This window comes from Triticum dicoccoides, chromosome 2A (assembly GCF_002162155.2).
Source record: "Triticum dicoccoides isolate Atlit2015 ecotype Zavitan chromosome 2A, WEW_v2.0, whole genome shotgun sequence".
Lineage (NCBI taxonomy): Eukaryota > Viridiplantae > Streptophyta > Magnoliopsida > Poales > Poaceae > Triticum > Triticum dicoccoides.
The window spans coordinates 690433537-690505260 of record NC_041382.1 but is presented as its reverse complement, the minus strand read 5'-3'; the positions used below and the strand labels follow the sequence as shown (position 1 = coordinate 690505260).

At 45.0% G+C, this 71724-nt stretch overlaps 4 protein-coding genes across 4 annotated transcripts; 1 reads left to right on the top strand and 3 right to left on the bottom strand.

Moving 5' to 3' along the window:
* Nucleotides 1-1189: 1189 nt before the first annotated feature.
* On the bottom strand, nt 1190-2710 carry LOC119351910. Its single transcript, XM_037618686.1, has 3 exons — nt 2527-2710; nt 1966-2463; nt 1190-1888 (listed from the first exon to the last, which is right to left on the bottom strand). The coding sequence occupies exons 1-3, from the start codon at nt 2603-2605 to the stop codon at nt 1344-1346; spliced, it is 1122 nt and encodes a 373-aa protein (XP_037474583.1). The 5' UTR covers nt 2606-2710; the 3' UTR covers nt 1190-1343.
* Nucleotides 2711-5938: 3228 nt separating this feature from the next.
* On the bottom strand, nt 5939-14321 carry LOC119356290 (villin-4-like). The gene is made up of 23 exons (XM_037623235.1): nt 14117-14321; nt 13714-13818; nt 12907-13006; nt 12511-12579; nt 12166-12408; nt 11915-12092; nt 11706-11838; nt 11399-11561; nt 10701-10851; nt 10509-10609; nt 10066-10221; nt 9753-9821; nt 9618-9686; nt 9397-9534; nt 9189-9317; nt 8617-8764; nt 8493-8506; nt 8264-8404; nt 8049-8174; nt 7793-7858; nt 6788-7091; nt 6539-6690; nt 5939-6450 (listed from the first exon to the last, which is right to left on the bottom strand). The coding sequence occupies exons 2-23, from the start codon at nt 13767-13769 to the stop codon at nt 6337-6339; spliced, it is 2820 nt and encodes a 939-aa protein (XP_037479132.1). The 5' UTR covers nt 13770-13818; nt 14117-14321; the 3' UTR covers nt 5939-6336.
* Nucleotides 14322-57796: 43475 nt separating this feature from the next.
* LOC119351909 (probable xyloglucan endotransglucosylase/hydrolase protein 25) lies at nt 57797-58995 on the bottom strand. Its single transcript, XM_037618685.1, has 3 exons — nt 58737-58995; nt 58437-58636; nt 57797-58315 (listed from the first exon to the last, which is right to left on the bottom strand). Exons 1-3 carry the CDS (start codon nt 58971-58973, stop codon nt 57892-57894), a joined length of 861 nt encoding a protein of 286 aa, XP_037474582.1. The 5' UTR covers nt 58974-58995; the 3' UTR covers nt 57797-57891.
* A 10688-nt stretch (nt 58996-69683) lies between these two features.
* On the top strand, nt 69684-70560 carry LOC119351908 (vacuolar iron transporter homolog 5-like). Its single transcript, XM_037618684.1, has one exon. It carries the CDS (start codon nt 69739-69741, stop codon nt 70369-70371), a length of 633 nt encoding a protein of 210 aa, XP_037474581.1. The 5' UTR covers nt 69684-69738; the 3' UTR covers nt 70372-70560.
* Nucleotides 70561-71724: the final 1164 nt, after the last annotated feature.

Genomic DNA, 71724 nt, shown 5'->3' with positions numbered 1-71724 from the left:
CAAGGTTTCCACGGGAGCAGCGGAGCTCCTCGTCGCGTAGCTGCACTCCTCCATGCCCGCCGCTGTTGACGCGGAGGCCGCCGTCGATGCGGGGGGAAGGCTCCGCCACAGCCGCTCTAGCGAGTGGAGTGGAGGTGGGGGCCTGAGGCGAGAGGATAAGGTGCGCTGGTCCTTCGGCAGATGCTTGAAAAGATTCAACATCTAAGCGTTCGGGCTGAATTGTGAACTGCCGCACGCGTTCGGGCGAGGAGTGTTTCGCCCACACAACACCGTTTGCTTACGTGGCTTTTGACCCCGATTGCAATTGCTATAAAATTCGTGCAGATGGATCGAACGGCATCGAATGCGTGTGGGCGGGTTTCTAAATGCCACACGTGTGGACGTTAACATTCCCGATATTATTTGTATGAGAAGTTTGTTTTCGATAATCGATTGGTTTCAAACCCGTGCTGGGAACGTACACATATATGTCACGTACGCATGTGTGATCAAGCAAGTACCTGTGTAGGGACTATCGCTGGCTTTCGTATGTTGATGCAAACATATTACATTTAAATCATACGAGTGCGCATGTTTGATGTGTAAGAGCATCTCCAACAGAAGCGCTATATGAGCATCGCGTGGTATAAAAACTGTTTTAACGCGCGCGGATCCGGTTTGGAGTCTTCAGCAGCCGCACAAAAAGCGTGCGCGCTATAATTAATGCAGCGCGCGCATAAAAAAGGCATCGCGCGCAGCATATTTAATGCGCCCGGTCGCGCACTGCAAACTCTGGGCTGCTGCAGATGGGACCGCTTGATTGGGACCGTTGGACTCGCGCGCGCAGCATATTTTGCAGCGTTTGTTGGAGCAAACATCTTCTAGCGCTCTAAAAAAATCTATTTACGTGCTGTAAATCCGTTTTTTGGGCGCCGCGCATTGGGCGGCTGTTAGAATGTGTTCGTGCTAACTACACGGAGCGCGCGGCATGCATGCATGTGCATGTTGCCTATTGTTTTTTTTTTGGTGTTGGTCGATTATTTGAGCCGTCCGATTTAAATCCAAAGGCTCCTATGCATCTTCCAGCGTCCTCGCCTCGGCTACGGAGCTCCACGCGCGCCTCTGCCCTGCCCACTTCTTCTTCTCTGTGCAAAATTTTCAAGCAACTTACGCAGCCCACGCTGGGGAGTTTTGCGTCGTTGAAGTCTCCGTTCACGGAGACTGTTATATATTGTGTCACCCAGACACGCGACTAACGAGACACGTAAGGCCTCCAGCGCGGCGGTCAGACACAGGGCGCACCGAATGCCGGCCGGTACAAACGCAACGAACTCCGAAACTACTGCAAAAAAGATAGATATCCGCTACAAACGCAGCCGGCGGGCAGCGTGCACGCGCACCGGGACGAGGGAGACGTCGTCGACGACGGGCCCGCACAGCGTGGCGTCGGACTTCATGAGGTGGCTGGAGCTCTGGAACACCACGCGCGTCTCGTTGGCGACGGCCGTGAACTCGAGCGCCGCAGGCGTGGAGCCGCCCGTGCCGAGGGACTCGTAGGGCACCCTCAGGGTCCCCCGCCCCGCGTACGCCTCCACCACCAGGGACCCGCTGCAGCCGTTGGCGGCGTCCCCCACGGCGAAGGAGAGCCTGTACGTCCGCCCCGGCACGGTGCGCACCTCCTGCACCAGCGCGCTCTCCCGGCCGGCCACCAGCTCCACGGCGCGCGCGCCCCGCGGCACCGCGTGGTGCGGCGCGTCCACGTACTTGACCACCTTGGTGTCCGACATGACAGTCCAGCCCGACAGCGGCGAGTGCACGTCCTCCGTGATCGGCGGCACCAGCACGCCCCACCGGGTGCCGGGGAAGATGTACGGCCCCTGCTCGAAGTCCCCGTTCCTCAGCATGTTACCTGTCGATCGAGATAGCTAGTTAGATTTCCAAACTGATCATGGTGACATGCTGGGAATTATATATGGTACGACGAACCCTTGGTGTGGTGGGGGGCGTAGAGGGTCTTGATGGCGACGGCGATCAGGAGGGGGCCGCACGCCGGGTCCTCCTCGACGCCGGTGTTGTGGATGGTCAGCCACCCGGTGCCGTGCCTGGCCTTGAAGGCCCAGGAGTAGGTGTCCCAGCCGGTGCTGGTGTACACGGTCTGGATCGGGAGCAGGCCGAACTCGGGGTCGACCGACACGTTGAGCTTCTCGGCCTGGGCGCACGACCGCGCGGCCATGAAGGAGACGGAATAGAACATGTGGCGGCTGACGTTGAGCTGCTGCCGGATGGTGGCGTCGTTGCCCAGCCGCACGGCCGACGCGCCGGGCGGCAACGGCAGGATCATGTCCTCCTCCCTGTGCCCGGGCGCGATGTACTCCACGAACCCGGAGATCTCCCAGCGCGGTATGGCGTGGCGCGCGGTCACCACCGTGCCGTTCATCTCGGACCTGTCCGGCCCCTGCGCGAAGTCCCCGTTGGGCAACAGCCCTGTACGCGACAAGATGGTCAGAAACTGAAATTCGTGGGATGAAGTTCCCAAGTTCTTCTTACCGTCGGTGACGGCGGAGATGGCTCGGACGGCCACGGCGACGAGCACAAAGAACGCCATCGAGCGCGTGCTCCTCGCCATGATCTCTGCTACTGGGGTGGAGGAGGAAAGCGGAGCTGCCGCAGCGGCTTTATAAGGAGACCCGCGCGCCGCTGACCGAGGAGGCGTAGCCGTTGTGCAAGGCCACCGGCCGGGGGCGGCGCCGCGGGAGGGCACGAGCCGGAAGGGACAACGGGCATCTCTCGGTTCTGCAGTTGGCCGGCCCTGCGGGTGGTTCACGTGGCGCTCCGTTTCGTCCGATGCGTGCGAAGGTTCCGCCTCCAGTTTCTGTGCGCGCTCCGTCTCGTGCCTCGGGCGGCGTAGCGACGGCCTGCGCCGTGGCTAGTGGCCACCGACGCGCAATCTGGGCCAGCCAGTGCGTCGGCGCCGTGGCTCCCGCCGGTAGTGCCGCCACGATGAAGGTATTTGTTCCTCCAATGTGTCGATTCCCTCGGCTGCCGTTCCCAACTTCCCACCCACCATTTTTCTTGTTTTTTTTTTGCCTTGTCCAAGATCATTTTCAAATCGGATCGTTTTTTTTACCAACTCGCTTCACCGGAAGTCTCCTCATCTCCTATGTACTGTACGTACTATATATTAAACTTAAGCATATTTGGAGGTCAAAACCGGCCCACGGCTTGTGTTCTTCGGTATTAGTTTGGTTTCTGTTTGTTTGTTTTGCTTGTGGCCTTGTAGTGTAAGGTACATCTGAATATCACTGAACTCCGTTTGAAACTCATGCTTTGGTATTTGTAATCCTACAGTGTTCATAAACCTTGCAGCGGAGAGGTCGAAGATGGTGGTAGGTAGGGAAGACCTGAATCTAGGGCTTTTCGAAAGAGTCTCCCCTTTGGGATACCAACTGAGGGGTTATATGGAGAGGCCCATCATAGATGGACCGACCTACTTTCCTAGCAGCCGACCTCCACTCCGCGCCCCAATTCCAACTCTTGGGCTTGGCTTGATCTTCTGTACAAATCTCGGTTTCCTATATCCATCCTCCTATACTGTCACTACTCATTGCATCCGAAAACACGATAGTCCAACTCAGCCACATCTATCAGATCGATATCTCTATATCCATGACCCTTCAAACATGATCATCAGCTGATAGACATGCTACACTTTGGATATGTGCCCCCCCCCTCCCCATATCATCCACAACCAGGGACATTAGAATAATGTCATGGTACAATATATAGTTTCACGAACTAATCACGTATTCCATGTCTAAGATGGTATTCAAGGGCTAGTGTTTAATATCTCATGAATACAAGGAACTTGACCATAACATGGTTGCCTCTACGCTAAGGCACATTGAACTTGATCATCACATGATTGCCTCTAAGCTAGGGCACATTCCTAAGCGGTTGTTCTTGATCGTTGGCGTAGTTTGTTTATTCTTTCATGAACAAACATGTCTTTCACATTGCTTGGTTCTAGAAGTAGTTGATGTAGCTTAATACATTGTACTTGCCTTGTAATAGCACTTGTCATCTCAACTCGTATGAACCGCGTAAAGTTTGTTTTGTTAGTTTGATCAAGATTTACACTTTTACCCTCTTACATTGCTTGACACCGCCATGCCAGTTTGAATATCTTTCATGCAGGCTAAGCTAGTCATACAAATAAGAGGCCTAAGGCAATAAGTACTCTCTCCAATCCTTTTTTTTGTTCGCGCATAGGAGACACGCATACCAAGACAAGCTCCACTGCATGCTTTGTGGACAAAAATTGCCCTCGCACACATGCACGGGATGAGCTAGCGCTATCTCGAATTCTTCGACGGGCTGGCGGTCTTCCCACAAGAGGTTATCTTCCATGAAGATGAGCTTGGAAGGAGAAGAGATCGATGTAGTAGAAGGCAAAGATATAGGAGGAGGAGGAGGAGGAGGTGTGCGTGCTGGTTGGCGTAGCGTACGAGGAAGAAAGGAGGCGAGCGAGCTGGCGTAATCAATGCGATGGAAGGGAAGGGGCATTCTTGGAAAGAATAGGCAAAAGATCTAACCATGCAGACCATTGCGGATTTTTTTGGGGTAAATTATGCGCAGACTAAAAGGTATCAGAGGGAGTACTTGCATAGGCCTCTCATTTGTAAGACCGTAGCTCTTGTGCAGTGCAACAATAAGCGGACCCTAGAAATTTTACATTACAAAACACGCTGAACTCAAATTTTACATTGCGTAGATCGAGTCGAATCCATCTCGCTTGCTTTTTAAAATTATGGGTTGAGCTAAACCCAATCCAGCTCACTCAAATCGACTTGTTGGCAAAAACGTTGGAAAACCAAGTTGCCTCAAGTGGAGTTTGGCAACGGATTGTATCTATGTTTATTGCCTGCGGGCCTCGCCCATAACTCCACACTCCTCGTGCCACTACATAAATTTCAAGTGTCACAACTCTGTCCATTTATATAGTCACCACAAAATGTAGAGATGACACTGTGCACCTAAAGCAAGAGGTGTGGCTTATGGACATGGCGTATCGAGCCCGCCCATGGAAGACTCCTCACCCATGGTATTTGAGCAATTGGACAGAAAATAGAGGGCCATTATGAGGCTACAATATCGGCAGCACACATCTTCAAAATAGACCTTTTATTTCATCAAAAGCAACCTGTGGAACGCATCTCACTATCCCATCAATAAACGTATTATTTTGTATGTCCAAACAAAAAAGTCATAAAATTTGAACCGAATGTCCAATTTCAAATCCATTTTGATCATCTTTGAAACAACACCAATGTCGAATATGTTTTCAAAGTTTGAAATATTCACTTTTTTGCAACTTGATTGACAAATATGAAATTTTCTAAAACCACACATTTCTTCATGGAGTTTCAATTTGTGTTTCACTAAGTTTCAGGATTGCTTGATGATTTCTCGGCTTCATATGGGTTTCACTGTGGTAAAATTGTGGTTTGAGTTTTAACGAGTTTCTGTCAAGCCTCATTTTAGACTTTGAAACTTATATTTGAAATCTCACTAGTTGTGGGAAACATCATTGAAATGACGACGAGGAGGAGAAAGCACAATGAATAGTTGAATCCTCACTTAATCCTTTTTTTGAAACCTCAGCTAAATTCCAGTTAAGCATCAATAAGAGGGGCCATACAATGAATAACTAAATCCTAAAGTAAGACTCAAGTAATCTTTGTGAACCTTATAAAAAATATATTTTTGAAAGTCACAGCTAAATTGAAATGTTGTGCATGAGCAACTTGAAACACAGAAACAGCAGTGAAACTGTAGCGGAAATCGGAGCACAGATTGGCTTTGATGATTACATAACTACTACTACAAAATGTGCGTCTTGTCCATCGTTTTCCGATCCAACGGCCCAAAAACAACAGATGTAGCAGGAGTTAACCATAGATGGATTTAATGGCAGCTACCCACGCAATAAAGCTTTATTGATGCAATAAACAAAACGAATTTGGCGACTGAGCAGGTTCGACAGTCTGCTGTACATGTATGCTTTGGCGCCGTTGTATTGCACCTGAACCTGACGCACAAGGCTACAACTCATTTCAACCATGTTTATCTCTGCTGCCCGGCAGGCACACAAACGACCAACCTTATAAAAAATAAAAAGAATACAAAAACGCTGAGCCCCACAACAGAAAGAACCTGCCTGAGCTCTGGTTCAGTAGAGAAGAACACCCCTCAAAGTCCTATATTTACTGGAAGAAGAAGCAGAGCCTAGGAAAACAATTGACTCGAGCTAGGCGAAGAGAAGAAGAACCCCGCAAAATTGGTCGGCATTTGATGGGGCTAAAAGAGCTGCACTGCAGATTTCAGCTTGTTCTGCTTCCACTTGGGGAGCTTGTAGAACGCTGTCCTTTTCATGCCCAACTTCTCGCGGAACTCGGCCGTCGATAAGTAGATCTGCATTCGGTTTACAGAAGCAGCAGCACGTGTCAGGTAGCAGTACACGAGGGGGTGGGGAGTGGAAGAGGAACAGTTCATCAGTCACCTCTCGCTGGGTGATGTCGATGTCGGGCGCAGGATCCTCGGATGTGGTTACCAGGCGTTCGTACGGGAAGACTGTACGCCCCTCGTCATCCTCTGGCTCGTCGTCGCCTGCGCCATCTTCCTCCTGTATTGCCTTCCCTGCCTCTTGGCTCGCTTAATTTTGCAAAGGTCCAGAAAGGAGATATGTAAGGCAACAGAAGTGCTATCACAATTGGCATCACAAAGTCTAAGCAGTTGTATTGCACAATACCTTTTACTGACTTCGGTATTGTTCTTTTCAAGGGACCCTCCAAAGAACTGGTGAGCTCACTGATAGCTGCCTCTTTCGACGTATCAGGTCCGGTTGATTTAGGGAAAAGCTTTTTAACAGCAGGGGGAGGGGTGGAAAGATTCCTGGTACTAGGTTTCTCAAAGGCAGAAGTTAATGCTGCAAAGGCCGGAGATCTGCCTCGAACGCGGTGGCACTCCGGGCTGGTGGACATGCTTCTTGAGCGCTGAGCTTTATCTTGTGCTGCACCTCTTCCTGAAACTGCTGGTGTTCGGCGTTTTGGTTTCTGACAACACAGAGTAGAGATGTTTTGCAGAGGGTCATTAAAGCAATTTATCAGTAAAACAAAATAATACCAAGATGCATACTACTTAAGATTGTAGTTGAAAGATATTAGTGCCACTATACATGACCAAAAGTAAAACTGTATTGATCAGTTCCAAATTATGTAATCGAACAAGAAAAAAACAGCTATTCCACTACAGGACTACTGTTACCCAGTTCGTACTCCTTATTTCAAAATAAAGTAAAATAATAAACTCGTCACCAGGCACTAGCCACCTGTGGTACTTTTATTTAGAACAAACAGCTGAGGACCACAGGGAGGCCAGGCATCGACCCTGGGTGGGCTGAGCGAGGACAGACATCCAACTAAGTGATACTCAATTATCTCCTTATTTCAAACTAATGTGCAGCATTGTGTTTAGGCTCATTCATGTAGATGACAAAATGGCTCTACAAATGCTGAATGGGCTCATTCATAGGACTGTCGACTGTACGAGAGGTAATGATCATTAGTCAGTAGTCACATGCATATATGCACACTTCAGCACCAATATCCGCAAACGCAAGAGTATATCACAAAACATGGGAAGACTCAGCCAGCCACTAACAAAGCAAAGAAATGACAGAATGGAAGTATCGTTTACAAGCCATGGAACCTAAGATTTCCACCGAGGACTGCAAGATGATTAGATTAAGACTTACATCAAGCAATTTAGTTGCTCCACCCTTTAAAATGGCAAGCTTCCTTTGGTATGAACTGCCATGCATCTGCAACAAAAATAAGAGTTAGTGAGATGCATTTTATTCTAGAACTAAATAAGGATTAAGGGATAATTAGGTGCTTGTGCAATCATAAATAAACAGAAACTGCAATTAATTTCACAACAAGCGCATGCAATTTATATACCAACTAACAACCAATGCCTCACCAAAAAAGCAAAAAAGAAGAAAAACGTACCAAAGATTTTGCAGAGTCCCAGGTGAAGAACCTAGTAAAAAATTGAGGCTCACTTCCTTCCGAGACAGTGAAAATCGTTGTTTCCCGGGAGAGATTTTCCCTAAGGAAATCGCGCACGAGAAATTTCTGGCACAGTTGCAATGAAAAAAAAAGATAGTAAGAGAGCAAATAGGAAATGTAAGTTCTAATTAGACTACGCAAGATTTTGTTATTACCTCTCCAATATCCATAGCTTGTGTTTTCACTTTAGCATCAACCTCCTGACCGAACCAAACAAATATGTACGAGTGACAATCTAGAACAAAAACATCCTCTGCTATCAGATCATCCTGAGTAAAGTGATATACTTCTTTGACCTGTTCAAGTAGAATTTGAAAGAAATTGGCATTAGACATGCGACGGGCATTCTCAGGTAGAAAACCTTCACGTTGTTGTTTTGCTTACCCTCAAGTTGCCATCTTGAACCCCCCAACAGCAATATTGTTGGCACCGGAAGAACAGAAGTGTCAGTACATGTTGGAATGCAAACTCCACTGAGTAGGACATCATACAATGACTTTGTGAATACCTTTGGGTAAGATGCATGAAAAAAGACGAGGGTCACTTTCCTGCTCTGTTTCTATTTTCTTGTTTGAATACTTCACTTTACCACCCAGTAATTCCCAGAATTTATCAGTTTCTCTGCCCTCCTTCTGTGATCTGGATGGCAGATCTGACTGTATAACCAAAAGGGGAAGCACAAATTAAAAGATAAACAAATGGATAGCCAAACCGAAGTCAAAGCTATTTCAGAGCATAATCAAATAACACAATTCAAATCAAACCAACCAAGATAGCAAGGAGGGCGGTGACAATGGTGATAACCAAACAATACGATTCAAAACATCAGATAACCACAGATAATTATTAGAATTATATATATCATGATTAAAATGAGTAGACGCCATTTACTCTTGTGGGCACTTCTTTTTTTCCTTTTTCATGGCAATTGGAGAACATATACTAATAATGTAAACAAGAGCTCATTTTATGCCATCTATTGTTCCTTCAAGACTAATGAGCTCAGATACTGAATTTGCAACTGATACAGAGGAAAGTTGCATAAATACAAAAAAAATGCCTAGGAAAGATTGTTCACACCTTAATTGCATCTAGCTGTCTCTCAATTAACTCCTGATCCAGTGAGGTAGTCAGGTTCCCAATCCATGTGAACACACTGTTTCCATCATGTAGAACGTAACAATATGACGAATTTAAGGATGAAGACACCTAGTGAAAGGATGGTAGAGATAAAGCAAATGATATGAAGATATGATCTTAATCACAAAAAAAAAGATTATGAACTCACTGCATCTACTTGAATTGCTTGCATGTTTTCTGGTCCTGAGCCTTGAATCCGGAATAGCGCGAGTCCAGCTTCAGAGTAACTATCATCATCCAGACCATTTTCAGCAATGAATTTCTTGTATCCAGAGCTAAGACCACCCTACATCGGAAATTAGTGAGATAATAGATGTTACATTCAACTCGAATTATCTATCTAACAACTTCAGTCTGTCAGAAGCAAACCTTAAACACTTGGAGACTCTGAAATATGACAAAGAACTGAATTGGTTCTTTCCCTTCATAAAGGCGAGCCTGCACAGAAGAATAAATTAGAGAGTGGAAACAAGATTCACATATGAAAAACTAATGGGTTACTACCATGGTAGCCTGGAATTTTGCAGCCTGAACCATCTTGCTAGCCAGTGAAATTGCTGCAACCCTCTCCTCCTGAAAGCAATTAAGATCATTTGAATGCACAAATCCGCATTTAAAATAGGCAAATACACAACTATTTGTCCAAAAATCTGTTGTCTTATCAACAGAGAACAGGAAACGACTAGCAGCTTAAGACTGCTAATCTTCAGTTATTTTGGCTAACAAATTCAGAACAGATACCAATTACTGATTACCACCCATGTGTCATATCAATTCCAAACTCATATCTCGACTTGGTTTTGTGTATGGGTAGTACCTCAACACTCTTATTCCCAAACCATGTTCCAATAAGACATTCCTCTTTGTCCTCTCCAGTATATTTGTATTGAAAAATGTAGCAATCTCCAGTGTAAAATTTTGATTGTTCGGATGATGCCAGAAGAGTCTTGGCATTTCCATTTACACGCCAGACCTGATGTCAAGATGTAGAATACAAAACCACCATCAAACATGGACCAAGATAAAATGGGTGAATGCTGTTATGCAAAGAAAATTTTGTTGGAGGGTGAGCACGAAAGGTAAACGAGTGCAGATCAATGGCATGGCTGGGTTTAGGGATTTACAAGATGACTAATTTGTATGTGGACTATTCAAAGAGACCTAGCAGACTAGCACCTTAAAACATGTATGCACAAGACAGATAACCACTGATCACTACTCATACAATACAAATTTATAGGAAGTCATCAAAAAGAATACCTGTAAATGACCAGTGCAATCAATATAAGACTCAGGTTCTTCTGTTACAGGTGCACTTTTCATCAAGCCCTTGACATCTAATCCTTGACTTTTGAGGAGAGCTGTATAAAGAAAATACTAGATAAATATGTGTGATTTAATGAATCTTTTGGCAATCCGTAATACCAAAACTGATAATTTATAGACAGTAACCTGCAACTTTGCCTCTTCCGTCCTCAGACGATAATTTCAAATCAGGAGTTGGTGGCCACTCATTAAATTTTGACTTGAACGTTACTGTTTCGTATCCCTCAATCATTTTCATAACATGCGATTTTGTTCGGCTATCACCAGTGAGCAATTTCTGTACAAAAGTAAAGCATACTGAGCACGCAGCTACATCAAATATAAAACATGAGCATACTTTGATTGTAGGATTAGAAAGATATTTCCAGAGAATGCTATATGATATTTCTCCAAGGTGGTACTTTTTCTTAAGTCAGTTGAATATATAATGTATTGTTGTCGTTCTGAGACGGAAATAAGTAAACCGTCAAAAAGAACATGTATTAATGCATCCAAGTTGCTCCAGAACATTATCATACTTCTCTACAAAACTATAGTTGACTGTTGAGAATCAACAGGACATATTATAGTATCAGCTAGCAAGTGAGAACATTCATATTAAAAAAAATGACAAGCGCTCTCAAGGCGACATGCACCCAAACAGTTCCCAGAACTCAACTGAGGTTGGTGAGGAGGTTAAGCAGCCTCCCCCTACAACCGGGTCACTGTCATATTCCCACTTAGTGAAAATTTTACACTCTGGTCATCAGAGCCTTCAGGCTTTATAATACTTTTGCATAGATGTAATTAATATGTAGTAGAATCAATCTAGGCATACAAATTACCTCGGCAGCTTCACTTGCACCTTTCCTCTGTTGCAAAGAAGTAGTTCTGCCCATCCAAACATACATTTGAGCACCACAATCTAACAAGTAGCATTTGTTTGTCTCAAGCAAATCATGCGTCAACGATTCAAAACCAATAGGCTCCAGCTGTCCTTGATTAAAACTGAGAAGTCACAAAAATAGCTACTCAATTGGATATTCAAGAGTTAATATATCTCACAGTCATGGATGAAATCATGTGGATATCAAATTACTCTATTGGCTACTGATGATGTTGTGCTATGGGTATTTAGTGGTAATCAATTACCATAGCAATTTGACTGCAGCTTCTGTTTCTTCCCCAGTCTCCTCTGAAGCTGTCTTCCTCGGAAGAGGAGCAAAGCCACCAAACAAAGCCCAAAATTCACCAGCTTCGGCATCAGCCATCAACTTTCCATCCTCTACAGAGGACTCTCACTTGTCAGATCTTGTAAACGTGATTTGAAATACTCGAGGCACATTATGAGAGTTGCTTACCAACAGCTGCGACTTCACACTTCCTCTCATGGAAAGTATCTTTGATATACTGCACAACTTCGAGAGCTTTTCCTCTCTCTTGAATACATGAGTTGGAGCCATTGAACTGGAATATTTTGGACTTGGTATCCAAAATAAATATGTCGTCGTGGTTGAGGGAAGATCGAGCAAAAGGAACCTGGTTCGTGAAGTAGCCAGCACAATCAAGAAATGAACTAAACTTAAATTGAACAGGACATTAGAAAGCTTACCTCCTTAACATGAACAACATGCTTTCCTCTGCACACATATAACCTGGTAACGTGCTCCTGCTCATTGACTTCTACATGATTGAACCCAGAAGCTACCCCTCCTGGCTGTGGCATGATACATGGTCTAAAATATGAGAGCAACTTTTCAGTTTCATTGCCTTGCGATTCCCGGTACTGGACAGCACGCCCTCCAAGTGCAGCGTCAAGCTCCACAGTTAAAATTGCAGCAGTTCCTGCTTCATCCTTCAAGGACAAATATTCAGCATGTTAGTTGTCGCAAAGCCTGGGAAACAGGTCGGAATAGCTAAATCAAGTGGTGCATTGCCAAATGATTTGAGAATATACCTGACTAGTATCTTTACCAAGCCAATAATGGATATCATGGCGGAAGGAACCGTTTTTCAAGGCTGTTGTCTGTAGGGAGACAAAAGAACATGAGGGCGGGATCTTTTGGTGCCGTAAGCAATAACATAAGGAGCTGAACTCGAGCCATACACAATCCGAACATCAAGATAAAATAAGTGTATTGGCATAAACAACCTAGCTTGTTATGGATATGAATAATGCGATGCACCAAAATGATTAAACATTGTACTGATATAGTGACGAGAAAGCTAATATTATATTTTGACCTAATTTTTTTTATTTTCAAAATAAAAAATTCTTCTACTTCTACAATTATGCACCAACAATGTTCCAAACAAAAAATGCCTGCATAACAAGGCATAAATATGCCCATACCTTTAAGATGATATATGAATCACCCATGTAAAATTTTCCATGTGAAGATGTCGGTACAGGAACTGGCTTGAAATTTTCAATACGCCATATCTCCAAACCGCTGTATTGTAATTAAGGAGCACTATGGGCGTATATGACACTCCTATGAACAGTACTTATGGGGATCAATGAAGAAAAGGAACTTCGAAAGGAAAAAAATTGCATTCTTTATCAGCATTTACTATTGTTTGCCTGATCTTTGCTTTAGACTCATCATCCTTACTGTTTTGTTTACTCACCGTTCCAATATAGTGTATCTAGCCATTTTTCTACTTCTTGTCCATAATGCAGAAAAGCTTGAGCGTCTTTGTATAAAGAAGAACGCAACACTGTGACCATTATACAAATTACAAAAGGCCCTTACTTCTACCACTAAACAATGAGCATTGACGACATGATAGGTCTTCTAGTTCATGCTTGCTAATAACTGAACTGTGTTAGCGCAGCATTTTAACCATGAAAGAACTACTAGTATGACTTGGAACGGGGAGGGGGTATGACTTGTGGCAATTGAATGAAGAAATTTAAATAAGCATTACTTGTTGTCTACATCCTTAATACTATTCAGAATAGAAATTCAACAAAGTTTACTGTTAGAAACAGTTCTATCCCATCGATATAATAGACCTAGATGATTTCTGCTTCTTCTGCCGAGGAAAATCGTCCTGACCAGGCCCGGCCTATAATCTCAAGAAAAAAAAAAGCTAGAAATAGCGATGATTAAAGTGCTTTAGCAAAACTGATGATTAAAAGCCATGAAAAGGATACTCCTTCTGTCCAGCCCCGCGGAAAGCCGGATCCAAATTCTTCATAGAAATAGACATGATGGATGTTGCCGAAGAACCCTCGAATCAGAGGGGCGCTGGCGTTACGCTGCAAAGAGGTAACAGAAAAATGATCACCCATTATATATTATTAACAGAACCAATAATTCGCCGCCAAAATCCGCGACACTGCAAGCGCCCCCGAATTCAGCAATCCACCCAATCCCAACACCCCGATATAAAAAAGGTTGTGCCCATAATCCCCCAAATCGCCACGACGATCGGCGAAAAGAAACCGTGCGTGCAATCGGGCCATGTTTCGGTCCCGAAATCCGCAAGAAAGCCCGCATTGATTCGGAGAGGAGGGAAGAAACAGAGAATACGGATGGATTCAGAGAGTCGCTCACCTGAGGCCGCCCGTGCTGGCCTTGTCGACGGGGTTGGGGAATTTTGGGGGGTGGAGAGAGAGGGAAGCAGCATCCGTGGGGAGAAGGAGAGGGGCCGAAGTAAATGGCCATCCGCCGAGATCGGGTCCGGAGAGGGAAGAGGTAAACTGTGGAAGCTCAGCTTTTTTTCCAGTCCGTTCGTTCGTTGGCCTCCAGCGGAACCCCTTTTGCTCGTCTCGTCCTCATCTCGGCGATTTGCGGTCCACGACCATCAGATTTGAGCTGGCGGCTATAGCCTATCTGTGTCACTCCACTTGTCCTTTTTCAAAAAGGCTCCCTCCCTTTTAAAATATACTTTTGTATAAATACACAAAGTTTGCGGATCCTTTCATTTATAGAAGAACGGAATAGCGAGTACAGTCCATATTTAGGTTACATCACACGACACGTATGCTAGAGACGTGAGGGTAATGCCCCTGAGCCCCGAGGAGACTGAAGACAGCTCTAGTACCAAGAGTCTATCTCTCGCTTTTCATCGATACTAGGTCAAAGTATTAAAAAATGTTAGAAGAGATTGAAGTGATTCATTCCGGTGTTAGAACACAGCCGCCGCCTCCCAACCCTAGGGGTCGCCACAGGTTCCGCCGCCGCCTCGGTCCCCCTCCTCTTCCCCGTCCGGCAGCCGGGATCCGTCCATCTCTTTTTTTGCGTAGGTTTTGCTTCTCCAGCAACATCGACGAGACGACGACGGCAATGGCGTGTTGGAACAAGGTCTCTTCGGTCTCTGCCTACTTCTACGATGTCCGATCCGACGTTGAAGAAGGGCCTGTGAGAGTTTGTGTCCCAAAATCCGTTGGTTCACTTCAGATCTTGGCAGTTTGTTTTTCTTTCAAGAAGAGCTTTTGGTTATCTATTGGTGTGGCGACTTCAAGATCTTCTTCGGTGTTGTTCTATGACTTGGTCTGATTTCTCTAACCCTCTGGATTGGTGGTGATGGATTGCAAGCCTGTTTCTACGTGGCGTGATTCTCCGGCCGATGTTGCTTCATCGATTTTTAGATCTCATCTCAAAGGACGAGTGACTATTGTAGTCTTCAAAGCCTGGTATGGCCAGGGCGTTTGCAAGTGTCGTTTTTCTTTGTTGTTGGTTCAGTGCAATTTTCAATCTCTGGCGGGTAGCGTAAAATCAAATGAAGAAAAAGACTAGTATACTTTTTAATGTAATTTTATTATTTGTTAATTGTTATACGTCTAGTTATTCATCCATTATATTGGCCTTTGTTTTCCTTGATATTAATCAAATCTAAGATGCCCTTTGTTCTCTATAAATTTGATCACACCTAAAGAAGTTGGACTTTTCAAGGAAAAAACATCTTATATTTCACAACAAAGTAAAAGGCCGACTTATGTGGGTACTTGTCATGAAGTTTTTGCACCCGAGCTCAAATGAGCTCGGGTGAACGGTATTTTTTTTTGAAAACTCTTCAAAAAATCTGAATTCTTTTTACGGCAAACTTTGACAAGCATTTTCAGAGTAATAATTTTGGTTTTTTTCACGACTACCACAAATGTTATTTTGTGATGAAACTTTGCAATCTCTTAGAACATTTGTCAAAGTTTTCCATAAAAAATCAATTTGTTTGAACATTTAAAAAAAAATGAGCTACTGTTCATCCCGGGCTCATTTGAGCTCGGGTGTAGAAAGGGACTTCCGATACTTCTATGTTGTGTCTAAATCAGATACTTTTGAAACTTACGTGTACACTTCACCAAGGTATAATTGAAAATCCTTGTGTCATGTGTGAATCTGTCCATCTGATAACAATGGGAGTAAACTTCGTATCAAAGTTCATACATAAAAATATAGATAACTCCAAAATGACAACAATAATTAATGCGTGGATTACAACATAATGCTTGCTTATTGCTTCATGGTCTTTCGGTACCCAATGAAACATGTTCTCCTTGTCTTTGATCAACATGAACAACTCATCATACTCCGGCTTCATCACGATCTTGGTGGCGGTGTGGAATGACAAGGTCATTTCCGTAGTTCCACACTCCACTAACAAATTAAATACTTTGTCCATGGCAGGAGCAATCATCTTGGGGACATGGTTGGTTGATGCTTCACCACTCACTTTTTAGTTTATGTTACCCAAGCTTTGCTGCTACGTACATAGAAATTGGTGCTTGACCTCTTCAACTTTTATGTTGGATTTAGCCTTGTATTTACCCAATGTTTTTCCCTCTGTATCTTCAAAGAACGGGGATGAGGAAGTCGTACTCGACGTGATCCAAATCACCGGAGATCCTAGCGCCGAACGGACGGCACCTCCGCGTTCAACACACATACGGTCAGCGTGACGTCTCCTCCTTCTTGATCCAGCAAGGGGAAGGAGAGGTTGATGAAGATCCAGCAGCACGACGGCGTGGTGATGGATGCAGCAGTCACCGCAGCAGGGCTTCGCCGTTCTCTACGGAGGAGGAGGAGGTCTTGGAGGGGAGAGGGAGGCGCCAGGGGCATGGGGTGCGGCTGCCCTCCCTCCCCCCTCTATATATAGGGTCCCCAAGGGGGGGGGCACCGGCCCTGGAGATCCAATCTCCCAAGGGGGCGGCGGCCAAGTGGGGGTGGAGTGCCCCCCAAGGCAAGTGGGGCGCCCCCCACTCTAGGGTTCCCAACCCTAGGCGCGGGGGAAGGCCCAAGGGGGGCGCACCAGCCCACTAGGGGCTGGTTCCCCTCCCACTTCAGCCCATGGGGCCCTCCGGGATAGGTGGCCCCACCCGGTGGACCCCCGGGACCCTTCCGGTGGTCCCGGTACAATACCGGTGACCCCGAAACTTGTCCCGATGGCCGAAATAGCACTTCCTATATATAATTCTTTACCTCCGGACCATTCCGAAACTCCTCGTGACGTCCGGGATCTCATCCGGGACTCCGAACAACTTTCGCGTTACTGCATATACATATCTCTACAACCCTAGCGTCACCGAACCTTAAGTGTGTAGACCCTACGGGTTCGGGAGACATGTAGACATGACCGAGATGGCTCTCCGGTCAATAACCAACAGCGGGATCTGGATACCCATGTTGGCTCCCACATGCTCCTCGATGATCTTATCAGATGAACCACAATGTCGAGGATTCAAGCAACCCCGTATACAATTCCCTTTGTCAATCGGTATGTTACTTGCCCGAGATTCGATCGTCGGTATCCCAATACCTCGTTCAATCTCGTTACCGGCAAGTCACTTTACTCGTACCGTAATGCATGATCCCGTGACCAGACACTTGGTCACTTTGAGCTCATTATGATGATGCATTACCGAGTGGGCCCAGAGATACCTCTCCGTCATACGGAGTGACAAATCCCAGTCTTGATCCGTGTCAACCCAACAGACACTTTCGGAGATACCCGTAGTATACCTTTATAGTCACCCAGTTACTTTGCGATGTTTGGTACACCCAAAGCACTCCTACGGTATCTGGGAGTTACACGATCTCATGGTCTAAGAAAAAGATACTTGACATTGGAAAAACTCTAGCAAACGAACTATACGATCTTGTGCTATGTTTAGGATTGGGTCTTGTCCATCACATCATTCTCCTAATGATGTGATCTCGTTATCAATGACATCCAATGTCCATAGTCAAGAAACCATGACTATCTGTTGATCAACGAGCTAGTCAACTAGAGGCTTACTAGGGACATGTTAGTGTCTATGTATTCACACATGTATTACGATTTCCGGATAACACAATTATAGCATGAATAAAAGACAATTATCATGAACAAGGAAATATAATAATAATCCTTTTATTATTGCCTCTAGGGCATATTTCCAACAGTCTCCCACTTGCACTAGAGTCAATAATCTAGTTACATTGTGATGAATCGAACACCCATGGAATTCTGGTGTTGATCATATTTTGCTCTAGGGAGAGGTTTAGTCAACAGATCTGCTACATTCAGGTCCGTATGTACTTTACAAATCTCTATGTCTTCATTTTGAACACTTTCACGAATGGAGTTGAAGCGACGCTTGATATGCCTGGTCTTCTTGTGAAACCCGGGCTCCTTGGCAAGGGCAATAGCTCCAGTGTTGTCACAGAAGAGAGTCATCGGGCCCGACGCATTGGGTATGACTCCTAGGTCGGTAATGAACTCCTTCACCCAGACTGCTTCGTGTGCTGCCTCCGAGGCTGCCATGTACTCCGCTTCACATGTAGATCCCGCCACAACGCTTTGCTTGCAACTGCACCAGCTTACTGCCCCACCATTCAAAATATACACGTATCCGGTTTGTGACTTAGAGTCATCCAGATCTGTGTCGAAGCTAGCGTCGACGTAACCCTTTACGACAAGCTCTTCGTCACCTCCATAAACGAGAAACATTTCCTTAGTCCTTTTCAGGTACTTCAGGATATTCTTGACCGCTGTCCAGTGTTCCTTGTCGGGATTACTTTGGTACCTGCCTATCAAACTTACGGCAAGGTTTACATCAGGTCTGGTACACAGCATGGCATACATAATAGAACCTATGGCTGAGGCATAGGGGATGACACTCATCTCTTCTATATCTTCTGCCGTGGTCGGACATTGAGCTGAGCTCAATTTCACACCTTGCAACACAGGCAAGAACCCCTTCTTAGACTGATCCATATTGAACTTCTTCAATATCTTATCAAGGTATGTGCTTTGTGAAAGACCTATGAGACGTCTTGATCTATCTCTATAGATCTTGATGCCTAATATATAAGCAGCTTCTCCAAGGTCCTTCATTGAAAAACTCTTATTCAAGTAGGCCTTAATGCTGTCCAAAAGCTCTATATCATTTCCCATCAAAAGTATGTCATCTACATATAATATGAGAAATGCTACAGAGCTCCCACTCACTTTCTTGTAAACGCAGGCTTCTCCATAAGTCTGCATAAACCCAAACGCTTTGATCATCTCATCAAAGCGAATGTTCCAACTCCGAGATGCTTGCACCAGCCCATAAATCGAGCGTTGGAGCTTGCACACCTTGTCAGCATTCTTAGGATCGACAAAACCTTCCGGCTGCATCATATACAGTTCTTCCTTAAGATAACGGTTAAGGAATGCCGTTTTGACGTCCATTTGCCATATCTCATAATCATAGTATGCGGCAATTGCTAACATGATTCGGGCGGACTTCAGCTTTGCCACGGGAGAGAATGTCTCATCGTAGTCAACCCCTTGAACTTGTCGATAACCCTTGGCGACAAGCCTAGCTTTATAGATGGTCACATTTCCATCCGCGTTTGTCCTCTTCTTAAAAATCCATTTATTTTCTATGGCTCGCCGATCATCGCGCAAGTCAGTCAAAGTCCATACTTCATTTTCATACATGGATCCTATCTCGGATTTCATGGCTTCCAGCCATTTGTCAGAATCCGGGCCCGCCATCCCTTCTTCATAGTTCAAAGGTTCACCGTTGTCTAACAACATGATTTCCAAGACAGGGTTGCCGTACCACTCTGGTGCGGAACGTGTCCTTGTGGACCTTCGAAGTTCAGTAGGAGCTTGATTAGAAATATCTTGATCATCATTATTAACTTCCTCTCTAATTGGTGCAGGCACCACAGGAACATTTTCCTGAGCTGCGCTACTCTCTGCTTCAAGAGGCAGTACTTCATCAAGCTCTACTTTCCTCCCACTTACTTCTTTCGAGAGAAACTCTTTCTCTAGAAAGGATCCATTCTTGGCAACAAAGATCTTGCCTTCGGATCTGAGGTAGAAGGTATACCCAATAGTTTCTTTAGGGTATCCTATGAAGACGCATTTTTTCGACTTGGGTTCGAGCTTTTCAGGTTGAAGTTTCTTGACATAAGCATCGCATCCCCAAACTTTTAGAAACGACAGCTTAGGCTTCTTCCCAAACCATAATTCATATGGTGTCGTCTCAACGGATTTCGACGGAGCCCTATTTAAAGTGAATGCGGCAGTCTCTAAAGCATAGCGCCAAAATGACAGCGGTAAATCGGTAAGAGACACCATAGATCGCACCATATCCAATAGAGTGCGATTACGACGTTCGGACACACCATTACACTGAGGTGTTCCAGGCGGCGTGAGTTGTGAAACTATTTCACATTTTCTTAAGTGTGTGCCAAATTCGTGACTCAAGTATTCTCCTCCACGATCTGATCGCAAAAACTTGATTTTTCTGTCACGTTGATTCTCAACCTCACTCTGAAATTCCTTGAACTTTTCAAAGGTTTCAGACTTGTGTTTCATTAAGTAGACATACCCATATCTACTCAAGTCATCAGTGAGGGTGAGAACATAACGATAGCCACCACGAGCCTCAACACTCATTGGACCGCACACATCAGTATGTATGATTTCCAATAGGTTGGTTGCTCGCTCCATTGTTCCTGAGAACGGAGTCTTGGTCATCTTACCCATGAGGCATGGTTCGCACGTGTCAAATGATTCGTAATCAAGAGACTCTAAAAGTCCATCTGCATGGAGCTTCTTCATGCGTTTGACACCTATGTGACCAAGGCGGCAGTGCCACAAGTATGTGGGACTATCATTATCAACCTTACATATTTTGGTATTCACACTATGAATATGTGTAGCATTACGCTCGAGATTCATTAAGAATAAACCATTCACCATAGGAGCATGACCATAAAACATATCTCTCATATAAATAGCACAACCATTATTCTCGGATTTAAATGAGTAGCCATCTCGAATTAAACGAGATCCTGATACAATGTTCATGCTCAAAGCTGGTACTAAATAACAATTATTGAGGTTTAAAACTAATCCCGTGGGTAAATATAGAGGTAGCGTGCCGACGGCGATCACATCGACCTTGGAACCATTCCCGACGCGCATCGTCACCTCGTTCTTTGCCAGTCTCCATTTATTCCGCAGCTCCCGCTTTGAGTTACAAATGTGAGCAACCGCACCGGTATCAAATACCCAGGAGCTACTACGAATACTGGTAAGGTACACATCAATTACATGTATATCACATATACCTTTTGTGTTGCCGACCTTCTTGTCCGCTAAGTATTTGGGGCAGTTCCGCTTCCGGTGACCATTTCCCTTGCAATAAAAGCACTCAGTCTCGGGTTTGGGTCCATTCTTTGGCTTCTTCCCAGCAGCTTGCTTACCGGGCGCGGCAACTCCCTTGCCGTCCTTCTTGAAGTTCTTCTTACCCTTGCCTTTCTTGAACTTGGTGGTTTTATTGACCATCAACACTTGATGTTCCTTTTTGACTTCTACCTCTGCCGATTTCAGCATTGAAAATACCTCAGGAATGGTCTTTTCCATCCCTTGCATATTGAAGTTCATCACAAAGCTCTTGTAGCTCGGTGGAAGCGACTGAAGGATTCTGTCAATGACCGCGTCATCCGAGAGATTAACTCCCAGCTGAGTTAAGCGGTTATGTAATCCAGACATAGTGAGTATATGCTCACTGACAGAACTATTTTCCTTCATCTTACAGCTGAAGAACTTGTCGGAGACTTCATATCTCTCGACCCGGGCATGAGCTTGAATAACCATTTTCAGCTCTTCGAACATCTCATATGCTCCATGTCTCTCAAAACGCTTTTGGAGCCCCGGTTCTAAGCTGTAAAGCATGCCGCACTGAACAAGGGAGTAGTCATCAGCACGTGTCTGCCAAGCGTTCATAACGTCTTGGTTCTGTGGGACGGGTGCGTCACCTAGCGGTGCTTCTAGAACATAATCTTTCTTGGCAGCTATGAGGATGATCCTCAGGTTCCGGACCCAGTCCGTATAATTGTTGCCATCGTCTTTCAGCTTGGTTTTCTCTAGGAACGCGTTGAAGTTGAGGACAACGTGGGCCATTTGATCTACAAGACATATTGTAAAGATTTTAGACTAACTTCATGATAATTAAGTTCATCTAATCAAATTATATAATAAACTCCCACTCAGATAGACATCCCTCCAGTCATCTAAGTATAACATGATCCGAGTTAACTAGGCCGTGTCCGATCATCACGTGAGACGGACTAGTCAACATCGGTGAACATCTTCATGTTGATCGTATCTTCTATACGACTCATGCTCGACCTTTCGGTCTTCTGTGTCCCGAGGCCATGTCTATACATGCTAGGCTCGTCAAGTCAACCTAAGTGTTTGCATGTGTAAATCTGTCTTACACCCGTTGTATGTGAACGTTGGAATCTATCATACCCGATCATCACGTGATGCTTCGAAACAACGAACTGTCGCAATGGTGCACAGTTAAGGGAAACACTTTCTTGAAATTATTATGAGGGATCATCTTATTTACTACCGTCGTTCTAAGTAAACAAGATGCAAAAACATGATAAACATCACATGCAATCAAATAATAATAGTGACATGATATGGCCAATATCACATAGCTCCTTTGATCTCCATCTTGGGGCTCCATGATCATCTTGTCACCGGCATGACACCATGATCTCCATCATCGTGTCTCCATGAAGTTGCTCGCCAACTATTACTTCTACTACTATGGCTAACACGTTTAGCAATAAAGTAAAGTAATTTACATGGCGTTTTCAATGACACGCAGGTCATACAAAAAATAAAGACAACTCCTATGGCTCCTGCCGGTTGTCATACTCATCGACATGCAAGTCGTGATTCCTATTACAAGAACATGATCTCATACATCACATATATATCATTCATCATTCCTCACAACTTTGGCCATATCACATCACAAAGCACTTGCTGCAAAAACAAGTTAGACGTCCTCTAATTGTTGTTGCAAGTTTTACGTGGCTGCAATAGGGTTCTAGCAAGAACGTTTTCTTACCTACGTAAAAGCCACAACGTGATTTGTCAACTTCTATTTACCCTTCATAAGGACCCTTTTCATCGAATCCGCTCCAAGTAAAGTGGGAGAGACAGACACCCGCTAGCCACCTTATGCAACTAGTGCATGTCAGTCGGTGGAACCAGTCTCACGTAAGCGTACGTGTAAGGTCGGTCCGGGCCGCTTCATCCCACAATACCACTGAAGCAAAATAAGACTAGTAGCGGCAAGAAAGTTGACAACATCTACGCCCACAACAAATTGTGTCCTACTCGTGCAAAGAGAACTACGCATAGACCTACCTCATGATGCCACTGTTGGGGAACGTTGCAGAAAACAAAAAATTTCCTACGGTTTCATCAAGATCCATCTATGACTTCATCTAGCAACGAGTGATCGGATTGCATCTACATACCTTTGTAGATCACGCGCGGAAGCGTTCAAAGAACGGGGATGAGGAAGTCGTACTCGACGTGATCCAAATCACCGGAGATCCTAGCGCCGAACGGACGGCACCTCTGCGTTCAACACACGTATGGTCAGCGTGACGTCTCCTCCTTCTTGATCCAGCAAGGGGAAGGAGAGGTTGATGAAGATCCAGCAGCACGACGCATGGTGGTGGATGCAGCAGTCACCGCAGCAGGGCTTCGTCGTTCTCTACGGAGGAGGAGGAGGTCTTGGAGGGGAGAGGGAGGCGCCAGGGGCATGGGGTGCGGCTGCCCTCCCTCCCCCCCTCTATATATAGGGTCCCCAAGGGGGGGGCGCCGGCCCTGGAGATACAATCTCCCAAGGGGGCGGCGGCCAAGTGGGGGTGGAGTGCCCCCCAAGGCAAGTGGGGCGCCCCCCACCCTAGGGTTCCCAACCCTAGGCACAGGGGGAAGACCCAAGGGGGGCGCACCAGCCCACTAGGGGCTGGTTCCCCTCCCACTTCAGCCCATGGGGCTCTCCGGGATAGGTGGCCCCACCCGGTGGACCCCCGGGACCCTTCCGGTGGTCCCGGTACAATACCGGTGACCCCGAAACTTGTCCTGATGGCCGAAATAGCACTTCATATATATAATTCTTTACCTCCGGACCATTCCGGAACTCCTCGTGACGTCCGGGTTCTCATCCGGGACTCCGAACAACTTTCGGGTTACTGCATATACATATCTCTACAACCCTAGCGTCACCGAACCTTAAGTGTGTAGACCCTACGGGTTCGGGAGACATGTAGACATGACCGAGATGGCTCTCCGGTCAATAACCAACAGCAGGATCTGGATACCCATGTTGGCTCCCACATGCTCCTCGATGATCTCATCGGATGAACCACAATGTCGAGGATTCAAGCAACCCCGTATACAATTCCCTTTGTCAATCGGTACGTTACTTGCCCGAGATTCGATCGTTGGTATCCCAATACCTCGTTCAATCTCGTTACCGGCAAGTCACTTTACTCGTACCGTAATGCATGATCCTGTGACTAGACACTTGGTCACTTTGAGCTCATTATGATGATGCATTACCGAGTGGGCCCAGAGATACCTCTCCGTCATACGGAGTGACAAATCCCAGTCTTGATCCGTGTCAACCCAACAGACACTTTCGGAGATACCCGTAGTATACCTTTATAGTCACCCAGTTACGTTGCGACGTTTGGTACACCCAAAGCACTCCTACGGTATCCGGGAGTTACACGATCTCATGGTCTAAGGAAAAGATACTTGACATTGGAAAAACTCTAGCAAATGAACTATACGATCTTGTGCTATGTTTAGGATTGGGTCTTGTCCATCACATCATTCTCCTAATGATGTGATCTCGTTATCAATGACATCCAATGTCCATAGTCAGGAAACCATGACTATCTGTTGATCAACGAGCTAGTCAACTAGAGGCTTACTAGGGACATGTTGGTGTCTATGTATTCACACATGTATTACAATTTCTGGATAACACAATTATAGCATGAATAAAAGACAATTATCATGAACAAGGAAATATAATAATAATCCTTTTATTATTGCCTCTAGGGCATATTTCCAACAGCATCTGGCTCCTTCAAGCTAGATACTCAAATTCTGCCAACATGTCACATTAAGAACTTTAAAAATACCTGACTTTGAATATATTTTTAAAACACCATCGCCTTGAGATGGTCTTCCACCAAATACACTCACCTCCATTGTTTCCAATTGATCATTCCAACCAAGTCCATTTGCAACATTTCAACATCATAATCATGGGCTAATTCCAGTTGCAACATTTCAACATCATTGTTAGGGGCTGGTTAGGGATTATTAACCTTGACATAAATCAATGGAAAATGAGAACTTGATGTGAAGTTGATGGGTCCACATGGCTAGCAACACTAATCACCAAATGAAAGCGATGATGTTGCTCAACATGCATGTATATAGGGAAATATAGAACAAAAGGACCACTTGGCTTTTTCATGGAACCTCGATCATGCCGCTAATCATCTAGCAAAGATGATAATGTGAGGCAACCAATTGTGTCATGGGTTCCAAACCGTCTGGGTCACTTAATACATAGAGATTAAACTATACTCCTCCGTTTCCCCTAGTTTTGAAATGCAATTAAACTCATTATTTTTTTAGTAATTAATAAATGGAGTAAAAAATCCAATAAAATCACGGGGTCATTTCTACCATTTTGGCAACAACAGCGTCATTAATACGCCTTGATGGCAGTCTGGCCTTAGATTTAACCATGTTTTATGTTTTATTTGAACGTACTAGCATGGTTCTACGCCTTTTTTGGCCCTTCTCAGTGTGTACATGCTCTAAGGATGTCACACATACAAAAAAAAATGACGTGACAAAGCATAGAGCACTTTGGTGATTCGAAGAAGAAACCATGCTAAGCACATCGACTTATGCAGAACAACTATGCATGAAAGACTTTAGTTGTTAAATAATTAAATAGAAAGCTTAGCAATAAGAAGATAAGCACTTATGCATTTAAAAGTTGAGTTGATAAATCTTTTCATGCACTGCATCTCCTCTAACCAGTACACTAGTATGGCCTACGGTCAGATGCTCAGAGGAATGGGAAGATGTAAAGTTGTGAAGGATAGCACGTAGGTGAAAAACTAATGTGATAAAGTAATTAAGAAGAGAGAACATTTTAATGACTCAAAGCAGAAACAATGGTACCTACATAAGGACATGAAGTTTTTTAGCTCGAGCTCATACGAGGTCGTTGAACAGTAAAAATGAAAAAAATCAAACAATTCTGAATAAAATTGTGACAAACATTGACAAAAGTTTTTTACGCTTGCAAGTTTCATTGTGTCGCTTTCCGCAAAAAAAAAGTTTCATTGTGTCGCCATGAACTCTACAAATGTCCCAAGCTCAAAGAATTTTATGATTTTTTTATTTTACTGTTCACCGAGCTCATTCAAGCGTGGGACTAGAAGAGTACTTCCGCCTACACAAACACTTATGCATGAAATAGTTTAATTGCTAAACAATTTAAATGAAGGAAGCTTAGTTACAAAAGGCTAAGCACGTATATATACATTAAAAAATTACAAGTTGGTACTAAGGCCTTTCGTGTATTTAACACTTAGCATCTCATCTAAGCATGTACCGCGTAGAAAAATGACGGGGTGTTACTTCGTGTCACATGTGTGGCACTTACCATTTGATAAAAAGAAAGTGCCCTCATGATTTATACAGCGAGCCTGGTCTTTGGACCCGTACGGCAGCCTGGCCCACACTCAGAGGAACGGGTGAGTGGACCCGTACGGCAGCCTGGCCCACGCTCAGAGGAACGGGTGAGTGGACCCGTACGGCAGCCTGGCCCACGCTCAGAGGAACGGGTGAGTGGACGGTATGCCAGTCTGGCCCACTCGCAGATGAACCGATCTGAGCACTAGCTACAGCCGAAGCCAATTCGAGCAAGCTTTTAAACTCGAGGCCAGCGCAGAGCCGCGGACTTGCTATCCACGCGACATCGCCCCTAGAAATTCTCGCGAGTGGCCTCCGCCGTCTCGGATTCTTGACCGCCACGCTCTCACGCAACCCTCTCTGGATCCGGCGCCCGCCGGCGACTTCTGCGGTGTCTCTTGCTCCCCAGACTACCCACCCCTTCCCCGATGGATCCATTCCCCGTCTTCGGCCGCGAGAGATCCGCGTCGTCGCCGGACTACCCGCCCCGCCCGGGGTCGCCGGAGTACGTGCCGTCGTGCCATCAGTCGCGAGCGGCGTCGGTTGACCTCGCGCCTCCGACCTCCCCGTGGCGCGCGGAGTCCCCGGAGTACGTCCCGTCGACCCCCTGGTGGCGCGGGCGCGTGACGGTCACGGCCAGCCACCGCACCCGGTCGTCGGCAGGTGGGCGGCAGAGCTCGTCCTCGTCGTCGCCGGATTACTTCCCGTCCACCTCGCCGCCCCGCGTGGCGTCTCCGGAGTATTCGCCGTCGGCGGACCACTGGAGGCGCGCGGAGTCACCAGAGTACGCGCCGTCGACCTCCCCGTGGCGCGCGGAGTCCCCGGAGTACGTCCCGTCGACTCCCTGGTGGCGCGGGCGCGCGGCGGCCAGCCAGCACACCCGGTTGTCGGCGCCTGGGCGGCAGAGCTCGTCGTCGCCGGATTACTACACTCCTACCTCGCCGTGCGGCGTGGCGTCGCCGGAGTACACGCCGTTGGCTGACCACTGGAGGCGCGCGCCGGCGGTGTTCCCCGCCGACGACACCCCGTCGACACCTCTCGAGCAGCGACCGCCATCGTCGGACTACGCCGCGTCGACATCTCCTCTGCGGCGCTCGCCGTCACCGGATTACTCCCCGTCGGCCTCCTCGCGGCGCGCGGCCTCGCCGGAGTACGTGCCGACTGCTCCGTGGCGGCGCGCGGCGTCCCCGCAGCACACGCCCCCGACGCGTCCCCAGCGCGCGGCGACACGCGCCCCCTGCGCGTCTCCTCCGTCGCCGCCGGTGCCAGCTGACGCTGGGTCGCGCACGTCCTCGCGGTCCCGGTGCCATCGTCCGTACCAGAGGAGCGGCGTCGGGGCGTGCACGTGCCCCGCGCGCCGGAGCTGAGCAATCCCGTGGCGGCATGGGCGCCTGATTTTGCACGGATGTTAGTCGGATTCATAGGCACCTTGCAGATTGTAGGAGATATTGGATTCCTCATGCAAACTTTGCTGCTGGTAGTTGCCTGACTTACAATACGACTCACTCCTTTCCTGTTTGCCGTGCTTCACATCAATAACGAGCATGTCAATGCCACATGCATGACCCTTGCTCTTTCATGCATTGGTGAGATCAAAATATGACCGAATTTAATGTGGACACAAGCTATATTTATCTACTTGGGCCTTCCAAATGGCAAATTTCTGATTGGTAAGATCAAAATTTTTGACAGAATTCAATCTGTCGGTGGTAGGTTGTATTTAGGGATCTTATCTCTTTTTTTTTGCGGCAATTTAGGGACCTTATCAAAATTCAGACTACTACAAGTTCAGAGTACTTACCGAATAGAAAGCTTAGTTTTGAGTTGTTTGGCTCCACCTGGTAAGCATGTTTTTTTTTTTGCGGACACACCTGGTAAGCATGTTGACGTCGGTCAACACTAGAGATTCAGATGTATTGTTGAATACTTGTAGTTCATTTCTTGGTTAATTTCATGTATGTGAATCTCATGAACACCTCAAAAACACCCATAATCAACAACCATCGTATTTATATCCGATATCAATATTATTAGTTCGATATTTCCTCGATACGTGGCAATAAAGTAGCGATGAATATATGCAATAAAATTAATGTGGATGTGTTTTCAATACTCCTTTGATCCTTCCTTGATACGACCTAGCTCAGTCAAATTCGATGTTGCGGTTTGGCTGTCAGTTACTGGCTTTTGATATAAGAGAATGAACCACACAAACTAAATACATACTAAACAGTTTGATGCTTAATTGATAGTATATTCTCAAAACAGTAAAACATATCCTTATTTTAATGCTTCAAAAATGCATTTATATCCGCATCATCTCGATACTAACACATATATCTGTATCGGTGCAACCTAGATGAACGAGTTGGACCAGCCCTCCGAAATAACCGCATTTGGAAGACAAAACTCCCACATAAGATAAAAACGATCATACGGTTTCTAGATCATGGTGTTGTACTCATGAATGATGACTTGCAAAGCGCAAGCAGTAAGAGGTGGTGTTTCTGTGACTAGGAGGAAACAAATCAACATTCTTTTGTCTTCCCCCACGCCAATCACTAAACTCACTGGCCGGCTGTTCATGGAGCTTTTAATCTATGCTGATCAGCAACTAGAACACCAAATATGTTTGGAGTTGGTTGGCTGAAGTTTGTCCAAATTTGGAATTACCGTATAGATTACATTTTACTACAAACAACAACTCTAATTCTTTTGGAGATTATCTTCTGCGGGTCACATCCGTGCTATCTATTGCTACCGGATGTTGGGAGACGGTAACACGTGATATATCAGTCGGTCTGGTTGATAAGCCAGTGATTCTATTATCGGGCGGTTGTGATTAGGCCTTTGATATTTACCATTTAAATATGAATGACGGTGTGCACCAAAATGGCGCGGGGGCTGAGGATCATCCCTTTTCAAAAGAAAATGATGTTTTTACTCCCATTTTCTTGGAAAAGGGGCACAACTCCCAGAAGTTGCAAAACGTCGTTTTCATTTCGTGAATGGAAGCTTTCGTTGCCACGTCTCTGCATCGGAGATGCATACAACCAACTCATCCGCATACAATAACCGAACACGTCCAAATCATAAAAGCTGTGACAGGAGCGCAATGCAAATGAATCATCTGTGGCAGGAGTAGTTCCTTATATTTGCAATTTCCCAAATTGGGATGCTGATGCTAATAGACAGAACAGGCAGAAATACAGAGCATCTAAAAAATGAATTGAATTTGCCGACGCCGTAACCAGGGAGTATTTTGTATTTACACTTCAATAGAGAAAATCACTGTAACTGCCGCCATGGCGCCGGTCGCCCGCGCAGAACAGCTCCGAGTAATCGCAGAGGCCGTACAGCTCGTCCGGAAACGTCTGCTGCGCGGCGCCGGCGTTGGCGTTGGCAGCCCGCACGTCGTTCCCGGCTGTACCGGCCGCGCCCGCGGTGGCGGGCATGAAATGGCTTCGTGCTCCGGCGGCAGCGTTCCTCCCCTCGGTGGCTGGGCGGCTGGGGCGCGGCCGGTGGAGCGGACGTGCGGCTGCTTCGGCTCCGGCCTCGGCGGACTTGCCGGTGAGGCGCTGCACGAGGGACTTGAAGCCCGCGGCGTCGGAGGTGACGAACTGCGTCTCGATGTAGGTGACCTTGACGCCATTGCTGGCCATGGATCTTGCCTGACCGAGCGAGCACGTACGGCTCTGTCCTTGATTTGCTGACGACTTGTTCTTCTCGCCGAAAAGGAGTACGTATGCTCTAGTCGCAGGTTGTGTCTGTCTCTCTATCCTGGGCTCCTGGCTTTTGGGGGCGTTTATATAGGAGTAGAAAACAAAGACTGGGGCTGAGATTTTGGGCCAAGAAGGACACAATACATCTGGGCCACACCGGAGGTAAAATTTCGTGTTTCGGCCCTTTTCTGAAATCTATTCGAGATCTGATCCTAGGTTGAAATTTTTTCGAGATCTGACCCTTTTGCTATCGCCAAAGCCCATGACGGTAGGGTCTAACAGCCTACCGCCAGGGACTTTGGCGGTAGGAAACATCGCTACCGGCAAACGGGCTGGCGGTAGCCTGCACACCCCTATCGCCAAGGTGCTTGGCGGTAAGCACGAGCACGCACTGTGTTCAATACTTAGAAGGTTTTTGACGGTAGGGCATGCAACCCTACCGCCAGGGTCCTTGGCGGTAGGCTGTTATACCCTATCGCCAAGGTGCTTGGCGGTAAGCACGAGCACGCACTGTGTTCAATACTTAGAAGGTTTTTGACGGTAGGGCATGCAACCCTACCGCCAGGGTCCTTGGCGGTAGGCTGTTATACCCTATCGCCATGGTCTCTGACGGTAGCAAAAGGGTCAGATCTCAAAAAAAAATTCAAACTAGGGCCAGATCTCGAATAAGTTTGAAAAAAGGGTCAAAACATGAAATTTAGCCCACACCAGACGTTCCTTTCTCCTTGCCAATGGCGTAGCTTGGGTCTTGGGTCAGGGTCGGATTCGAACCCCAAACATCTTGGATTACTTCCACCCGCTATAACCAGTTAGGACAGCTAACTTGCTTTGTCTAATTCCTTCTTTCATTCTTCTTGTTGTGCATCTTTTCAATCTGGTTTTCTTCTTTTTTGTTTAGCTGTTGTTTGGGCTTTTTTTCAGTTTTTTTATTTTTCTTTGTTTCTTCTTCTTTTTATCTTTTTTTTCATTTGCTAAAGTTTGTGAACATTTTCTTAAATTCATGAACATTTTCTAAATCTGTGAACTTATATTTTAAATGAGTGCTATTTTTAAATGAATGAATGTTTTTAGTTTTTGCAAAATAAATCAAATTCATGATCCTTTGTGTCAAATTCATAAACATTTCGTAAATAGATGATTTTTTTTCAATTTTACTAACTTTTTCCCAATTAATGAACTTTTGTGTCAAATTCGTGATTTTTTTAAGTCAATGAATATTTTCAATTTCATGAATTCTTTTGTCGTACTTTTTTCAAACCGTGAAGTTTTCTTTAATCTTAGGGTGGGCAGTTGAAACCGAAAACTCAGTTTTTACCATTTCGTTTATTTTAAATTTTGGTTAGCAAAACTATAAACCGAAATGAACAGACAAAAGCAGCTAACCCATAATTTGGTTAATTGGCTTACTCAGTTCGGCGTTCAATTTACACCGGGAAAACTCGTCAAATGTAATGCTTTATATTATGATACTCGCGCATTATATAGCAGAGCTCTCTACCCACATATTCGTTGCTCGGTGGGGTGAGACTAAATTGAGCGCTATGGGCGGCTCGTGATTGAAAGGCTCGCGCAGGTTTGGGCCTTCGTGGCCGGGTCAGCCCATATTGCATGCACCGAGCGAGCTCCACTCGCTACTTGGCGTGGGCTTGTCCGCTTGGATCCTTAGCACCACTCGCTACAGCGATAGTTTCCCTTTTTTTTCAATCATTTGTCTTCGCACTTTATTATTCTTTTTGAAACCTTTTAAAAAATTTGAAATATTGCTTGGAATACTAGAAAATGTTTTTGTTTTCAAATATTGTTTAAAATTTATAAAATATTCTGGAATTTAAAAAATGTTCCAGTTTTTGAATTTTGTGTTCACAAAGTGAAGCAATGTTTGTGTTTCGAAAAAGTTGATAATTTTTTAGAAAAGTATGTGGTTTGCATTTTGTGTTCATCATCAATTATTGGAAAAATTTTAAATTTTTTGAAAAAGGTGTTCAAATAAATAAAAAAATCATACACAATTCAAAATTCGAAAATTATTAACAAATTTCAAGTAATGGTTAGAAAAAATGACAAGCTCATGGATGCACCCGTCTGCCCTAGTCTAGCACACTCTTCTCAACTGGTGGTTTTTTGGACTATGGATAAATGATCTTAACTTCTTGTAGTAGCTTGGCTCGGACATAGGAGGCATCCCTGCCAAGTTTGAACGACAACCGACTCCATTCGCATGTTGCGACATGCTAAACCATTTATCAATACTTTTTCACCGAGAAAAATCCAGAAAATGCAAAACTTTGGTCATAGAAGCAGTTGGGGAAAATTTGGGGTCATTTGACGGATGTTGAAAAACAACATCTTTCAAACGGACCCTTCTCGCCCTACCCAAACACCATCCGTTGCACATGGTCTATTTTTGGACATCCTTAAATTGACCCCAACTTTTGCAAGCGGGTGGGCATGCAATGGTAGGCATCCATGCGTGGTTTGAACGAACTTTGATATCATGTGCAAGTTGCAACATGTCCAACCATTTATCAGCATTTTTTTACGAAGGAAACTCCTGGAAATGCAAAACTTGTTGAAAACTCAAACAACTTAATATATATGGTGCCTTCAATTAGTCATACAAGCCAATGAAAATAATTGAGGCCATTTAAGGGATGGCGAGAAATGAGATGCTACCAAACAGATCCATCTTGCCTACCTGAACAACCTTCATTGAACATGGTATAGTTTTGCACATCCTTAAAATGAGCCCAACTTTTGGAGGAAGATGGACATGCCCATGGTAGAATCCATGCCAAGTCTAAACGATTACCGACACCGTATGCATGTTACGGCACATCTGGTCATTTATCTTCTTTTTTTCACAGAAAAACTCTAGAAAATCAAAACTTATTAAAAACCCCAAAAGTTAGCATGGTGTCTTCAATTGGTCGTACAAGGAAATGTAAAAATTGGGGCCATTTGAAGAATGTCGAGAAACAACGTGCTCTCAGATGGAGATTTCTCGCCTACCCGAACATCCTCCGTTCAACATGGTGTATTTTTGGACAACCTTGACATGACTCCGACTCCATATTTTTCCAGCAGGTGTGCATGCCCATTGTAGGCGTTCATGTCAGGTTTGAATGATTTTCGACGCTGTATACAGGTTGCGACACGTACGGCCATTTATCAGCCTTTTTCACCGAGGAAAATCCAAAAAATGCAAAAAATTATCAAAAACCCAAACAACTTGGCATGGTGCCTTGAATTAGTCACACAAGGGCATGGAAAAAATTGAAGCCATTTCAAGGATGTCGAGAAACAACAGCCTCCATTCAACATGGTCTATTTTTGGACATACTTGAAATGACTCCAACTTTTGGAAGCAGGTGGGCATTGAAGGAAATATGCCCTAGAGGCAATAATAAAGTTACTATTTATTTCCTTATATCATGATAAATGTTTATTATTCATGCTAGAATTGTATTAACCGGAAACATAATACATGTGTGAATACATAGACAAACAGAGTGTCACTAGTATGCCTCTACTTGACTAGCTCGTTAATCAAAGATGGTTATGTTTCCTGACCATGAACAATGAGTTGTTATTTGATTAACGAGGTCACATCATTAGTTGAATGATCTGATTGACATGACCCATTCCATTAGCTTAGCACCTGATCGTTTAGTATGTTGCTATTGCTTTCTTCATGACTTATACATGTTCCTATGACTATGAGATTATGCAACTCCCGTTTGCCGGAGGAACACTTTGGGTGCTACCAAACGTCACAACGTAACTGGGTGATTATAAAGGAGCATTACAGGTGTCTCCAAAGGTAGATGTTGGGTTGGCGTATTTCGAGATTAGGATTTGTCACTCCGATTGTCGGAGAGGTATCTCTGGGCCCTCTCGGTAATGCACATCACATAAGCCTTGCAAGCACTGCAACTAATATGTTAGTTGTGAGATGATGTATTACGAAACGAGTAAATAGACTTGCCGGTAACGAGATTGAACTAGGTATTGGATACCGACGATCGAATCTCGGGCAAGTAACATACCGATGACAAAGGGAACAACGTATGTTGTTATGCGGTCTGACCGATAAAGATCTTCGTAGAATATGTAGGAGCCAATATGGGCATCCAGGTCCCGCTATTGGTTATTGACCGGAGACGTGTCTCGGTCATGTCTACATTGTTCTCGAACCCGTAGGGTCCGCACGCTTAAGGTTACGATGACAGTTATATTATGAGTTTATGCATTTTGATGTACCGAAGGTTGTTCGGAGTCCCGGATGTGATCACGGACATGACGAGGAGTCTCGAAATGGTCGAGACATAAAGATTGATATATTGGAAGTCTATGTTTGGACATCGGAAGTGTTCCGGGTGAAATCGGGATTTTACCGGGTTACCGGGAGGTTACCGGAACCCCCCGGGAGCCATATGGGCCATCATGGGCCTTAGTGGAAAGGAGAAAGGGGCAGCCCAAGGGGGCTGCGCGCCTCCCCCCTTCCCCTAGTCCTATTAGGACTAGGAGAGGTGGCCGGCCACCCCTCTCCCTCTTTCCCCCTTGGGAATCCTAGTTGGAATAGGATTGGGGGGGGAGTCCTTCTCCCGGTAGGAGTAGGACTCCTCCTGCGCCACCTCCTCCTGGCCGGCGCCTCCTCCCCCCCTTGGCTCCTTTATATACGGAGGCAGGGGCACCTCTAAACACACAAGTTGACACAAGTTGATCCACGTGATCGATTCCTTAGCCGTGTGCGGTGCCCCCTGCCACCATATTCCTCGATAATACTGTAGCGGAGTTTAGGCGAAGCCCTGCTGCTGTAGTTCATCAAGATCGTCACCACGCCGTCGTGCTGACGAAACTCTTCCCTGACACTTTGCTGGATCGGAGTCCGGGGATCGTCATCGAGCTGAACGTGTGCTCGAACTCGGAGGTGCCGTAGTTTCGGTGCTTGATCGGTTGGATCGTGAAGACGTACGACTACTTCCTCTACGTCGTGTCATCGCTTCCGCAGTCGGTCTGCGTTGGGTACGTAGACAACACTCTCCTCTCGTTGCTATGCATCACATGATCCTGTGTGCGCGTAGGAAATTTTTTGGAATTACTACGAAACCCAACAGTGGCATCCGAGCCTAGGTTATTTATGTTGATGTTATATGCACGAGTAGAACACAAGTGAGTTGTGGACGATACAAGTCATACTGCCTACCAGCATGTCATATTTTGGTTCGGCGGTATTGTTGGACGAGACGACCCAGACCAACCTTACGCGTACGCTTACGCGAGACCGGTTCCCTCGACGTGCTTTGCACAGAGATGGCTTGCGGGCGACTGTCTCTCCAACTTTAGTTGAACCAAGTATGGCTACGCCCGGTCCTTGCGAAGGTTAAAACGGAGTCTATTTGACAAACTATCGTTGTGGTTTTGATGCGTAGGTGAGATTGGTTCTTACTTAAGCCCGTAGCAGCCACGTAAAAAATGCAACAACAAAGTAGAGGACGTCTAACTTGTTTTTGCAGGGCATGTTGTGATGTGATATGGTCAAGGCATGATGCTGAATTTTATTGTATGAGATGATCATGTTTTGTAACCAAGTTATCGGCAACTGGCAGGAGCCATATGGTTGTCGCTTTATTGTATGCAATGCAATCGCGATGTAATGCTTTACTTTATTACTACGGTAGTGATAGTCGTGGAAGCATAAGATTGGCGAGACGACAACGATGCTACGATGGAGATCAAGGTTTCGCGCCGGTGACGATGGTGATCATGACGGTGCTTCGGAGATGGAGATCACAAGCACAAGATGATGATGGCCATATCATATCACTTATATTGATTACATGTGATGTTTATCCTTTTATGCATCTTATCTTGCTTTGATTGACGGTAGCATTATAAGATGATCTCTCACTAAATTATCAAGAAGTGTTCTCCCTGAGTATGCACCGTTGCCAAAGTTCGTCGTGCCCAGACACCACGTGATGATCGGGTGTGATAAGCTCTACGTCCATCTACAACGGGTGCAAGCCAGTTTTTGCACACGCAGAATACTCAGGTTAAACTTGACGAGCCTAGCATATGCAGATATGGCCTCGGAACACGGAGACCGAAAGGTCGAGCGTGAATCATATAGTAGATATGATCAACATAATGATGTTCACCGATGAAACTACTCCATCTCACGTGATGATCGGACATGGTTTAGTTAATTTGGATCACGTGATCACTTAGAGGATTAGAGGGATGTCTATCTAAGTGGGAGTTCTTAAGTAATATGATTAAATTGAACTTAAATTTATCATGAACTTAGTCCTGGTAGTATTTTGCAAATCATGTTGTAGATCAATAGCTCGCGTTGTTGCTTCCCTGTGTTTATTTTGATATGTTCCTAGAGAAAATTGTGTTGAAAAATGTTAGTAGCAATGTTGCGGATTTGATCCGTGATCTGAGGTTAAATCCTCATTACTGCACAGAAGAATTATGTCCTTAATGCACCGCTAGGTGACAGACCTATTGCAGGAGCAGATGCAGAAGTTATGAACGTCTGGCTAGCTCAATATGATGACTACTTGATAGTTTAGTGCACCATGCTTAACGGCTTAGAATCGGGACTTCAAAGACGTTTTGAACGTCATGGACCATATGAGATGTTCCAGGAATTGAAGTTAATATTTCAAGCAAATACCCGAGTTGAGAGATATGAAGTCTCCAACAAGTTCTATAGCTAAAAGATGGAGGAGAATCGCTCAAGTAGTGAGCATGTGCTCAGATTGTCTGGGTACTTCAATCGCTTGAATCAAGTGGGAGTTAATCTTCCAGATAAGATAGTGATTGACAGAATTCTCTAGTCACCATCACCAAGTTAGTAGAACTTCGTGATGAACTATAGTATGCAAGGGATGATGAGAATGATTCCCGAGCTCTTCGTGATGTTGAAATCAACGAAGGTAGAAATCAAGAAAGAGCATCAAGTGTTGATGGTTGACAAGATCACTAGTTTCAAGAAAAGGGCAAAGGGAAAGAAAGGGGAACTTCAAGTAGATTGACAAGCAAGTTGTCACTCCCACGAAGAAGCCCAAAGCTGAACCAAAGCCTGAAACTGAGTGCTTACACTGCAAAGGAAATGGTCACTGGAAGCGGAACTACCCTAAATATTTGGTGGATAAGAAGGATGGCAAAGTGAAAAAGGGTATATTTGATATACAGGTGTTTGATGTGTGCTTTACTAGTGTTTATAGCAACCCCTCGGTATTTGGTACTGGTTCAGTTGCTAAGAGTAGTAACTCGAAACGGGAGTTGCAGAATAAACAGAAACTAGTTAAGGGTGAAGTGATGATGTGTGTTGAAAGTAGTTTCAAGATTGATATGATCATCATCGCACACTCCCTATTCTTTCGGGATTAGTGTTGAACCTAAATAAGTGTTATTTGGTGTTTGCGTTGAGCATGAATATGATTTGATCATGTTTATTGTAATACGATTATTCATTTAAGTAAGAGAATAAATTGTTGTTCTGTTTACATGAATAGAACCTTATATGGTTACACACCCAATGAAAATAGTTTGTTGGATCTCGATCGTAGTAATACACATAATCATAATATTGAAACCAAAAGATGCAAAGTTAATAATGATAAGCGCAACTTGTTTGTAGCACTGCCGTTTAGGTCATATTGGTGTAAAGCGCATGAAGAAACTCCATACTGATGGAATTTTGGAATCACTTGATTATGAATCACTTGATGCTTGCGAACTGTACCTTTTGGGCAAGATGACTAAAACTCCATTCTCCGGAACAATGGAACGAGCTACTGACTTATTGGAAATAATACATACCGATGTATGCGATCCAATGAGTGCTGATGCTCGTGGCAAGCATCGTTGTTTTCTGACCTTCACAAGATGATTTGAGCAGATATGGGTATATTTACTTAATGAAACATAAGTCTGAAACATTTGAAAAGTTCAAAGAATTTCAGAGTGAAGTTGAAAATCATCGTAACAAGAAAATAAAGTTTCTACGATCTGATCGTGGAGGAGAATATTTGAGTTACGAGTTTGGTCTTCAATTAAAACAATGTGGAATAGTTTCACAGCTCACGCCACCTGGAACACCACATCGTTATGGTGTGTCCGAACGTCGTAACCGCACTTTATTTGATATGGTGCGATCTATGATATCTCTTTACCACTATCGTTTTGGGGTTATGCATTAGAGACAGCTGCATTCACATTTTAAAATAGGGCACCATCTAAATCCGTTGAGACGACACTGTATGAACTATGGTTTAGCAGTAAACCTAACCTGTTGTTTCTTAAAGTTTGGGGCTGCGATGCTTATGTGAAAAAGGTTTCATCCTGATAAGCTCGAACCCAAATCGGAGAAGTGCGTCTTCATACCCAAAGGAAATTGTTGGGTACACCTTCTATCACAGATCCGAAGGCAAGACATTCGTTGCTAAAATGGATCCTTTCCAGAGAAGGAGTTTCTCTCGAAAGAAGTGAGTGGGAGGAGAGTAGAACTTGATGAGGTAATTATACCTTCTCCCTTATTGGAAAGTAGTTCATCACAGAAATCAGTTCCAGTGATTCCTACACCAATAAGTGAGGAAGTTAATGATGATGATCATCAAACTTCAGATCAAGTTACTACCAAACCTCGTAGGTCTTCCAGAGTAAGATCCGCACCAGAGTGGTACGGTAATCATGTTCTGGAAGTCATGTTACTAGACCATGATGGACCTACGAACTATGAGGAAGCAATGATGAGCCCAGATTCCACGAAATGGTTTGAGGCCATGAAATCTGAGATATGATCCATGTATGAGAACAAAGTTTGGACTTTGGTTGACTTGCCCAATGATCAGCAAGCAATTGAGAATAAATGGATCTTCAAGAGGAAGACGGACGCTGATAGTAGTGTTACTATCTACAAAGCTAGAATTGTCGCAAAAAAAGGTTTTCGACAAGTTCAAGGTGTTGACTACGATGAGATTTTCTCACTCGTATCTATGCTTAAGTCTGTCCGAATCATGTTAGCAATTGCCGCATTTTATGAAATCTAGCAAATGGATAAACAAAACTGCATTCCTTAATGGATTTATTAAAGAAGAGTTGTATATGATGCAACCAGAAGGTTTTGTCAATCCTAAAGGTACTAACAAAATGTGCAAGCTCCAGCGATCCATCTATGGACTGGTGCAAGCCTCTCGGAGTTGGAATATACGCTTTGATGAGTTGATCAAAGCATATGGTTTTATACAGACTTTTTGAGAAGCCTGTATTTACAATAAAGTGAGTGGGAGCACTACAGCCTTTCTGATTAGTATATGTGAGTGACATATTGTTGATCAGAAATGATGTAGAATTTTTCTGCAAAGCATAAAGGAGTGTTTTAAAGGAGTTCTTTAAAAGGAAAAGACCTCAGTAAAAGCTACTTACATATTAAGCATCAAGATCTATTGAGATAGATCAAGACGCTTGATAAGATTTTCAATGAGTACATACCTTGGCAAGATTTTGAAATAGTTCAAAATGGAACAGTCAAAGAAAGAGTTCTTGCCTGTGTTGCAAAGGTATGAAATTGAGTAAGACTCAAATCCCGACCACAGCAGAAAATAGAAAAAATGAAAAGTCATTCCCTGTGCCTCAGTCATAGGTTCTATAAAGTATGCTATGCTATGTACCAGACCTATTGTATACCTTGCTCTGAATTTGGCAAGAGAGTACAATAGTGATCTAGGAGTAGATCACTGGACATTGGTCAAGAATATCCTAAGGACTAAGGAGATGTTTCTCGATTATGGAGGTGATAAAAGAGTTTGTTGTAAAAGTTACATCAGTGCAAACTTTTACACTGATCCAGATGACACTAAGTCTCAACCTGGATACATATTGAAAGTGGGAGCAATTAGCTAGAGTAGCTCCGTGCAGAGCATTGTTGACATAAATATTTGCAAAATACTTACGGATCTGTATATGACATACACGTTGACTAAGATTCTCTCACAAGCAAAACATGATCGCACCTTAGTACTCCTTGGGTGTTAATCACATAGCGATGTGAACTAGATTACTAAATCTAGTAAACCCTTTGGGTGTTGGTCACATAGCGATGTGAACTATGGGTGTTAATCACATGGTGATGTGAACTATTGCTGTTAAATCACATGGCGATGTGAACTAGATTATTGACTCTAGTGCAAGTGGGAGACTGAAGGAAATATGCCCTAGAGGCAATAATAAAGTTATTATTTATTTCCTTATATCATGATAAATGTTTATTATTCATGCTAGAATTGTATTAACCGGAAACATAATACATGTGTGAATACATAGACAAACAGAGTGTCACTAGTATGCCTCTACTTGACTAGCTCGTTAATCAAAGATGGTTATGTTTCCTGACCATGAACAATGAGTTGTTATTTGATTAACGAGGTCATATCATTAGTTGAATGATCTGATTGACATGACCCATTCCATTAGCTTAGCACCTGATCGTTTAGTATGTTGCTATTGCTTTCTTCATGACTTATACATGTTCCTATGACTATGAGATTATGCAACTCCCGTTTGCCGGAGGAACACTTTGGGTGCTACCAAACGTCACAACGTAACTGGGTGATTATAAAGGAGCATTACAGGTGTCTCCAAAGGTAGATGTTGGGTTGGCGTATTTCGAGATTAGGATTTGTCACTCCGATTGTCGGAGAGGTATCTCTGGGCCCTCTCGGTAATGCACATCACATAAGCCTTGCAAGCACTGCAACTAATATGTTAGTTGTGAGATGATGTATTACGGAACGAGTAAAGAGACTTGCCGGTAACGAGATTGAACTAGGTATTGGATACCGACGATCGAATCTCGGGCAAGTAACATACCGATGACAAAGGGAACAATGTATGTTGTTATGCGGTCTGACCGATAAAGATCTTCGTAGAATATGTAGGAGCCAATATGGGCATCCAGGTCCCGCTATTGGTTATTGACCAGAGACGTGTCTCGGTCATGTCTACATTGTTCTCGAACCCGTAGGGTCCGCACGCTTAAGGTTACGATGACAGTTATATTATGAGTTTATGCATTTTGATGTACCGAAGGTTGTTCGGAGTCCCGGATGTGATCACGGACATGACGAGGAGTCTCGAAATGGTCGAGACGTAAAGATTGATATATTGGAAGCCTATATTTGGATATCGGAAGTGTTCCGGGTGAAATCGGGATTTTACCGGAATACCGGGAGGGTTACCGGAACCCCCCGGGAGCTATTTGGGCCATAGTGGGCCTTAGTGGAAAAGAGAAGGGGCTGCCCTAGATGGGCTGCGCGCCCCCCCTTCCCCTAGTCCTATTAGGACTAGGAGAGGTGGCCGGTGAAGGAAATATGCCCTAGAGACAATAATAAAGTTATTATTTATTTCCTTATTTCATGATAAATGTTTATTATTCATGCTAGAATTGTATTAACCGGAAACATAATACATGTGTGAATACATAGACAAACAAAGTGTCACTAGTATGCCTCTACTTGACTAGCTCGTTAATCAAAGATGGTTATGTTTCCTAACCATGAACAATGAGTTGTTATTTGATTAACGAGGTCACATCATTAGTAGAATGATCTGATTGACATGACCCATTCCATTAGCTTAGCACCCGATCGTTTAGTATGTTGCTATTGCTTTCTTCATGACTTATACATGTTCCTATGACTATGAGATTATGCAACTCCCGTTTACCGGAGGAACACTTTGGGTACTACCAAACATCACAACGTAACTGGGTGATTATAAAGGAGTACTACAGGTGTCTCCAATGGTCGATGTTGGGTTGGCGTATTTCGAGATTAGGATTTGTCACTCCGATTGTCGGAGAGGTATCTCTGGGCCCTCTCGGTAATACACATCACATAAAGCCTTGCAAGCATTACAACTAATATGTTAGTTGTGAGATGATGTATTACGTAACGAGTAAAGAGACTTGCCGGTAACGAGATTGAACTAGGTATTGGATACCGACGATCGAATCTCGGGCAAGTAACATACCGATGACAAAGGGAACAACGTATGTTGTTATGCGGTCTGACCGATAAAGATCTTCGTAGAATATGTAGGAGCCAATATGGGCATCCAGGTCCCGCTATTGGTTATTGACCGGAGACGTGTCTCGGTCATGTCTACATTGTTCTCGAACCCGTAGGGTCCGCACGCTTAAGGTTACGATGACAGTTATATTATGAGTTTATGCATTTTGATGTACCGAAGGTTGTTCGGAGTCCCGGATGTGATCACGGACATGACGAGGAGTCTCGAAATGGTCGAGACATAAAGATTGATATATTGGAAGTCTATGTTTGGGCATCGGAAGTGTTCCGGGTGAAATCGGGATTTTACCGGGTTACCGGGAGGTTACCGGAACCCCCCGGGAGCCATATGGGCCATCATGGGCCTTAGTGGAAAGGAGAAAGGGGCAGCCCAAGGGGGCTGCGCGCCTCCCCCCTTCCCCTAGTCCTATTAGGACTAGGAGAGGTGGCCGGCCACCCCTCTCCCTCTTTCCCCCTTGGGAATCCTAGTTGGAATAGGATTGGGGGGGGAGTCCTACTCCCGGTAGGAGTAGGACTCCTCCTGCGCCACCTCCTCCTGGCCGGCGCCTCCTCCCCCCCTTGGCTCCTTTATATACGGAGGCAGGGGCACCTCTAAACACACAAGTTGACACAAGTTGATCCACGTGATCGATTCCTTAGCCGTGTGCGGTGCCCCCTGCCACCATATTCCTCGATAATACTGTAGCGGAGTTTAGGCGAAGCCCTGCTGCTGTAGTTCATCAAGATCGTCACCACGCCGTCGTGCTGACGAAACTCTTCCCTGACACTTTGCTGGATCGGAGTCCGGGGATCGTCATCGAGCTGAACGTGTGCTCGAACTCGGAGGTGCCGTAGTTTCGGTGCTTGATCGGTTGGATCGTGAAGACGTACGACTACTTCCTCTACGTCGTGTCATCGCTTCCGCAGTCGGTCTGCGTTGGGTACGTAGACAACACTCTCCTCTCGTTGCTATGCATCACATGATCCTGTGTGCGCGTAGGAAATTTTTTGGAATTACTACGAAACCCAACAGGCATGCCCATTGTAGGCATCCATATCATGTTTGAACAATTTTTCGACACCATATATAAGTTACGACACATCCAACCATGTCTCTGCCTTTTATCACGATGAAAAGTTCAGAAAATGCAAAATTTGCAGAAAACCAAAATAACTTGGCATGGTATCTTCAATTGGTCAATAAGGAAATGGAAGTTTTTTCAAGCCACTTGACGGATGTCGAGAAATAACGTGCTGTCAAATGGAGCCTTTTGGCCTACCCAGACACCCTAGATTGAACACGGTGTTTTTTTGAACATTCTTGAAATTACCCCAATTGTAAGCTGGTGGACATGCCTATGGTAGATATCAATGTCAGGCTTGAAGGAACAAAGTATTTAAAATCATGATTTAAATAATAAATCTCTTTTCAAAATAATTTAATAAAATATTTGAAGCAAAAAGGAATTTAAAACACTTACTTAAAATTGTTATTTCGTATTCCAAAAAATATTTCAAACTTTAGGACAGCTTTATAAAAGAATAATAAAGTTCAAAAGGTAGAAAAATGAATTAACGACAAAAAGAGAAGGCAAAAAATAGAATAAACGCTCAGGCCTTGGCCTAACTAGGCGACGACATCGCTCCCATCGGGCACCTTTTGAACCAGCCTAGCGCTCATGATTTTGAAAAAGTTCACCGATTCGAAAAATGTCCATATTTTAAAAATTGGTTCTCAAATTCATAAAATGTTCCTTTTTTAATACTAGTTCACAAATTCAAAAAAATGTTTGGGGACTTTCAAATAATGTACATGCTTTCAAAATTTGTTTCGCATTTTAAAATGTTCCTGTTTTCAACTCTACTCTATACAAATACATAAAATCTTTGGGGAAATTCAAACACTTAATGGTTTCAAATTTTTGTTCGTATATTTATGATTTTTTGAAAAGATGTTTGAAAAACCCAAAAATGTTAGTGATGAAATTTTTTCTCTTAAAAAAAATAAGTGTTCATGTTTTGTCATTCTTAGCAATTTTTTAAGACACATACATTTTATTATGAAATTATGTACAATTTACTAAAATAAGAATATTTGTTGTTTTGAACAAAATTTGAAAGAACGAACATTTATTGAACTTTTGGACAAATTTCCAAAAGCGTGGATTTCTTGGAAAAAATCAAAACAATTGAAAGGCAAAAAAAAGAGAAAAGACGCAGGTTTTCTAGGAAAAAATCTATAATTTGAAAAATATTCCGGAATTTGAAAAATAGTTTCTAGATTTGAAAATAGTTTATGGGTTTTGCAAGGAAAGATGAAAATATAGTGAAAAAGTGCATGGAATTGGGAAAAGTTCACTAGAGTGTTAGCAAAAAACTACAAGAAATTATGGTGTTGAAAAAGATTGCAGATTTGGAAAAAGTGTCAATTTTTTAAAAGAAAATCACGCATTTGAAAAAATCCAAGAAAAGAAAAAGAAAAATGGAAAACGAAAAGGAAATAAAAATAGAAGAATATAAAACCTGAGTAAAAACAGAAGAATGAACCGCCAGAACAGCCCGATTGAAAAGGAAAACCAAAGTCTTTCTTTTTAGCGTCGTATTTGATGCACTACAAAAGATGGAAAAAGAAGAACTTAGACATAGGAGTTAAGGTATCCCATGTGGTTAACGCGTCTGGTTATGAACAATGTGGTTCTGAGTTTGAGTCTGACATAATGCCTTTATTTTTTAAAGGTTGTAAAAAAGAAAAGGAAAGTAAATTGGGCCAAGCCCAGGTGAGAGGGGGTGTGTACTATTGAAGAAATAAAGAAAATAAATTCATCCAAAGAAAAAAAGGCCAAATAAACATAAAAGAGAAGAAAGTCTAAGACGATGAACAACAAGAAGAATAAAAGAAGTAACTAGGCACAACAAATCAACTATCCTATTTGGTTATAACAGGTGGAAGTAAATGGTGGGTATAGCTCATGTGTGCCACATATGGAGGTGGGTAAATGACCATACTGCCCTTATATGGTTGGGGGGGGGGTGTACAGAAGCAAGCACATTTTGCTAACGGGTACTACACGCCAACATGTTAGCATATAGTACAAACAAAATACAATGATGAATATGGTTCCACACACATCCACTTGAATGGTAAATTTAAAAAATACTATAAATAACGATCATTCTACATATTTGTTAGTGAAGAAAATACAATCTATCTTATTATTATTAAATACTCCCTCCGTTCATAAATATAAAATGTTTTAGTTTTTGGCCACATTCCACACGTATTAAATGTATCTAGACATGTTCTAGTGTGTACATTCATTCATTTTAGTATGAATCTAGACAACATGTAGAACACCTAAAACATCTTATATTAAAAAACGGAGGGAGTAGTGTTTATGGATATAGCTTTGATTTTGTATTTTTTGTTCAGAATACCACAAATGTCATTTTTTTTCTCGTGAAACTTCATACATGAGTGTACTAGTCGATGTAAAAAATATTTCAATTTTGTTTTAATGTTTTCTTTCCAAATTTACTATTTATAAGGGATGCGCGTGGCACCATGTCCCACAAACACCCATAATATATTAAAAACATTGATCGATTAACTCTTGCAAGCATATTAAAATTTAGAGTTAAGTTTCAATTGTAGCATGCACTTGCATGTCCGCAGTGGATGCACTTGCACCAAAAGAGGATGTATTTATCGAGGCCCTGTGGGCAGAGCTGCTCCGAAATGTCATCTACCCAGCGTGCATTTGTGGTTGCCTTGACCACCGTACGTTTGTTGAAGGCTCTTTTTCTGACAAGTTGGACAACCAAGGGTGCAATTTCTCCTGTTACGAAGTGAATTATAGAAAACCACCGCATTGAAGTCTAGATTTGCAAGAGACACCCTTCTACATCTTTTAGCACTGGAGGAGGGGTGCACTAATTCCGAGCTTAATCTTTTGCAAAAAACACCGACATGTCGCTTTGGGTATGTTAACCTCAATTATGACACGTGGGGTCTGTTTTTTATAACGTGGCGCAAAGGTTCGGACAAGACGTCGTTAGTTTTTGTTATTGCCAAAAGCTCCTTCCTGAACAAACAAAACAACCAATCCACCCCTCTCCCCCGTGCGTGCCGCCCCGCCGCCGGTAGACCTGCTCACGGCGCCGCCCCTACTCTCCTCCCGCGACCTTCTCTCTGTCACTGCTACAGGCTGTGTCACCGGAGCACGCAACACGAGCCGCCCCCAAATCCTCGCCGCCTCGCCGATCTTCAGCCGTCCGCCGCAGCCGGAAACCGTCAGCTCTGGCAGGCCTCATCGACCTCGGGCTGCCCCTGCATCCGCCTCATCTGCCTGAGGGGCGCCTCGCCGCCCACCCGCGCCGAGATCCACCGTGTCCATGCCACACAGGAAGCACACGCAGCAGCTCGGGTTCTTGCCGCCGTTGGCCAAGACCACCAGCCACCGCGGGCCTCTGCCGGCCAGGACCAGCAGCCGCTTCGGGTCGCCGCCGGCACCTCTTCGCATTTTCCAACTCCGCTCAGCAGCAGGTCCTTGATAAAGTGCATCGTAGCCAGCATCCCGATGGCGGCTCCTGGTGCCAGAGATGTGTGAGGCAACGGCCTGGATGCCGCCTCCCAATGCTGAAGGCAGGCGACAACCTCGAGCCCGAGCTCGGGGATGGCCTGCTGCGGGTGGTGAGGAGGCTAAGGACTTGATTGCATTTTCCTATTCTAATCAAAGGGCGCCTATGCAAAAATATCAAGAACTATTTGGTAATTTCATATCACACTTTGTCTAACGCCTTGTGGGACCAACAGTTACGCCATGCCAGCTTTTGCGGACCCATATGTCACAATCGAGGTTAAAATGCCCAAAGAGACCGATCAATGTTTTTTTGCAAAATATTAGGCCGGGAATCAGTGGTCTCTGGCTGAAACTCGTAGAAGAGTGTTTTCTGCAAACATAAGTGTCAATGTGGTGGTTTTATGCAATTCACCCTACGTTATGCATCCATTTATCTAGCGGTAGCAGCCTCAATCCATGAAGACTCATTCTCAGCCCTACCCTCGCATTGCTCGCAGTGGCGGCTCGGGGAACCCTATTTCCGTCGATTGTCGGCCCTCCCCTCCAGCCCCTCTCCCTCGTAGGAGCCAAGGGTCTTTGTCAGGCGAAGCCCGAGTAGTGCCGACAGCAGTAGGGCCTTCCATCGGCGTGGCTCCTTTCCCTCCCCAGCGGCGATGCGACACCGATCCGGTGGCGGCTCGCTACGAGGCTCTGACAGTGGCGCTGCTCGGTGACAGGCGTGGTGTGGTGCTCCGCCTAGTGGTGTGCCCCGTCTTGTAGTGATGGCTTTGGTTGCCGATCCCTTCGATCTGATCTGGGTGGGTTGGTGGAGCTCAAACCAAACCTGCGTTCGACCGTGTCCTTCGTCGGCTGATGCGGCCCGGGGCTCTGGTCAGTAGGCTTCAGGCCATGGACGGACGTTGGCAGGCAGGCGGTAGCGAGCTGGATTGGGGCGGCATGGGGGCATGCTACCTTGATAACAACGGTGGTTGTCCTCCTGCTCTTCTCACATCATGGCAACATCCTACATGATCGGTCCTCCTTGATCTGGTCATCGACGTGTTTCGAAACTGCTGCCGGAGATCCTTCCTGATGAGCACATGGGTACATCATACATGACATTTCAGAAAAGTGCAAAATTTGGTTGGAAAGAATTACTAAGCCGAATCAAGCAAACACATGCCCAGGTGAACGCTAACTTAAGTTCATACTATAATCTTGAATACATGGCTGCACTTTCATATCCATTGTTGCTGGTTGAATTTAGGTATCACATGGAATAAATCCAACAACTTATGAGCTCTTGAAGCAACCGGTTTGGAGGAACAAGTTTGAAGAAAACAAGTTTCAAGTGAAGCTGATGCTGTCAGTTTTTACCTATGATGTTTCGTCGTGGCACACCCACATGATGGAGAGACGGGGCCATAGGGGTACATCAACAGAAGCTACCTCAAATTATCTTTCCAATGCAAAAAACCTCACATCATTTGGAGTTGTGAGTCAAAATTTGTAGTCATTCTCGTGGAAGGTGTTCAGACTGTCAAGGCTTCGCAAATTTCTGAGGAGCTCTCCAACAACTCCCAAAGTTGACTGCTTATTCACCCAAGGAAGCCATGCAAACCTGCTTACTTTTGAAACCATTTTCACACCTAGCTAAGGGGGGTTGTCCCTGCTATAAAACCCCATCTTCCCCATCCTCTAGAAATACCTTTTTGTCAAACCATTCAGCTACAAGCTTATGATGCAAGACAGCTAGAGAGATCCGAGAGATCTTGCTACCTTTGCTCTTGTGAGTTCATTCAGATTCGCTAGAAGAAGCCTCTGGTTCCCCCTAGTTCGTGCTCTACGGTTCCGGCCGGTTTGTGTGGATTAGTCCCGGTTTATGGTTCTGCGATTGTTCGGACAGCGGGTTGGGGGTTCTTGTAGCTTCGGTCAGCCATCCCCAACGTACGGGTTGCATCCAACCTTGGCAGGTATAAAGCTAGTTATCCCGATGCTTGCAGCTAGTTATCCCTCCCGATTCGATCCTATGACGTGAAGATCGGGCCACCCTCAGGCGTGAACTCGTTCATCGGGGTCCTACCTATCATCTAGCATCAGAGCCTTTGTTTAATCGGTAGGATCTGTTATCCAAGTTTATCTTGCTATCATCCCTTTAGATCGAGTGTTTTTCATGCTATATTTTCTGTCCTAGAAGTCCAAAGCCCCACCAAAAATAAAGCCAAGTCTTGTTGGTGCTGAGATCTTGTTGTTGCATACCTTGCATGTTCTTCATCTTTTAGATCTGCACCAAGTTCATCTTCATAATTGCTTTCAGATTTGGTTGTTGTGCTTTGGAAAAAGAGAAAAAAAAGTGGCAAAAAAATCAAAGAGAGAAAAAAAGAGTGGGAAAAAAGTCAAGAGAGAAAAAGAAAGTGTTGTGTAAGATCCAAAAGTTTGAGCTTGATAGAAAAATTTCAGAAGCTTGTGTGTTGTGTTTTTCAATTTTGGTGCAAAGGTGCAGCAAATCCATCCACATATTTTTCTTGGTTTGCATCAACTTGATTTCAGCACAAGCCCCCTTTTGTTTACCCCACCGAGCTCCACCAAAAATCAAAGCTAGTTCTTTGATCCTTGTCTTTCAATCGCTTTAACACATTCGGGAGAAGCACACTCTGATGTTAACTCATACGAAATTTGGTGAGTAAGAGGTGAAGTTGTGTGATTCCACAAAATTATCCTTTTCCACTTTTGGCCTTACTAACATGGCAGGATCTAGATCGAGTGTTCATGGAGAAAACCATGGGGAAGAAGATGCCCCGGTCACACGTGCTGATTTTAAGGAATTACGGAACATGGCTCGAGACCTTGGAAGGATGTTTTCACGACCGACCTCCAGCAGGTGGTGATGGGGTTTGACACCGACAATACCCTGTTGCTCATGAAGTGCAGCAAAGAAGACATGCTCGAGAGCATGATGTTGCTGCCCATAGGCGTGTCACTACTACTCATGAAGTGCAACAAAGAAGACATGCTCGAGGGCATGGTGTTGCTTCTCGTGGGCGTGTCGCTGCTCCTCCTGAAGTGCGGCAAGGATGGCATGCTCGAGGGCAAGCTGTTGTTGCCCCTAGGCATGTTACTGCTGCTCATGAATCGCAGCAAGGACGTCATGCCCGACGACAAAGTTATGGCTCCCGTCGGCACACTGATGACCCACCACAAAGCATGACCGTTGTTGATGAACCAAATCCAATAATTCATAGCCCATGTTTACATGAGAAGCTCATTCCTAATGTTGCCATCTTGACCACCAATATTATCCCAACATCCAAGAAAGATGTGCTACAAATTCCACGTGAGGTAGAGAGTCCACAATCCAAAATCCCACAACTTGAGAGTGATAAGAAAAGCAAACTGAGTGACTCCACCAAAAATGAGGAAGAATCTCCACTTTCAAAAATCCCAGCACTTGAGAGTGAAAAGAAAAATGAGTTGAGTGACTCCACCAAATGTGAGGAAGAGTGTCCACTTTCCACGATTCCATATATTGAGAGTGATAAGGAAAGTGAGGTGAGTGAGTCCACAAAATGTGAGGATCAGATTGTTCATCATGAGATTAGAGAAATACAAGATCTCCACCTAGATATACCACACATTCAGGAAGAGAGGATTAATGAGTTGTGTGAGTCCACGAAATGTGAGATTGAGATCATTTCGCACCTCATTAGAGAGATGAGTGAACCACAACATAATATACCACATCATCCAAGAGAGAGGATTAGTGAGTTGTGTGAGTCCACCAAACATGAGCTTGAGGTGTTTCCCCATAATATGAAAGAGATGAGTGATCCACCAAATGAAAAGAGAAAGGAGTATTCAATTACTAACCTTTCACAAAATTTTCTTTCTTTACAATATGTGCAGATGCAAAAGTCATACCTATCAGCTCTTTTGCAACAATGGGGGGACGAGATCCAGGAACAATTGTGGTGCACGTGGAACACCACTACACAAGGTGCACGTGTGAAGATCGATTTTCAGAAAGGCATTCAAGTACTCAATGAGGTAAAACAAAAAGGATCTTCCATTTTGATGAAGCCAGAGGTATGCACTTATGAGTTTTTGAAGCAATGGCGTGATAAGATTAGAGAAAAATTGTTTGGTACATCATCCATCCATCAATATGATTTTATTAATCTTTAAGAGGCTATAAAATATCCAATAAAACTAAATGTTGCACATGATTATTCATCATTTTCTTTTCCTAGTTATTTCAAATTGTCCTCGTGTTATAATTTTGTGGACCAAATGAAGTCGAGGATGACTTTTCTCCTAGAAAGGGATGCTGATATGAACATGATCATTGTCGATTGCAAATTTGTACTCCATGGAAACGTTTGCTGGAAGGAACTCCTAAGTCGTACAAAGCATCATATTGACATCGTCCATAAGATAGCAAAGTTGAAAATTAAAATTCTCTATATCATGAAACCTTTGCATTATGATTTGGTATTGCCCTGCTTTCTTTTGTGTGATGACCAGGTAGAGTCGAGGACGACTCCTTTTCAAGAGAGGGGGGATGATGAGGACATGTTCATCATTTAAACAACACAAATCATTCCTGAACAAATTCTAAGTTGTGAAAAAGAAGTACATGATCAGATGCAACACAATTCAAAGATGAAAGCTACAAATGAGGATTGCATCATTTCTTTGCATTGATATTATCTACTTCCCTTCTACTTATCTTTTGCAGATCAAAGAGAGTCGAGGACGACTCTTCATCAAGGGAGGGAGGATGATGAGCACATGGGTACATCATACATGACATTTCAGAAAAGTGCAAAATTTGGTTGGAAAGAATTACTAAGCCGAATCAAGCAAACACATGCCCAGGTGAACGCTAACTTAAGTTCATACTATAATCTTGAATACATGGCTGCACTTTCATATCCATTGTTGCTGGTTGAATTTAGGTATCACATGGAATAAATCCAACAACTTATGAGCTCTTGAAGCAACCGGTTTGGAGGAACAAGTTTGAAGAAAACAAGTTTCAAGTGAAGCTGATGCTGTCAGTTTTTACCTATGATGTTTCGTCGTGGCACACCCACATGATGGAGAGACGGGGCCATAGGGGTACATCAACAGAAGCTACCTCAAATTATCTTTCCAATGCAAAAAACCTCACATCATTTGGAGTTGTGAGTCAAAATTTGTAGTCATTCTCGTGGAAGGTGTTCAGACTGTCAAGGCTTCGCAAATTTCTGAGGAGCTCTCCAACAACTCCCAAAGTTGACTGCTTATTCACCCAAGGAAGCCATGCAAACCTGCTTACTTTTGAAACCATTTTCACACCTAGCTAAGGGGGGTTGTCCCTGCTATAAAACCCCATCTTCCCCATCCTCTAGAAATACCTTTTTGTCAAACCATTCAGCTACAAGCTTATGATGCAAGACAGCTAGAGAGATCCGAGAGATCTTGCTACCTTTGCTCTTGTGAGTTCATTCAGATTCGCTAGAAGAAGCCTCTGGTTCCCCCTAGTTCGTGCTCTACGGTTCCGGCCGGTTTGTGTGGATTAGTCCCGGTTTATGGTTCTGCGATTGTTCGGACAGCGGGTTGGGGGTTCTTGTAGCTTCGGTCAGCCATCCCCAACGTACGGGTTGCATCCAACCTTGGCAGGTATAAAGCTAGTTATCCCGATGCTTGCAGCTAGTTATCCCTCCCGATTCGATCCTACGACGTGAAGATCGGGCCACCCTCAGGCGTGAACTCGTTCATCGGGGTCCTACCTATCATCTGGCATCAGAGCCTTCGTTGACACGGTAGGATCTGTTATCCAAGTTTATCTTGCTATCATCCCTTTAGATCGAGTGTTTTTCATGCTATATTTTCTGTCCTAGAAGTCCAAAGCCCCACCAAAAATAAAGCCAAGTCTTGTTGGTGCTGAGATCTTGTTGTTGCATACCTTGCATGTTCTTCATCTTTTAGATCTGCACCAAGTTCATCTTCATAATTGCTTTCAGATTTGGTTGTTGTGCTTTGGAAAAAGAGAAAAAAAAGTGGCAAAAAAATCAAAGAGAGAAAAAAAGAGTGGGAAAAAAGTCAAGAGAGAAAAAGAAAGTGGTGTGTAAGATCCAAAAGTTTGAGCTTGATAGAAAAATTTCAGAAGCTTGTGTGTTGTGTTTTTCAATTTTGGTGCAAAGGTGCAGCAAATCCATCCACATATTTTTCTTGGTTTGCATCAACTTGATTTCAGCACAAGCCCCCTTTTGTTTACCCCACCGAGCTCCACCAAAAATCAAAGCTAGTTCTTTGATCCTTGTCTTTCAATCGCTTTAACACATTCGGGAGAAGCACACTCTGATGTTAACTCATACGAAATTTGGTGAGTAAGAGGTGAAGTTGTGTGATTCCACAAAATTATCCTTTTCCACTTTTGGCCTTACTAACATGGCAGGATCTAGATCGAGTATTCATGGAGAAAACCATGGGGAAGAAGATGCCCCGGTCACACGTGCTGATTTTAAGGAATTACGGAACATGGCTCGAGACCTTGGAAGGATGTTTTCACGACCGACCTCCAGCAGGTGGTGATGGGGTTTGACACCGACAATACCCTGTTGCTCATGAAGTGCAGCAAAGAAGACATGCTCGAGAGCATGATGTTGCTGCCCATAGGCGTGTCACTACTACTCATGAAGTGCAACAAAGAAGACATGCTCGAGGGCATGGTGTTGCTTCTCGTGGGCGTGTCGCTGCTCCTCCTGAAGTGCGGCAAGGATGGCATGCTCGAGGGCAAGCTGTTGTTTCCCCTAGGCATGTTACTGCTGCTCATGAATCGCAGCAAGGACGTCATGCCCGACGACAAAGTTATGGCTCCCGTCGGCACACCGATGACCCACCACAAAGCATGACCGTTGTTGATGAACCAAATCCAATAATTCATAGCCCATGTTTACATGAGAAGCTCATTCCTAATGTTGCCATCTTGACCACCAATATTATCCCAACATCCAAGAAAGATGTGCTACAAATTCCACGTGAGGTAGAGAGTCCACAATCCAAAATCCCACAACTTGAGAGTGATAAGAAAAGCAAACTGAGTGACTCCACCAAAAGTGAGGAAGAATCTCCACTTTCAAAAATCCCAGCACTTGAGAGTGAAAAGAAAAATGAGTTGAGTGACTCCACCAAATGTGAGGAAGAGTGTCCACTTTCCACGATTCCATATATTGAGAGTGATAAGGAAAGTGAGGTGAGTGAGTCCACAAAATGTGAGGATCAGATTGTTCATCATGAGATTAGAGAAATACAAGATCTCCACCTAGATATACCACACATTCAGGAAGAGAGGATTAATGAGTTGTGTGAGTCCACGAAATGTGAGATTGAGATCATTTCGCACCTCATTAGAGAGATGAGTGAACCACAACATAATATACCACATCATCCAAGAGAGAGGATTAGTGAGTTGTGTGAGTCCACCAAACATGAGCTTGAGGTGTTTCCCCATAATATGAAAGAGATGAGTGATCCACCAAATGAAAAGAGAAAGGAGTATTCAATTACTAACCTTTCACAAAATTTTCTTTCTTTACAATATGTGCAGATGCAAAAGTCATACCTATCAGCTCTTTTGCAACAATGGGGGGACGAGATCCAGGAACAATTGTGGTGCACGTGGAACACCACTACACAAGGTGCACGTGTGAAGATCGATTTTCAGAAAGGCATTCAAGTACTCAATGAGGTAAAACAAAAAGGATCTTCCATTTTGATGAAGCCAGAGGTATGCACTTATGAGTTTTTGAAGCAATGGCGTGATAAGATTAGAGAAAAATTGTTTGGTACATCATCCATCCATCAATATGATTTTATTAATCTTTAAGAGGCTATAAAATATCCAATAAAACTAAATGTTGCACATGATTATTCATCATTTTCTTTTCCTAGTTATTTCAAATTGTCCTCGTGTTATAATTTTGTGGACCAAATGAAGTCGAGGATGACTTTTCTCCTAGAAAGGGATGCTGATATGAACATGATCATTGTCGATTGCAAATTTGTACTCCATGGAAACGTTTTCTGGAAGGAACTCCTAAGTCGAACAAAGCATCATATTGACATCGTCCATAAGATAGCAAAGTTGAAAATTAAAATTCTCTATATCATGAAACCTTTGCATTATGATTTGGTATTGCCCTGCTTTCTTTTGTGTGATGACCAGGTAGAGTCGAGGACGACTCCTTTTCAAGAGAGGGGGGATGATGAGGACATGTTCATCATTTAAACAACACAAATCATTCCTGAACAAATTCTAAGTTGTGAAAAAGAAGTACATGATCAGATGCAACACAATTCAAAGATGAAAGCTACAAATGAGGATTGCATCATTTCTTTGCATTGATATTATCTACTTCCCTTCTACTTATCTTTTGTAGATCAAAGAGAGTCGAGGACGACTCTTCATCAAGGGAGGGAGGATGATGAGCACATGGGTACATCATACATGACATTTCAGAAAAGTGCAAAATTTGGTTGGAAAGAATTACTAAGCCGAATCAAGCAAACACATGCCCAGGTGAACGCTAACTTAAGTTCATACTATAATCTTGAATACATGGCTGCACTTTCATATCCATTGTTGCTGGTTGAATTTAGGTATCACATGGAATAAATCCAACAACTTATGAGCTCTTGAAGCAACCAGTTTGGAGAAACAAGTTTGGAGAAAACAAGTTTCAAGTGAAGCTGATGCTTTCAGATTTTACCAATGATGTTTCATGGTGGCACATCCATATGGTGGAGGGACGGGGCCATAGGGGTACGTCAACATAAGCTACATAAAATTATCTTTCCAATGCAAAAAACCTCACATCATTTGGAGTTGTGAGTCAAAAGTTATAGTTATTCTCGTGGAAGGTGTCCAGGCTGTCAAGGCTTCGCGAATTTCCGAAGAGCTCTCCAACAACTCCCAAAGTTGACTGCTTATTCACCTAAGGAAGCCATGCAAACATGCTTATTTTTGAAACCATTTTCACACCAAGCTAAGGGGGGTTGTCCCTGCTATAAAACCCCATCTTCCCCATCCTCTAGAAAAAACCTTTTGTCAAACCATTCAGCTACAAGCTTATGCAGCAAGACTGCTAGAGAGATCCAAGAGATCTTGCTACCTTTGCTCTTGTGAGTTCATTCAGATTCGCTAGAAGAAGCCTCTGGTTCCCCCTAGTTCGCGCTCTACGGTTCCAACCGTTTTGTGTGGTTTAGTCCTGATTTGTGGTTCTGCGATTGTTCGGACAGCGGCTTGGAGTTCTTATAGTTTCGGCCAGCCTTCCCCGACGTACGGGTTGCATCCAACCTTGGCAGGTATAAAGCTAGTATCCCGGCTGCTGGCAGCTAGTTATCCCTCCCGATTCGATTCTATGACGTGAAGATCGGGCCACCCTCGGGTGTGAACTCGTTCATCGGGTTCCCACCTATCACTTCTCAAGATATTTGGATCTGATAGAATTCGGTCGTGCACGTCATATCAGCCTACGAGGTTCCACGACGGCGTGGCGCGAACCTCTATTCTTTGTTGACACCATGAGACATGTTGGCTTCTCGATTTCTATGGTGTAGACAGCTGTGGAGAAGGTCATGGTGGCCGAGATCGGATGATCAGTTAGGCGGACGGATCCTTCCAGACGATGGAGTCAGCCAGGTGTTTGATAACTCTCAGGAGCAACAGTGTCAAGTGAGGGCGGCAACACTATATGAATTCATTTTTAGTGGTGCTCCTCGGTTGTCGATCCATGACCTTCAGGGTGAAAACGTGAGGTATGACCTTCATTGGTTGTACCTGCCAATTGCCTTGTTGAAGGAATTGTTTTGAGAGCTCGGACTTCTTTAGAGTGAAAATCTAAGATCTTAGATCCAGCAAAGATGGTGCTTGTGCACTGTTTTTTTGAGGCGTTGTTTTTGAATTTTGGGTATTGTATTTGGTGATGGTTTGCGTCTAGTTGCTGAGAAAGTTGATCATGTGGCAGGACCTTTGTTTTTTTTCTTTCTTTTCTATTTTTTTCTTTGACTGTGTGCATTCTAGATGTTTTTTTTGACTGTGTGCATTTTGGATGTCGCTTGTCATGCAGAGGCTAGATGTAATTGATATTTTGCGATATTAACATGTTTTTTTTTCAAAAAAAAAATAGTCCATCGGTCACGGCAGAACAACACCTTTTTGCCATCTCCCAACTTAACATTCACCAAGCTGTCAAAGATATGTGTAGCTATGTCATCCGAGACGAATGGCAATCCTTGCCAAGGCCTGTCCTGCTCCGTTCTTCTTAGCCATTGCCGAGGTACTGAAGCCACCACCCAGCACGAACGCAAGGGCCCCTCTAAGATTTCACTTGGATTTTGCTCTAATAATTTTACTCCCTTCAATCTACATTAGTTATCTGGATGTAGTTAGGCATATCTCAATGCTAGATACCGTTTGAGACCGGAGGGAGTACCACATTGAGCTCCGAAGAATCGTGCTAGCTAAGCTAGATCGCGGCATCTTTAGAACCTTCGCTTGGATAAATTATCACACTAGCCTCGGAACTCGGAAGCATCGTACTACTAGCTAGCTAGGTAGCGGCGTCTTTACCCGATCGGTGTAGAATTTTGTTTACTTGTTTCTATGGGAAAACTGCTCTGTGCTACCGTGCTTACACTCATGACCATGCGTTGGTACGTGTCCACTCTTTAATCTTCACGGAATCAGTATATATAATTAACAGATCTCTGCATCGTATTACACATGACCAGAAACGGTTGCTATTTCTTTTGTTTTTGTTTTTCTTTCTCCAGGAAGAAAAGAAGAATTGCCGTTCATAAATAGCCAAAAGAAGCCAAGACGCACAACTCCCACCCAGCTCCATCATCACAATCACTTCTATCGATCTCATCCTAGTAGTAACAATAATGCCTAAGCGAGCCCACACTCCTTCGGGAAGCCATTGGGGAACCTCTTTTCGTCGGTGCAGTAGTTGTAGATCATGTACTTGCCCTGCACCTCCCTCAGCTGCTGCTGCTGCTTCACGTCGTCGTCCAGCCGCCCTCCTCCCCGTGCCCGGTCCATCCAGCCGCTGCTGCCGCCGGAGCCGGAGGGGTCCGGGCCGCAAGCCCACGAGCCGCCGGCGCTCGGGGCGCACCCGGAGGCGGTGTAGTTCCGGAAGTAGGCGACGAACGGCGCCTGCGACCAGTCGGTCTTGACGCGCCCGCCCTGCGTGGCCCAGTCGTCTGCGTCCCACAGGCACCCGAACAGCCGCATCGGCTGGTACACCGGGAAGGGCACCCCGGCGTCCCAGTGGTTCTTGAACTGCCGGATCGGCACGCCGTCCACCAGGATCCTGCAGACCACCCCGACAATGCCTTCAGCAACATACAGTAAATGCCATGGAAACTTGAAAGCATTCAGAGTTTCAGACATGTCCAACAGAGTACTGGTGTGTAGAATAAGGCGAGGCTTACAGGATCTCGTCTGTGTTCCAGACGATGGAGTAGGTGTGGAAGTCCTTGGTGGGGTCGAACCAGAGGCGGTACTGCACCTCCCTGCCGCCCTCGCCGTTGGCGAAGATGTTGGTGTGCAGGGTGTAGGGCTGGCCGGTGGCGTTGCCCAGGAACTCGAGGTCGATCTCGTCGTGGGTCTTCCAGTCCTTCTCCGAGATCATCTGCACCACAGCACACAGCATATGTACCATTACTTTGCCAGGAACTCGTGCATGCCGTGCATGGATGACGAGACGATGGACATGGCATGATCTCACTTACATATATGGTGGTGACGGTGCCGGCGGAGTTCCTGGGGATGAGCTTGATGTCCACGTCGATCCGGGCAAAGAGGTAGGAGGTCTTGGACTTGAAAGCCGACCCCATGGCGTGGTCCAGCATCAGCGCGATGGTCTGGTCGCCGTTGCCGTCGCTGAGCACCTTCGTCTGCCCCCACAGTATCTGCAGCTGGTCCGCCGGGTGACCACCGGCAACCGGAGAGGCCCAGGCGGCGATCATCAGCGCAAGAGCCGATAGGCTGGCTAGGAGGCGCTCCCTAGCCAAGGCCATGGCTCCTGGCGAGTGAAGTGAGTGACTGTAGTGTGCGGGGCCAGCCACGGTCAAGTGAAGGATATATGCAGTGCAGACTCGACTGAGAAGGTGCCGCAGGATTACCGGGGTCAACCACATGAGGATCGATGCCGCCGGATCGATCGCATCGAGCTCGGCGACGCCTTTAAATTCTTGGAGGATGTAAACAAGCTCAGTCACGGGCTGGCTGCTCGTTCAGTGAAGACCTAGGCATTGAAAATGTTGGAGGGTTCACAGTTCAGTCACAGCTTAATGGCGACGCAAGATGGGCAAAGATGCGAGAAGTTGACAACCTGGTTTAAGTGTCGGTTACGTGTCCGGCGACGAGTGAACTGCGGCACACATTGTGGCTTCAATATACTGTAGTACTCACTCCGGTCCTTTTTACTCTGCATATTAGGTTTGTCCGAAGTCAATTTCATCCAACTTTGATCAAATTTATATAAAAAATTATAGACATTCACATATAACAACACCAATATCATTAGATTCATCTTGAAATATATTTTCATATTATATTTATTAGATATTATAGATGCTAATAATTTCTAATATAAATTTGGTCAAACTTAGCAAAGTTTGTGTAAGAGTCGCGATCGATCTAAGCGTGGAAGCTAGGGTTCATGGCGGAATGGGGAAAATTCGATGGCGTGTTTATCCTCCAACCTCCCTCTGTACTACAGCTATTACAATCGGCCGAAGCCGCCGTCCGTCCAAAGCCAATCCATCCGAACGTTACAAGGGTATTTAAACTACAGCCATTCCGGGCCGGCGTGCCATTTGGGCTTCGTCTTCACCCGAGTGGGCCGCACCGCAGGCCCACGAGAAGTTTTGAACTCTGCCGCTTCTTCTCTGCTTGTCGGATGATGAATAGTGTCGTCACTTGTTGTCGCTGTTGCCAGATCATTTGAAGCGCTACCCGGTGTGCTGACATTCCTCCCTCCTTGAGAGCCGGCTTGACCCCAAGCCGGAGCACGGGGAAACTGCTGCTTCAAATGCTCCAAATCCTCCCAAGTAGCATCTGCAGGAGAAGATTCAGACTAGTGAACTAGCCCTTGGGCAACAGTCTTTTTACCTTGAGATCGCACTCGCTTCTGCAGTATACTGAGAGGGACTTGTATAGCTGCCCTGGCTGTAGGCAATGTGCGACTGGGAATCGTCTCTCGAGGTAAAAACTTCTTGAGCCGAGAAACATGAAAGACAGGGTGTAGGCTGCTGTTATTAGGAAGATCCAATCGATAAGCTCGCTCTCCAATGCGCTCCAGGATTGGAAAATGACCACAATACTTGAAGGCCAGTTTTTGATTTGCCCTAGAATATAATGACAACTGAGCATAGGGTTGCAGCTTGAGAAAGACACGATCCCCTACTGCAAAAACCCGTTCAGTTCTCTTCTTGTCAGCCTGATTTTCATACGTTGTTGTGCCCTTAACAAGTGTTGTCGAGCTGTTTCTGTGACTGCTTGGCGAGATTGCAACCAATCTTGCATTTCCAATGGAGCAATTGTATCAGTTGCAGAGATGCCAAAATATCTGGGAGTATACCCATACAAGATTTCAAAAGGAGATTTCCCCAAAGCAGAGTGCCAATTGGAATTGTACCAGAATTCACACAAAGGCAACCATTTACTCCATTTGTGTGGTTGAGCACTGATAAAACATCTCAAATAACACTCTACTTGCTGATTTACTCGCTCAGTCTGCTCATCTGTTTCAGGATGATTTGCTGTACTCATATTCAATTGAGTCCCTGTTTTTGCAACTAACAATTTCCAGAATTGACTAGTAAAAAGTGGATCTCTATCAGATATGATCACACTAGGCAGACCATGCAAATTGTAAACATTATCCAAGAACACCTCAGCCACCTTCTGAGCATTGAAAGGGTGTTTGAGTGGAATAAAATGACCATATTTAGAAAATTTGTCAATCACCACTAAAATGCAGTTGTACTGAGATGACTGGGGAAGACCATTAATAAAATCCATAGACACAGTATCCCAGGCTTTATGTGGAACTGGCAAGGGAGATAACAAGCCAGGATAAGGAACTCTTTCAGGTTTAGCTTTCTGACATATCACACAAGACTGCACCTGTGTTAAGATGAACTTCTTCATTCCAGACCAAGTGAAAAGAGCATGAATCCTTTTGTATGTCACTGGAAAACCTGAATGATCCCCCAAAGGGCTATCATGAAAAGCAGAGAATTTTTTTTGATGTAATGCAGGAACAGGGCCAACCCAAATACTCTGCTTATATTTCAGAATACCATTAACCAAACTGTAGGGTGGCTTAGAAGCTGGTTGCACAGCTAGTTGTTGCATAATTGTCAGGGCTCGTTCATCATGTTTATAACTGTCAATAATTTCAACTAACCATGTGGGTTGGCTACTGGAAATGAAAAACAACTGAGAACCATCATGAGGTCTCCTGGACAGAGCATCGGCTGCACTATTTGTTGTACCTTATTTGTACTGAATCTGATAATGCAATCCAAGAAGTTTAGTAAGACACTTCTGCTGCCAGATTGTATGCAATCTTTGATCCTGCAAATGAGCCAAACTTCTTTGATCAGTTTTAATAGTGAACTGCTGAACTTGCAAATAAGGCCTCCACTTATCCACTACCAATAAAATAGCCAAATATTATTTCTCATATACTGACAGGGCCCTATTCTTGGGTCCCAAAGTTTTACTAACAAATGCCAGTGGGTGTCCCTGTTGCATCAGCACTACACCAATACCATATTCACAAGCATCAGTCTCAATCATAAAGGGCTTACTAAAATCTGGTAAGGCCAATACAGGAGCAGACACTAGAGCATGCTTAAGTGTGACAAAAGCCTCCTCTGTAACACTGGTCCATACAAAAGGAACTCCGTTCTTAAGCAAATCAGTTAAAGGCCTTGCAATAATCCCATAATGTTTAATGAATTTTCTATAATAACCACTCAAACCAAGAAAACCCCTCACTTCCTTCACATTTTTTGGAGTAGGCCATTGCTGAACAACCACTATCTTATCAGGGTCAGTGGAAACCCCTTCTGCAGAAATAACATGCCCTAGATATGCTATCTTGGGCTGAGCAAAGTCACATTTAGACATCTTAACCTTCCACTGCTCCTTATGCAAAATAGATAGCACCTCATCCAAATGTTTCCAGTGTTCTTCCAATGTCTTACTGAATATCAGAATATCATCAAAGAAAACCAAGGCAAACTTCCTCAAGACTGGAGACAGATCAAAATTCATTTGCCCTTGAAATAATCCAGGTGCTCCTGTCAAACCCATGCCCATCACAGTAAATTCATAATGTCCATTATGAGTTTGAAATGCAGTCTTATATTCCTCTCCTGGTGCTAATCTGATCTGATAATATCCACCTTTCAAGTCCAGCTTAGAAAACCAACAGGCTCCTGCAAGTTCATCCAAAAGTTCATCTATTACAGGCACTGGATATTTCCCTTTTTCGGTGATAGCATTGAGTTGTCTATAATCAACTACCATCCTACAAGTTCCTTCTTCTTTCTTTTTAACTAACAACACAGGAGAAGAAAAAGCACTGTTACTATGCCTAATCATCCCTGAATCCAGCAGCTCTTTAATCTGTTTTTCCAACTCATCTTTCAGATATGGAGCAATCCTGTAGGGCCTAACAGACACTGGTCTGGCTCCAGGAATCAATGGAATAGTGTGATCCTTAAGTCTTCTAGGAGGTAGTGTAGTTGGATTTTCAAACACTACAGCATGCTTATCCAGCAAAACTTGCAACTCTGGCTGAACAACTTTCTGTTCCACAGGTCTAATCAGAGAGACAGAAAACACTGTAACTGCTACATCCTCAGGTAACAGCCCTTGCAATGTAACTGTATCTCCTTGATAGTAAAAGGACATCCACTTTTGAACCCAATCAACCTGCATAGGACTGTGCTGAGCAAGCCAATCCAGGCCTATAATTCCATCATAACTGGCTAGGGGAAGTAATCGAAAACTAGTAGCAAATTCCACCTGACCACAACTCCAGGAGCAGGATTTTAAAACAGAATCACATCGCAATGTACCTCCTCTAGCTATAGATACTGTCACAGGTTCATGTGTTTGAACATTTGTCAATTTGTGTTGCAAGCTGCTGTCAATGAAAGAATGCGTACTGCCTGAATCAACAAGAAAGATAAGTTCCATGCCTTGCAACTCAATCAACAACTGCAAAGTGGGCACATTAGATTGTTTCCCTACAGCAGCAGCAGACAATTGCATACTACAGACATACATCTGGTCCTGAATACTGCTATCAGTGGATATTGTTTCTTCCGATTGAATGTGATCAATAAGCTCCTGCACTATGTGCAACTGGACTGACGACTTGCATATATGATCCTTCGACCATTTCTCACCACAAACAAAGCACAGTCCCTTGGACTTACGATAATTCCTCAAGGCAGACCACTTATCTTTAGTCTGACTTGGTTTCTGAACTTCAACACTTCGTTTGTCTTCAGAAGTGCGATGTTTATACGGTGGCAATGGCAATGGCATTGGCCCTAGCAGTAGGGACATGATTAATGGGAGTAATGCCTTCACCTAACTCCTCATGCAACAACGCTAAATCATACGCTGCATCCAAATCGCGTGGTTTCTGCAGAGCTACAGCGACACAGACACCAGGTTTAAGTCCATCCAGGAATCTAGTTGTATAGTGCAGGGAATTGGGCGCCTCTTCATACGCAGATAGTTGATCATACAAATCAGCAAAGCGCTCCACATAATCTGCTACAGTTGAGGTCTGAGCTATTCTGAACAACTGACGGAGCAATGTCTGATGTTGATTACGCCCAAAACGGTTCTGCAGACTCTGACAAAATTCAGACCAACTTGCCTGCGGCTGTCGACGTTGCATCGATTCCAACCAATGAGCAGCAGCACCCTCAAATTGAGCTGTTGCCAAAGAAATCCATCGGTGAGCCAGTGTACACCACAACCTGAACTGATCTTCACACCGTGTTTGCCACAGACGCGGATTGGCACCATCAAATCGCGGCAATTCCAGGCGAGCACCAAACGCAAACGAATCAGCAGCATCAAAGGAACTCGACTCACGGCCCAGAGAAGGACGGAACGAAAAATTGGACTCGCGCGCACCTCTGACCGGAGGAGGGACATAAGTATTATGCGCCTTCTCCCGGTAATCGTTGTCGAAGCCGAGGGAATCAGTCGGGCCACCGCCACGACCATTCCCAGCCACACGCGACGGAGACGGATCTTCTTGCGGAGGAGTACTCCCCTTCAACTGGTCGCCGCGGAGCTGCTCCATCTCCATCAACAACTCGTCTCGGACCCCGTCCACGCGCGACGAGAGCAAGCCGTCGAGGGTCGAGGTATTCGTCGAGATCAGCTTCTCCATGGCCTTGAGGAGATCCGCACCTTGGTCGCGGAAGCGCTTGTCGAGGTCGATCGCGAGATCCGCCCGCAGAAGCTCGTAGACACCGCGCCCATCCTCCGACAACTTTTCCATCGCCGCCGATTTCGCCACCGCGTCTCGTGATGATGCTGGGGAAGCGCCAGGACCTCCGGCTCGGATACCAAGTGTAAGAGTCGCGATCAATCTAAGCGTGGAAGCTAGGGTTCATGGCGGAATGGGGAAAATTCAATGGCGTGTGTATCCTCCCAACCTCCCTCTATACTACCGCTATTACAATCGGCCGAAGCCGCCGTCCGTCCAAAGCCAATCCATCCGAATGTTACAAGGGTATTTAAACTACAGCCATTCCGGGCCGGCGTGCCATTTGGGCTTCGTCTTCACCCGAGTGGGCCGCACCGCAGGCCCACGAGAAGTTTTGAACTCTGCCGCTTCTTCTCTGCTTGTCGGATGATGAATAGTGTCGTCACCTGTTGTCGCTGTTGCCAGATCATCTGAAGCGCTACCCGGTGTGCTGACAGTTTGATTTTCGACAAATCCAATGTGCAGAGTAAAAAGGACCGGAGGAAGTACATCTGTGACTGGATTCGATGGAACTAGAGCAGAGCAGACATCGGAAATATGGAACGAGATATGCCGCGGGCGGCTGCGGCTATCTGAACTTGGTTGTTCTGTCAAAAACTTGAAACATTAACTGATGTGTTATACTGATGCAAAGATATTTCACCGCTCGCCGTGGTCGCATCCGCTCTGCGCCAAATGCAGGCAGCTGCCAGATTAGTTAGACACAGACATGGCAACGGTTCGGACGCCCGCAATCCCCTTCCTCAGTTTGTCTCTGAACGGACCAATGTAGGACCGCGTTGAATGACAAAACACGTCCGGATCGTGTCTCATATGGTCCGAATGGTTGAGGGTGGTTTGAGGGTCGGCGTTGAAGATCCCCTAAACGACCAACTACTGGTTCTAAAGGTTTGTTGCATAAATTACCATTTATTGGTGTGATTTATTGCAGTTAGCTCTAATCCATCATTTGATTCGGTTGAGATGAATTCTGAGACTAGTCACAGTGGGGAGTAACTTAGAGTAGTAACATGCATATGTTACTAGTCTATGTTACTACCTCCACAGTGGGTAGTAACATATGTGTTGTGTCATGCATCACTTCATTTATTAGGTTGTAGACTCATTTTTTTTCATATGTGTGATGTTATTGTAACTAGCTATGTTACCACATGCCTCTTTTTCTTCATTAATTACATGCCACATCATCTATTTTATCTAGATAAGCGTGATGTTATCATCTATGTTACTCCCACTGTGGGTAGTCTGATGAATCGGCCCCACCTGTAAGTACATGCATGACAAAAAGAGGATCACATAAGTCATCCAACCGAGATGAGCTAAAAAATTTCAAGACCCGTGTTGGCGCATGTATGATTTTCTTACCACTTATCCATTTTCTCAAAGCCTTAAAATTTGAACCAAAAAATTGAATTCCAGAATTCAATAGCCAATGGGTACATTTCGAGAATCTTGTGAATTTCGTCTATTGGATCATACATGTATCTGGGGCAATTGCAACTCATTTGCACCAGATTTTGGTATGTATTTGTGGTAGCATTAAATCTTTAGAATTAACATGAACATGATCTTAATCTCGTGATTGGAACATATAAATAGTGTGGAAGTGGATGTTGACCAGATTCAATTCAGGCCATTACCCATGTCTGCGGGTGTCAGGGTGGACAGCGGAGATGTAGATGGCAGTAGGGTTACCGTTGGCACCATGTGGTGGCTGGCGATGGTAAACGACGTTCATCTCCTTTAGAACCTTATTAGCATCGGGTGTTAGAGAAGGACACGGCCTCCCGTATGAGATCGTTAATTTTCAATGGGCGGGGTCATTTTCCTTTTATACTACTGTATGTGCTAGGGAGGTGGGACCAAGATCAAGTCGTTGGTTTAGTGCCCCTGATCCATGGGATGTCTAGCTCTGCCATTTTCAACCAAAGATCAACCTCATCAATTGGTAGTTTTAGTTGGCCGACTAATGTGGTTAGTTTTTATTATTGCCATGTGTGCACTTTACAAAGTGGGACCGACCTGGGAAGAATCATGTCAACCGAGTCAAGTGATAGACTAGAGCTAACATGTTTTGTGTAACAAGCCTGTATAGCAGGTGTTCTGCGCAAAACCAATCTTAATAGTTTGTGGTTTGTGAAATTTTCAGTAAGTACTATACCACCTCATGGGTTGAAGCGCGTTCAAAATTAAACACGAGAGCCATGAGGCTGGTCATAGTGGGAGTAACATAGGTAGTAACATAGATGTCACATAAGCAAAAATGGTGTTGTGGCAAGTAGTTAATGAGGAGAGAGGCAAATAGAGTAACATAATATGTTACCATCACATAGCGGTTTCCAATGCATAATGAGTCTACAAAGTAATAAATGAAGGCAACTATGTTACCACACCTATGACACTACCCGCTATGAAGGTAGTAACATAGACTAGTAATATATGTATGTTACTAGTGTAAGTTACTCCCCACTATGACCAGCCTGAGCTGCGATGACCATGTGTTCATGAGCCGCTTTGGTCTCAAAGGCCGTGTTCTCCTCGGAGTATGATCTTGGCCGCCATTAATTAGCGTTAACAAAGCGCATTGTGCTGCGAGTAATTAACATGTATTGGTTCAAGACTCCAAACTGGAGTAGTACTATATGTTCATAGTATATGTTTTTTGAATACCACTTACCACCGAAAGAATTAAGCTATCAAATCATGGAATAAATCCAAGAAAAAGTGACCGCCCATGCCAAATATATGAGTTAAACCCGGGCTGACTGTTTTCACCACAAGTAACTTAACCGACTGAGCTACGCTCAATCCGCACCATATATTCATACATTTTTTAGGGTCTCTTTCTTGAGTATGGCGTTTTCGATCTCGGCCTCCATGTAGGCCGAATTTTTGAAAAAACCAAATTCAAAATTTTTCGGTTTCAAAAACCTTGAAAATATTTGTACAAGTAAACAAGGATGTGAGTTTGTGTAAAATCTCAAGATGAAATACATTGAAATGTGATCTGTACAAAAAAGAAAAAGATAAATTCATGGTCTAGGAGGATGAATATAGTATCATCTGTTAATTTGTAAAGTTGCTTTTCTTTCTCCCCACGCAAGGTGGTTAGGGAAAGCCTTCCTCCCCTCAATCTCCCCGGCGAGCTCGTGGGTTCGCCTCCGCTTCACCTGCCGCTCCGGAGGCTGATGGCGGGGAGGGGATTTCTGGTGCCTCGTCTCCGGTTAGTAGATATATAGGGTTTTAATTCTCGCTGGGGCAGTGTTTGGACAGATGACAACGCTTCTTATTCGGATTCTTCTCAAGTTCGTCCGCTGGGACTGATTAGATGGAGCTCTTGTGTAGATTCCTGCCAGCTCCTCGGGACGGCGAGGTTAGTGTTTCTCGTTGTGCGTACGCAACGGCGATATTTGGTGTCAAATTCTTCAGATCAATTCAGTGGGATGACTGTGGCTCCGAGGCAGTGGTCCTTAGGGGCACATGCACGAAGACTTACCGGCTGTCATCGACAAGGTTAGGCCGGCTCCCGTATGAGAGCAGCGTGTCAGCGGCTTGTTCTGGCTACGGCAATGGTCGTTCAGTGGTCCATGGACCTCGATGTATTTTTATTATGTTTGAGGTGTTTTGTACTTTCGATGAATCTTTATAATAGATCTGATCTTTTGACAACAAAAGCCTTCGATTTATTTATTTTTGCGCAACCCTCATTTCAACATATTTCGTCCAGAAAATTTACACACTTGTGCCTTATGCCTTCATATATGTCTATATTTTTTTAGAATTTCTTAAAATATAAAAATATGGATTTTCACGGATTTTGAATTTTGCATTTGAAGGCCTCCATGTAGCTCGGCCTCCAAAAGCAATTTCCGCTCTTTCTTCTTCTTTTGTCTGGATAAATAGGAACGCAAATAATTACCACGAGATGGACATGCATGCACTTGCCATCCCTTTGCTTGCTCCCCCCTTTCATAAAGATAATAAAAATAAACTGTCTTCGTCTGTGGTTGAAGATGCAGACAGCTCAATGTATACTTGATTTTTATGAACTGAAAAGTATATCCTTGATATTTTTAGCTCGGTGATTCACGATCCAATAAGTGGGTTCGTTGGCGAGCAACGATGTCGCGGTTAATGGCTAGCTAGCTTAGCTAGCCAGACGCCATTCCAACCGATCACAGATATAGGTGCTTGCTAATTTCACCTTTTCCTTTGTCAGCTGCATGGTGGAATTCCATTTCCGAAGTGAACGGTAGCCCACTGCCCGGAGCCTGAGATGACACGGTTCCATCTTGACAAGGAGTTCGGCTACGTCATGGCAGGTTAGCTGAAAAACACTTACTCCCTCTCCCACTGTAAAGAAATAATAGTGATCTAAACGTTTTTATATTTCTTTACTTAAGAAGTACTATACAGAGCTCAGATACGTCGATTGCAATTTCTTTCACACGTACGAAAACTAGAAATGATCAGTTGCAACGCGTCGAATCTAACTAAGGTTTGTAGCTTTTCTTTTGTCAGCGATCGATGTGATCCTTGAAGTTTGTCGGCATGCAAGTTCGGCAGCATTCGTCAGCATGCAATACATGGCGTTCAGTTTGGTAGTACTAGTCAGCATCATCACCGTTTCATTGAACACGTACGTACTGTAGAACAAGTAGTGAGTGGTGACACATATTTGCAAACACGAATAGCTATACCCTACCTCCCCGTAACATTAACAATAAAAGTAAGAGCCATGGCATATATTCAGCATGAAATTGGCAAACACTCGTTTCAAGTGTTTGAAGAATTGGGCCGGGCGATCTAATAATAGTTTCTGTTGTGCGTAGGAGCAAGTGACCTAATTCTCCTAGCTTGTCGTTGTAGACTCATTTGGTATGATGTACACTCAGCAAGCACGATGGACCGATTAATGTATGTGCGTGCTCGTGGTGGCCACGGGCGCGCAATACCGGAGGAAAAAGAAGATGTGGCTGCATGTACGCACTAGCCATGGCGGCATGAAAACTGGAAATCCCAGCACCGGGGGAGAAAAAGAAGAAGACCGGCATGCCCACAGACAACCCTCGTGCCTCCCTGAAGTTCACTATAAAAACACGGCAGGGCAGCGTGTGTCCTCCACACTACTGCTGCCTGCCACTGCACAATACCATCACTGCCATCTCCATCCATCTCACTAGCTGCCAGTCGCCATGGCCGTGAACAACACCAAGCTGGCTGCTGTGGCGGACGCCGAGAACCCGGCTGTGGTGTGCTGCGACGTCGACGACTCCGAGTCGTCCATCGACTTCGCCGGGCGCGCCAACTGGCTGCGCGCGGCGGTGCTGGGCGCCAACGACGGGCTGGTCTCCACGGCCTCCCTCATGCTCGGCGTCAGCGCCGTCAAGCCCGAGGCGCGGGCCATGGTCGTGTCCGGGTTCGCGGGACTACTGGCCGGGGCATTCAGCATGGCCATCGGAGAGTACGTGTCCGTCTGCTCCCAGCGCGACGTGGAGATCGCGGAGCTGGACCAGGCCGGAAAGCGTGGCGGCGACGAGGAGAAGGCACTGCCAAGCCCGGCACAGGCCGCCGCGGCCTCAGCGCTGGCTTTCTCCGTCGGGGCGCTCCTACCGCTGCTGGCCGCCGGGTTCATCGTGGGCTACAACCTGCGGGTCGCCGTGGTGGTCGTCGTGGCGACGTTGGCGCTGGCCGCGTTCGGATGCGTGGGCGCCGTGCTGGGGCGGGCCCCCGTGGCGAGGTCGTGCGCGCGGGTGGTGGTGGGCGGACTGGCCGCCATGGCCGTCACCTTTGGGTTCATGAGGCTCTTCCGAGCCAGCGGCGTATAAGAAACTGACATGGACACATGGTCTTGGCCATGTGCGGGCATCGCCCATACTCTTATCGGAATAAAGTACCCAGTACTAGCCACCGTACTTGCACCTACGGCTGACTTATTTTCTTCCTTGTAATAGTAATCAAACGGCAAATGAAAACGTTTAAACTCGTACTATAGTACCAAGTGATTTTCATTCCTCTCCATGCATGCTCTATTGTTTGAAAGGATGTGACACAACATGTTCAATTGGCCAAAGGTTTGCACTTACCCGCTCTATGTTTTTCGGTAGGGTAGATCTACGTACGACATACGTCATGTTAAGCAACTTGCCTTAACTAATCTTTTCGGCTGAGCAATGCTAGAACTACGTAAAAAAAAACTACATAAACTAACGGGCTGTCCAACGTGGGGCATTGTTATTGGGTGTAGGGAGAGGACAAGTCGCGTACTACCCCTCGCCCCTCGCGTTGCCCCCGCGGGCGACCCGGGGGGAAAACCCTAGCCGCCGCCCCTCGAGTCTCCTCCTCCTCCCCCCCTCCTCGCCGCCGTCCATAGCGCCGCCGGGCGAAGCCTGGCCGGCTGGGCGGCGGCGGGGCTTCTCCCCATCCTTTCCGTCTTAGCTGGCGCGGGACAGCGGGGTCCAGAGGAACACCAGGCGAACGTGGGGTCCGGCGGCGCGGCGGGTGGGTCTCCCATCGGCGTCATGCGCGGCGCGACGGTGGCGACCTGCGTGTCCTGAGGTGGTGGCTGCGTTGGCCTGGCCGGTGGTCGCGGGTGCCGCCGGATCCAGATCGGATCCATCTGGATCCTTTCCTCGGACTCCGTCGGCCGCCGCGGGGTGGTGATGATCGTCGCTGGCCACGTCGGATCGTTGGATTCGGCGTCTGGAGATCTACAAGGAGTTCTTCTCGATCCTTCTTTCTGGTGGGTTGAGCCCCATAGCTCTTTCATCTTCTTGGGGTTCGGATCGTGGCTTGCCGGATCCGGAGTACACGGAGATTCGGTGGCATAGGATGGGGACCGAAGGAAACTTTGTTCGGCGTGTTCGGCCCGGCATCGGCGACGTCACTTGATGCCGTTACCCTTCCTAGAGGCGAAGCCGAGGTCCCCACTATCCACCCCCAAACCCCTCCCGGACGAAAGTCCAAAATCCAGTCTGGATTGGGCGGCGGCGGCGTCCTGCGCATCGTATCCTCCATGGAGGCGCCGTCTTGGGAGGAACTGATGTTCGGGGGAGAGATGTTGTGGATGGTGGGCTCCGAGTAGCTCCAGCAGTGGCGATGGTGTGGAGGTTGCCAGGTGGTGCGGCGTTGTATCTACCGCGTCATTGACGACGAGTGGTGGCGGCATGGTGCAGCTGCAT

Coding starts and splice junctions, on each gene's coding strand:
- LOC119351910 (XM_037618686.1), bottom strand. CDS start 2,605: ATGGCGAGGAGCACGCGCTCGATGGCGTTCTTTGTGCTCGTCGCCGTG. Junction 2,464..2,526: donor CATCTCCGCCGTCACCGACG/GTAAGAAGAACT, acceptor TGTCGCGTACAG/GGCTGTTGCCCAACGGGGAC. Junction 1,889..1,965: donor CGCCCCCCACCACACCAAGG/GTTCGTCGTACC, acceptor CTCGATCGACAG/GTAACATGCTGAGGAACGGG.
- LOC119356290 (XM_037623235.1), bottom strand. CDS start 13,769: ATGTCTATTTCTATGAAGAATTTGGATCCGGCTTTCCGCGGGGCTGGA. Junction 12,580..12,906: donor ATTCATATATCATCTTAAAG/GTATGGGCATAT, acceptor GTCTCCCTACAG/ACAACAGCCTTGAAAAACGG. Junction 10,852..11,398: donor GTGCAAGTGAAGCTGCCGAG/GTAATTTGTATG, acceptor ACTTTTGTACAG/AAATTGCTCACTGGTGATAG.
- LOC119351909 (XM_037618685.1), bottom strand. CDS start 58,973: ATGATCGCCGCCTGGGCCTCTCCGGTTGCCGGTGGTCACCCGGCGGAC. Junction 58,637..58,736: donor GCACCGTCACCACCATATAT/GTAAGTGAGATC, acceptor GCTGTGGTGCAG/ATGATCTCGGAGAAGGACTG. Junction 58,316..58,436: donor TGGAACACAGACGAGATCCT/GTAAGCCTCGCC, acceptor GGTGGTCTGCAG/GATCCTGGTGGACGGCGTGC.
- LOC119351908 (XM_037618684.1), top strand. CDS start 69,739: ATGGCCGTGAACAACACCAAGCTGGCTGCTGTGGCGGACGCCGAGAAC.